At 43.3% G+C, this 72089-nt stretch overlaps 1 protein-coding gene across 1 annotated transcript; it reads left to right on the top strand.

The window, feature by feature from the left end:
• Positions 1-12390: 12390 nt before the first annotated feature.
• IGFBP4 (insulin like growth factor binding protein 4) lies at positions 12391-41610 on the top strand. The gene is made up of 4 exons (XM_075278685.1): positions 12391-12880; positions 39766-39923; positions 40238-40366; positions 41119-41610. Exons 1-4 carry the CDS (start codon positions 12535-12537, stop codon positions 41251-41253), a joined length of 768 nt encoding a protein of 255 aa, XP_075134786.1. The 5' UTR covers positions 12391-12534; the 3' UTR covers positions 41254-41610.
• Positions 41611-72089: the final 30479 nt, after the last annotated feature.

Raw genomic sequence — 72089 nt, 5'->3', positions numbered from 1 at the left:
ACCCTAAGGGTCCATTCACACTAAGTTTTTTGGCGCTGGTTTTGATGCAGAATCCACGTCAGAATTCATGTGGAAAAAAAGCCTCCCATTGAAGTCAACTTCCAAACTGTCCATAGAGTATCTACGTCTAGCAGGTCTAGTTCTGCAAGGACATACTGGTATGTAGTGGTGTAACTAGGAATGGCAGGGCCCTGTGGCGAACCTTTGACATGGCCCCCCCCCTGACCGATGCTGAAGACCTCGACCAACTGACCCCTACTGCCCCCCCACACACGCATTTCTGCGCACACTATAATACCCCATATTGGCCCCTTCACACATTATTATGTCCCCATAGTAGCCCCAGTACACTGTATTATTCCCCATAGTGGCCCCATTACACAATATTATGTCCCATTGTAGACACACATGAACAATTATTATAATCTGGGGTCTTTTCAGACTTTTTATAGTAATCGGAGACCCAGAGGGATGTAAACATAACAAACTACTATTACTTACCTATCTCCCGACTCCCCTGTATTCTCCGTCGCTGTTGGCCATCTTCCGGGACGTCATGTGACTGGGGCCTTGCGTCGCGGGTCATATGACGTCACGCAAGTAGGCCGAAGCCTTCCCTGGAGCCTGGAGAGGTAAGTAACACAGCTTTTTATGTTATCTTACCTCTCCCGGGCCTCCGTTGGGTATACTCGGGGTCTGAAAAGACCCCTGAGTATAATAGTGCTTGTGGGGTCCGCGCCGTAACTTAACGATCCCGGCCCCTGCCAGGATCGGTAAGTATATAGAGCCCGTTACCGGCTGGAGTAACTACAGCGGGTAACGGCCTATTAAAAAACAAAACAAAAACGCAGCAGTAGCGGCTGTCGCCGGGCCCCTAATGTCCCAGGCCCTGTGGCAGCTGCTACCACGGTAGTTAAGCCACTGCTGGTACAATTTTGGGCAGCTACTGAAATAGAGAGTCAATTGTAACTTCAGCCGGAGGTCCTAGAGAAAAGGTAGGGAAGGTTTATTTTCTTCCCTGCCTTCCCAATCACTGTGTACACAGTGCTCAGTGAATGCTGTATACACAGCTATGGACACTGTCATAATGTGGCTCCTCTCTGACCCGGCGTTCACGTGATCCACCGGTATCAGAAGCTGAAAGAACTGCTGGGTCCTACAGGACCCATATCAACTCTATAGTAACTTGCAGGAGGCTGTATTCCTCCTGCAACTGGGGCTAAATGTTCCAGGCCCAGTTAGGGGGAGTTCACATGGAGTAACGTGCCGCATGATGTGGCACGTATACGCCGTGTGAGATTTTGCGGGCTGTATATGCTCCCATTGATTTCAATGGGAGCGTGGATCGTAAACGCAGCGTTATTTTGCGGCTGTGATTTTGCTGCAATGGGAGCCTATACAGCCTGCAAAATCTCACATGGCGTTTACGTGCCACATCACGCGGCATGTTACTCTGTGTGAACTCCCCCTTACAGTGGAAATCGGCCTCCCTAACAAAAAAAAACAGTGATTAATGTTCCCAAAGGTCTATTATGGTCATATTGGGACACAATGTAAAAAAATAAATAAACAAAATGAATAGAAAAGTAAAAAAGCAAAAACAAACATTTTTAATAAAATAAATAAAAAAAGAAATAAAATAATACATCAAAAAACACGTCCTTATTACAGGTTCTATCTCCAACCCCAATAGACAATATAAAAATAAAGTCCTTTGTGTCATTGAAAAAAGACGCCGAAATTTGTTGAATAACCCAAATGATAAAAATGTTACAGTCCTCAAAACTGCACATACAAAAAACCCGAAAACGTGTCTGGTCCTGGACCACAAATTGGCCGGTACTGAAGTGGTTAAACATAACATCTGAATATCTGGGATATTACCCACCTCCCCTAGGTCCTTAGCATTTCCCATAAATGTTTGATAGATGCAGTTGCCGCTCTGAGCTATCCTGTGTCCTTAGAAGAGAATGGAGTTATGGAAAGAGTGTAGCTCACAGTTCTTTGCTGTTTCAGTAAGGCTGCATTCACACGGAGTAAACGCTGGCGTTTTTTGTGTGTTTTTCGCACATAGCGCCGCGTTTACGCTGCGTAGCGCCGCGTTAACGCCGCGTATACGCCGCGTTAACGCCGGGCAACGCCACCGCTAAATAGCGCGGCGTTAACGCGGCGTATACGCGGCGTTAACGCGACGCTACGCGGCGTAAACGCGGCGCTATGTGCAAAAAACACACAAAAAACGCCAGCGTTTACTCCGTGTGAATGCAGCCTAACACCTATTCAATTCTAAAACCGGGGCCCCAAGGGCCGGAAACGCAGCGATTCCGCTGGAAAAATCGCTGTGTTACATGTTACACAGTAACAGCAAAGTAGATGGGATTCATGCGAACCCCATGCCCACTTTAAAATCCGCAGCATGAACACGCTGCGATTTCCAAAACTGGCGCAATTTTGGAAATCGCAGCATGTTAATTATAACTACGAAAATGTCGGCGGCTTTCCCATAGATATAATGGGATGAGAAAGTCCACGGGGGAAACCTCCGTGAACTTTCTGTTCAAAGCGCTGCGGGAAGAACCGTGATGCGTTGCCAACCGCGGTAGTTTCCTGCAGCACTTTTCCGATCCGTGGGGCCTTAGCCTAAGGAAGTTATGGAAACAGTGTTACTCAGAGACGGCAGACTGACTGTGGATATGCCATAAATGTTTTTTGTGAGAAACAACTTGGTGTAAATGCCGTAACAAAAACGCAGACTTTTACAGTCCCTGTAAAGTGGATAGGATTCTAGCAAATCCACACCCTGCAAAAAGTATGCACAGCAAAAAATGCATCGATTTCCAATACCGTTGTGTTTTTGGAAATCACAGCATGTCAATTATACCTACGGAAATGTTGGCGGTTTCCCTTTAGATATAATTGAAGCAGAAAGTCTATATGGGACTTAAGAGTGAATTATTACATAGCGTATTGGTTGCTGTAAATTCTACAACACTATATATATGAAAGGGGGTTGTTTCTGACACACATGCTTGGATTTTTGCAATATCCATTTAGATGTATGGAACAGATTTTTAACCACAAAAATTCTCCAACAAATCTGAATATGAATATATACATGACCAGGGTGTCAATGGTATGGCAGATATCCCACCCATGCCATGTTTCAAGGGTCTTTAATAGGTTGGACATCAGTTTACAGGGTAATCACTTATAGGTGCCGCTAAAGAGACAGCTTATTCCTTCGAGAGAGTTATTTCACATACAGTATCGTGCAGAAGTTTTAGGCATGAAAAAAGTGCTGCTAACAGTGTGATAATACTTTATTTTTACCAAGTAACAAGATGCAAAGTGAATGAACAAAATATAAATCTAAATCACATGAATATTCAGTGTGCCTGACCTTTGGAGGTGTCATAGAAGTGATGATATGGCCCCACACAGCCCTGATCTCAACATCATCCAGTCTGTCTTGGGTTACTTGAATAGACTGAAGGATCTGTGCTTAGTTCTCAAGATATCTGGAACAACCTCCCTGCTGAATTCCTTCAAAAACTCTCTGCAAGTGTATCTAGAAGAATTGAAGGAAGGGATATATTGATGATTTTTGTTCATTCACATTTTGTTAATGGACAATTTCAGTTTCTGAAAGCGTTTTTAATATACAGCACTTTTCCATACCTGCCTAAATCTTTTGTTCAGTACTTACTAAGACATTGGTTCTAAGCGCTACGAGAGGAGAAGAAATTCTTCCTTCAAGGTAAATGGACCATGATGTATTGTAGGTTTTTCGTCTTCCTCTGGACTAAATTATAACTACACTATTTCATATTATTTTGGATTGTTCAAACAGAACCCACAAGGTGGCAGCAAAGCTCAGTATATGTGTCATGCTATTTCCTAAGTACTTTGAGCAATGTAGTAAATCTGAACACCTACATAATAAACTCTATAATATGCCAGACTGATCCAACCGATGATAAGAAATGGGAAGCCATTGCTTTTCTCCAGATGCTGACAGTATCTGTTCCATCAAGCTGTATTACTGCTGGCCATGTGGCAACCATGTCCGGATATTGCACAAAACCACATTAAGTTTTTGTATGCTTATGGCAAATCCCCAATACATATTTGTGATAGCAGTGCACATCAACCTGCTCTTCTCCAGCTGGAGTACAACTCCTACTCTGGGCATGCTAAGAGTTGAAGTTTCCCAGCCGGAGCGCCACGTTATAAATCATTGGTGTACAGGAGCTTTAGTTGCTTATATATAGAGCTGTGTAAGGCTCGGGTCACATCTGCGCCCATTCTCCGTATAGGGATTTCATTCCCCATTCCACATTTTTCATGCGGAGAGAAAAGAGTTGCAAGCCGCTCTTGCCTCTGCACGTTTTTCACCCCTTTCTGGCAGAAACAGAACAGAAACCAAGTGGACTCCCATTATAGTCTATGGGGTCAGCAGGTTTGCTAAGGTTTTTTTTATGCAGACTAGGTTTCCCAAGCACATTCCCCCCCAATGGAAACCTGTGCGTAGTTGTGAACCAAGCCTCAGTTATTTACTCATGTAACAGGGCTCCGATGTTGGTTCAGCCCTCTAGGCTAGGACTATATAATGACATTAATTTAACCACACTTGCCAACTCTCTCTCTCGAAAAACAAATCCAGGGCAATGGCAGATTATTGGTACCATCACAGACACCAACCTGGTAGAGCCCTTCACAGGGTGATTGTGAATGGCAAATCGTGGCCAAAGTGGGAGTGGCCTTTTAAGGGGCGTGGTATTCATAAAATGGCAGAGTTGCATATATCTAGGCCCCATAGAACAATATTAGCCCCCAGATTATAAATGCATAATTAAAACAAACAATGATGCCATTTTTTTTCACGCCATGTAGTGATCACTTTAAATATTTTTTTTGACAAATATATATATATATAACATTTATTTATATTTATAATAATTTAATAAGAAAAACATTGTTAAAGCCTTATTTTCATAGTTTCTTTTCATTAGATATGCTTTTCTCAAACTAAGCTTTCTCTCCACACAGTATTATTTATAATTGACCCCATACAGTATAATGTCCCTATGCTTATAAAACAAAAAAAAACAAAAACAAATATATATATATATATATATATATATATATATATATATAGTGAAATTGATTCTCATTACAAACAGGTTGTTCCCTGAAGTCCTCCTTTCATCACCAATAAATTACTATTATGCTCTAGGATCTATTCAGACCCCAGAGTATAATAAGCAGGGGTCCAGGCAAGGTAAATAAACATAATAAAAAGTGTTACCTCCCCAGGGCTCCAATGTGGTTCCATCCTCTTCGGCACATTGATGCAAGCATGACTGCTGAGGCACAAACATACACCTCAGTGGCCATGATGTCGTTCAGGAGGCTGGAAGAGGGGGAGCAGTGCTGGAGCCTAGGCGAGGTCTTTGTTATGTGAACTCACCTCCCCTGAGCCTCTGCTAAAGGGTTTGAAGAGACCCCAGTGTATAATAATAGCAGTTTTGGTTTTTAACGTGTTCAGTCCTAATGAAGCTGCTGGCTGAACCTTGGAAATATTTGTTTGTCATAAAAAAAACAAAAAAACAACTCACCTCCAGTAGACTCCTTATATCCCACAACAGTAATCAACTATATAGGTGGATATTGTTGGACTATAATGGTGGCAAATGAGCAATTACTTGCTGTCCCCTGGCAACCATATATTTTGCGACTATTGACAAATCTCCCTGGCGGAATCTGTTACATTATAGAGGACGTGACAATGATTAGGTGACATTGCAGTGTTATGACATCTTATGCTGCAATCTATTTGTACAATAATTGCAATGCAACCAATGACAGTTATAGTGTATAATATTGAAGATTTAAAAAACATTTTCACAATGAAGAAAAAAGTATATAAGACTGAATGTCCACCCTTGTATATATATTTATCTATATTGTGTGATTTATTGTATGTATCATTATGGTAATATGAGCTCTGTTTTCCTAATACAAAGATCCAAAGTCTCTGTATTGTAATAAGATTGAATTATAAAATTCCATCTGCTTGTAGTCACCACTAGGGGGAGTTTAGGAGTTTACGGTATACTGAATAACACAGTAGGCTCATTAGTCCCCCTGGTGGTGTGGTTGGCAGATATAATATGACCATTTCACTGTATGACTATTCAGAGGATTTGGAGCTCTGTATCAGAAAAAGGAGCATACAGATATATTGTGTAAATAGTCCGAACAGAATCTTTGACCGGGATGTAACATAGTGTTAAACTGTGGATGTATACTATAAAACTCCATTACTACCTGCACATCATCTTAAAAATCTGTAACCTCGGAGTGAAATGACAAGTTGAGGCCACTGCTATTTAGCTGGCAATAACTTCTAATCCAGAACCCGGCTTCTGCCAAAACCACATCCTATATAATAAAAGTGACACGCTCGCTGCACTTCATCTGCCAATCTATGTTAATCCAGAACTTGATACTGGCCAAGACTATGTCCCTTACAATAACAAAAACTAGTTACAGCTTCTTATCTGCCAATCTCTTCTAATCCAGAACGTGACATTCGCCAGAAAGTTGTATTTTAACATAACAAAAATGGTTTCTTTTTTGCCAGTTTGTCTTAATCCAGAGCAAGGCATCTGCCAAGTTCTCTAAACTTATGGAGTAAAACTTGCAGCTCCTTGTCTGTCAATCTTGGTTGGTCGGAGATTGATATTTCGTAGTATTATTTTCAATAAATTGCATTGATTCTAGGAACCAGCTAGCTAACAACCAAGGAGTATCTCCTAAGAGTACTAGGTCCCATAGACTAAGGCTACATGCACATGGCCATGTCCCTTGTCAGTGTGCGATGTCTGCTTTTAACTCTGATTGTAGTCGGTGAATAAGAAGCTTTAACACCTTCCCACCAAAGCCATTTTTTGCTTTTAATTTTTGTTTTTCACTTTCTAGGTTCCAAAAGCCAAAACTTTTGATTTTTCCATTCACAAAAAGATGGCTCATTTTTTGTGGGATACATTGTCTTTCATAACGGTACCATTTAATATTCTGTATGACGTACTGGAAAGCTGGAAAAAGTTTAGAATGGGGTGGATTTAGAAAAAAACTGCACTTGGGTCATTTGTCAATTCATATGTTTTTTTTTGGAACCTTAGGGTCCTTTCACACTTGTGCTCGTTGTCCAGTTTGTGCATTCCACCAGGTTTCTGTCTTCTGCCTCGGTGAAACTGGACAGGGGACGGAAACCCGGCGGTCAGTTTTCCAACCCATTCACTTGAATGGGTTTGCAAAGGTGACCGCCCGTGTGCGTCTTTTGTCTTTCCGCGGGGAAACTGGTCTTTTTAGCCAGACACAAAGTTGGACATGCAGGACTTTGTGTCCGGCTATAAAAAACGTTTTCCCCGTGGACAGGCAGAAGATGCAGACGAGCGGTCACTTTTGCAAACCCATTCAAGGGAATGGGTTTGAAAACTGATCGACGGGTTTCGGTCCCCTGTCCAGTTTAGCTGGGGTGGAAGACAGAATCCGGCCAGATTGCACAAAGTGGACAACGAGCACCGGTGTGAAAGGACCCTCAGCCTTTAAGCAACTCTCTTAGCTGGTTTGCAACATCTTCTCTGGCTGTTCTGATTTCTCAAGGCTTTAGCTCAGCTCTCCCCCTCCCTTCTTTCAGAGGCAGCTATTAAATGTATCTCATACTCCACCTCCCCCTTGTGAGCTGCTGTAGATGTTCATTTTCCTACACTATACTGTAAGCCTCTACAGGTGATCTCCCCTCTGTATTCCTCTTACACTGTGCTGCCATCTGGTTGTGAGCTGCTGTAGACAGCCTTCCTCCTATACTGTGCAGTGAGATGACCATGAGCTTCTGTAGATGATCTTACCCTATGATGTGCTGTGAGCTGCTGTAGACAGTCTTACTCCTATACTGTACCTGATTCCCCGTTAGTGAGCGATCAGGGCGACCGCAAGCATGCCGGCAGAGGTGACTCTGCGTGCCCTCTCTGGCACGTGTGCCATAGGTTCGCCATCACTGTTCTAGACTATGAACTCAGCACTCATTTTGTGATACTCACACAAGTGCACAAATTGTTATAAGACACAATGAAGAAGATTTATTATGCTTGTATTCCAGTTATCTGGCATACACAGTATAAAAAAGTAGCACATTTATTGTGCAAATTGGGTGCCATTTTTTTTTCTCTTTTTCACTGCCTGCACCACTTTCATTGGCTGTGACGTGGCATGGGTGGCAAACTAGACTTATTATCATATACACCAGTTCATAGCTGGCATAATTTCATTGTGCAGGAACATGGCCTGGTGGAGTGTGTGCTTGATTTTTGAAGATGCGTGTTCATCCTCATAAATGAGGTGCAATCTCTGCCAATGCATGAAACATGAAGACTGGCATTGAATACACCAGTCTGTGCAATACACAATTGACCAGGGCCCCTGTCCCCAAAGAGACCCTGGGATGCGGGGAATAAGGATTTTAGCCTGATGGCTTGAATTCCAGGAGCTTCACTACTGTATCAGCGTACTCTGGTGTGCTGTGCACACCGACACAGCAGGGAGCTGAAGAGTTCCTGCTCTGCCATAGAAAACTTATAGAAATACACTGTCTACCAATAAGTATTTGGACACCCATGCAAATGCAAATGAAGAAATCTGCAGTTGTGATGTACTTCATGACTTCTGCCATTAAATATCGTGTAGGAAACATCATTGGCATTAGTTGCATGCAAGATGGCACAAAGTGCAGAGTTGTCCAATTTCGAGAAAGGGGTAATTGTTGGGTACCACAGAAATGATCGATCCTTAAGGGACATAGCTAGCTGTCATACAAGGACTTGTGGAAAGCATGCCCCGGAGGGTTGAGGCTGTAATTGCCGCTTGTAGAGTCTGTACCAACTATTGAATATGAATAAATGTTGTTTTTCTATTCTATTCAGTGTATAATATGTAAGGTGGATTATCATAAGGGAGAGACTGTTAAATTAATTATGTTTAAAGGGATTCTACCACTAAACCAACATTTTTTCTATTTACCACGTTGGAATAGCCTTAAGAAAAGCTATTCGTCTCTTACCTTTAGACATGGTCTCTGCTGCGCTGTTCCTTAGAAATACCGGTTTTAACCGGTATGCAAATGAGTGCGGGCCCCAGCGCTCAAACGGCGATGGGGGCGTCCCCACTGCTGCCCGAGAGCTCACTCCAGCGACACCTCCTTCTTCAGCTGCAACTCCGCCTCTTCTGTCTTCCGTCTCGGTCCAACCTCCGACGCCTGCACATTACGCTTCTGTATTGAACTACAAGAGCAAGAGCGGCCTCCCAAAAATGGCCGCCGGTCTGAGGTTGGACTGAGACGGAAGACAGAAAAGGCAGGGTTGCAGCTGAAGATGGAGGCGTCGCTGGAGTGAGCTCTCGGGCAGCAGTGGGGACGCCCCCATCGCTGTTTGAGCGCTGAGGCCGCCCTCATTGCTGTGGATCACTTATTCCGGTATTTCTAAGGAACGGTGCCACGGAGACCATATATATATATATATATATATATATATATATATATATATATATATATATATATATGGCTTTTATAATGTGGTCGCTTTTATTTATAAGAGGGAAACTTTATTAGGAGGGTATTGTTAAAGGGGCTATTATCTAAAAGGGGGCTAATACTGATAATGTGGACTATTATAAGGGGAACTATTATTTATGAGAGGGCTATTATTAATAAGGGAGCAATATTATTTAGGAGGGTGGTTATTACTGATATGGGGCACTGTTTATAAGCAGGGGACTATTATTTATAAGGAGGCACTATAATAACTGATGAGGGGGTGCAAAAATCTACTAGGCAGTACAAAGGTGGTTAACTGATTTGTGTGTGGGCATAAGGGGGGTGGTTGTTACTGTTTTGGGGGCAGAAAGTGGGCGTTAATAAAGGGGTTTCCAATGGAAATATGATGGCGTTGTTGGTATATCAGTATTTGTTGCCCTGCTTTTAATTTTGCCCAGGGCTATAGTTTATCTAAAACTGGCCCCGTTGATCTCTTAAGAACCAGGACATCTTTTCATCATTTGGAAGTAAGCAGGAAGATTTAATTAGTACAAGCAAAGATCTTGGAAAATGTGGACAAACCATGAATAATTGATGAACAAAATATGCTAAAATGCTAGACGATTGCATAAGCTTTCATTATGTAGTGGAAATATATGGACTACGCAGCCTTATACTTTTCTGTCATTGGAGCCACTTATAGCAGGCTAAAGAGGCCCGACTTTAAGTCTGTCTGTCTATAAAACAAGCACAAAGAGGAGAGTCAAGATAGAGGCCAATTCACGAGCACCACCACTAAAGCCCCATGCCCATCACAGTGAAAACACATGGATGTGGACTGGACATTTTTACATGTCATTTTTAGAACATTGGAAGTCAATGGCTACATACACATTTCTGGGGGGTTTTAACTGACATGATAACATCCATTAAAAAATAGGACATTTCTGGTTCTCCAGCCTGACTGGTGACTGATCTAGAACCCTTGCCAGGGGTAAAGGTTCCAATCCAAGCTCTAGGGACACAACGATTTCTGGTTGTGCTGTAAATGCAAAAGATTGTTGGATAAAAGTCCATCCAACTCCTAAACACAGTGCTGAATGTGGAGGTGGTTCTTTTACTCCTCTCTCGCTGTCAACTTACCGTGGTCCATGACCTCAAGTTAAAGAGGACCTTTCATGTCCTCGGGTACACACAGTTTTATATACCGCTAGAAAGCCAACAGTGCACTGAATTCAACACACTGTCAGCTTTCCCGTTATGTGCCCTTGGGACAAGAGATATCAGTGCTGTAACCGATATCTGTTCACAGTCAAAAGTGCGTTTCTGACAGTCTAGCCGGGCTGTGAGGAAGACCCCTCCTGACAGCACTCGTCCATAGCTCTGTACTGTCAGAGGGGGCATTCTTTACAGCCCAGTGATGACGCTGAGCTGTGAAGAACGCCCCCCCAGTACTAGTGTATGGGCAAATACTGTCAGGAGGGGCGTTCCTCACTGCTCTGGTAGACTGTCAGCAAAAGCCATTCTGACAGTGAAGAGATATTGGTAACTGCACCGATATCTCTTGCTCCAGGGCATATAACGGAAAAGCTGACAGTGCGCTGAATTCAGCGCACTGTCGGCTTTCTACTGGTGTATCAAACTGCATGTACCCGAGGACATGAAAGGTCCTATTTAAAGACATATGGACATATGTTCCAGCTTTCTGGAAATGTACTTTGCCTCTTAACTTTTGTCAGTGTCTTTAAGCAGTTAACATCTTGTCCACTGCCCGCCACTTGTTTCCCATACCAGGTGATGTATATGCCACCAAATGTGAAATTTCGACTCATGCACAGTAGGTCTCCAGTCGCTGTTCAATCTGCATGCATTTATGTAGCTTCAGTTCAGGCTCACAGTTGAACAGGTCATTCTCCTGGTGGATCCCTGAGTCAGGTGGGGCCCTTAAGGAGGGATACAGATGGTCTCATACATCATCTTAGTCAGGTTATGCATTATTATAATATACTGGGTGGATTATTTAAGAGACTATCCAGTTTATTTTATATACTGTAGACACTCTGGGCAGCTGAGGTGACAGAGGGCAGAGTCGTGCCAATTGTGTCCTTCCTCCCTGGGCCCCATCTTCTCAATCACACTGCAGGGGCCCAGTCACTAATCATCTTGCAGCATCTCCCCACTGTTGTATGGGCAGTGGGCACCTATGCCCAGCTCACAGATAAGAGGGCCTTAGTTCAAGGCAAGAGCCCGGTAGCAGACTACTAACTGTAGGCCATTTATACCAGGACAGTAACAGTCAGAGACAAAGGCTACGCTACAAAGGCTACAAAGGTTACTGCTGAAAAAAAAAGTAGGTTGGTGACATTTTAGGAATTTGAGCATGAGTGTCAGGTAATATTAGCAAGTAGCTGTGATGAATTTTACCAGTGGGCTTTAGGCACCCCAATCTGACATTTTTTCAGTTGTCTATCTTGAGGAGCTCTATACCTTTTCTAACTGTTATAATAGTGATGGTTTCTGTTCATTTAGCAGACTTGTTACACAATACAATACGTATATTACTATTAAGTACTTTTTATATTTATAGTGTATATAGTGCATTACTTGTGCTCCCTTGGCTTGGCTTTTGTGTCGCTTTTTTTCTTCCTATTTCTAAGTTCTCGTGCTGTCCCTCTCTCATTCCCAGTCCTCGCACTCTCCCCCTTTCTCCTAGCAGTGGGACTCGAGATAGGAGTGGCTTACAGCCAGTATAAAGTCCACATCTATCTGCTCAGTGCAGTAAAACCTCAGTCCCCTTCATTCTTGCTATGGAGAGCAGCACAGCTAAGACTACATCATTTCATGTTCCTGTGTGCTAACTCTTAACCAGGCTGCCAGCTCTGCCCCAATTGCACCCTCTCATTCACCTTTAACCTTACTTGCTAGTCACACACAACACAATGCCTGGGCACTGCCACCTTGCCTTGATACTGATCTCCTTGGCATCTTTTGGAGTGGCTGATGAAGCCATACAGTGCCCCCCTTGCTCACAGGAGAAGCTAATTCGATGTCTGGACCCTGTTGGGTGCCTGGAGCTGGTGAAAGAACCTGGGTGCGGTTGCTGTGCCACCTGCGCCCTCCAAAAAGGGATGCCATGTGGGGTCTACACTGCCCGATGTGGCTCAGGGCTTCGCTGTTACCCCACGAAAGGTTCTGAAAAACCGCTGCATACCCTTATGCATGGACAGGGGGTCTGCACTGAAATCGGGGAGATAGAAGCCATACAGGGAACTTTCCCAACAGCAGGTGAGAATTAAGCAACAATGACCACAGAGCAACAGTAACTTCATGCAACCTTGTTCTTCTCTTGTGTCTTAAGGAACTTGCAATTGTGTCTCTCCCACTTCAAAGGCAGGAAATGCCTCCAGGATATACTGTAACTATACCACTGAATCAAATGTTTAACTCTTTTAGCACCAGAATGACTTGTATAGCAATATCTTATAACAGTGCATAGCTATGGGATTGGACTGGGGGTAGCTCACATACCTTCAGCCTACGGGGTTAATTATGGAAAAGTTGAGAATGTTTTGTAAGATCCTACTCCCAGCTCCACATCTGCATATACAGTTATAGGATTAAATGACAAGTCATGTATGGAGGTAGGATGAAGGACCGTGGCGGGGAAAGGCGTCCTCTGACCACTTCTAGTATTCAGTTTCCTTACGACAATTATCCATGAAATTGTGTAGACTTTTGAAGGCATATGGAAATTCTTGGAGAATTAGGGACACAGGTTTATTTATGGCTTCCCTTGCAGGAATGGAATACGTATGATTTTTGATCAGTAGAACTGTTCTACATTCATTCATGCAGCAATAAAGTCTACAGCATCTGATGCTTACCATGACATTGATGTTGCCTTTGTCCCAGATTCCTTAGGGATGACCATATATTGTGCATGTCATTAAGGTCCCATCACAATGTTATATATAGTGTAGCTGATAGATACCAGAGGATATTATTACAGATATCTACTTTGTATTGTTTATACTGTATAATTTTTAGTTGTTTTTTTGTGTTTTACACATACATGCCCATATTCCTTTTTGGACAATGTATTTGCAGTACCCTCATGTTTGTGTTTGGTATTGCTTATACATGTATTTGTTGTTCTGTCTTGTGATAGAGTAACATTATTAAGAATTCCTCAGATGATACCGTAACAGTCTAGTGGCTTGAGATGTTGCCATAGCTGCAAGACACCTCATTATTGTCTTATATATAAAAAACAAAAAACTTGAGAGTCTTTAGTAGATCAAACCTTTTTTAATGGCTAGTATCATCTACTGAAGACTCTCAAGTTTTTTGTTTTTTTATATTTCATACCCACTGGCTAACATGGTACAAAACCAAACATTTATGTCCTATATAGTCACAGACAAGACAGTGGATGGGATGAGTACCACTGAAAGGGGTTGTCCGGTTTAATCAAATAAATATTATAGTTTGTCTAATGAAAAGTTATATAATTTTCCAGTATACTTTCTGTATCAATTCCTCACAGTTTTCTAGATCTCTGCTTGTTGTCATCCATTATTTACTTACAGTGGATAAAAATCAGTCCATGGTCATGTGATGGACACACAAGTGCACGGCTTGTTGCAAGATACAGCTCTGATTACTGTGCTGTGACGAGCTGTGCACCTGTGTGTCCATCACATGACCATGGACTGATTTTAATAAACTGTAAGTAAATAATAAATGACAACAAGCAGATATCAAGAAAATTATGTGGAACTAATACAGAAAGTATATTGGAAAATTGTACAACTTTTCATTATAGAAACAGTTAAATTTATTTGCTGAATCTGGACATTCCCTTTAAGGCCCTTTTATACAGGTTGAGTATCGGGGACAAGTGTACCTATACGCATTCTGTAAATGACTTCCTGATTATCTAAGAAATTCCTTATTGGTCTGTTGATGACATCTTAGGAGTTCAGGAGATGTTCTGCTGTTGGCAGCGCATCGCCGTGTGGAAACAAGGATGTGCTGCCAACAATCAATGAAACTTTATGGAGGATAATAATAGCATTAGCAATGGTTTCTTCCCTGTGTAGTTTGCATTGACCTGTGTATTACACGGAATACGTATTGTCAATATACAACCCAAACTTTTCCTGCATGACAATCATGTAGATCTTTGGAGCAATGAGAGTGTTGCTATTGCTCCAAATTGGTAAGCGGCAACGCCCTCATTGCTCCATTATAGTTAATTGGCATATTGGCAAAACCAGCGATATTTTGGCAACTGAGACACCGAGGGGGAAACACTGTATGATTCAGGTGACCCTATCTTTTTGCAGAGTTGGGTTGGTATGATGGGTTCTGATGACAAGATAATAATAGGAATCATGTTGGTGAAGGAAGTTGCTGCTGTGCGATAAGAAGCTGCAGTTCTTCTTTAAGTCATGACTGAGATGGATGTGCAACAACATTTGCACTACATCTTATGGTACTGCCGTGTGGCATTGTGTAACTTCAACCTATGACAAATAACCGAGGGCAATAGGTGAGGTGACAACTTGTCTGACCCTGCTGTGTGACTGCCTAGATCCGGTTCAGGCCTCCTGAACTTGCCTATGAATGCATGTATGTATCTCTTTGTTTAATCTATACAGTAAATGTCCCTATTTGGCCATTGGAAATGTTAGGAGGTGTGCTGGAGTCAACCCAGAGCTGCATTTTTTAACGTCTTTCTTCCCAAAACTTGGCTGTTGTCGGAGGTATTCAGAAACTTGGTGTGGGATTTGTCACTTGTCTTCAGGTGTATTGATAAGGCCTCAGTTAATCCCTAAGAATTTTATGACTTTTACCACTGGTCACAAAAATGTAGGACAAAGTCACATCAGAATTTCTATGGTATAGCAGCAGTCACTGCCACCCTCTGTACAGGGACGACAATATACTTCAATGACGTGAATGGGTTGTGTTGTAGTTCTTTGCACAGTGGGTGTATGGTGGATTTACTCAGGGTCAAATAAATCTACCTATGTTGTTTTAGGCTCACGGTTCACACCATGTTTTGAGTGGGTATTATGTCTATTTGGTATATACAGAAACTTCCAAGTACATATGTTAAATGTATCCAAAGGTTCCCAATTACCCCATGGAGGAAAAAGTGTCATTTTTGTAATTCTGGTATTAAAATACTTAATTGTATGGTAACGTGTACCATGCTACATCCGGTTATGGGGGCGTTTGGTTGATATATTGTATACTTATACAATGGCATCCAGTGAAGACATCCATCAGAGCTATATGTCAGGATACCTTCATAGTGTACAGATGTAGGAGTTGCTAAGTTCACTTCGCTCTAAGGGGGTATCCATATGTAGAAATTTGATGCTAAAGCAGAATTTGGAAAAGAGTACCACTATATTTTGTCTTTATTTGGCAGAGCCACATTCTGCAAGCAGATTTTTGCAAATTCCATATAAAATTCCACAATGATGTGAAAGGTGCATATTCCTACAACCATTCATTGAACAGGATGCCACTAGTTGTATATTTATTCACATCTTTTGACCATTTAGTTCTGTTGTAAAAATAGTATATATCAGGATATTGTAGCAGGCTGCACTCTTCTGGCCTTTGTAATAGAAGTGAATGGCAATAGCATCCAACTTTAAAGATCTCCAGGTGGCTCAGGATATATACCAACCAACTGGAGGTCTATATATTAAATAACATATAGTATATACCATAGGAATGTTCCACTTGACTGGAAAAATATGGTTTTAAACTTCGTTATGGTTGTGGAATTAGGAAACCATGGATAAGTGAAAAATGTGAGTTTTTACAGATCCTTCAAGTGATTTTCTGAAGTTAGTAAAACAGCACCAGTCTTGCCCCAGAGCACTGAGGACAACATCTGGATGGTGTTTGTATGTTCTACCTGGGTTTTTATGGGATTCCTCTGGGTACTTTGGTTTCCCTGCATACTCCCAAAGACATACTGATAGGTATTTCAGATTGTAAGCACCATTGGGATCTGTGAGTGATAACCACGGGAGGTATGTAGTATCAAAACTGCCATAAAAGTTGGGAATTTTTTGGTGGATGGCGATTGTGTGCTAAATTTTTTCCCCTCTTTGTCCAGTTTCTGACTCGCTTGAAAGTGCATGGTGAGGGGCAGGGAAAGATTTACTATAACTTGCGCCAGAATACTGCTGTAAGTTATACCCGAAATGTAGATTCTAAACTTAACCTTTGCAAATGTTCCCTTCCAAAATAGGCCGGGAGGAATTTATTAAGACTGGCTTAAGAATATGAAGCAAAAAAAAAAAAATCTGTATATGAAGAGCCTGCATTAGTTTTTATGCATCACTCATTTTCCATTAGCATGTCTGAACCTATGGTTATTTGGTATCATTGAGTTCCTCTTCATGTCAACTTGTTCCAAGAATCAGTAAATCTGGGATAAGTACTGGTATTAAAGGTCATGGCAAGGTCAAATTTTACCCATAGATTCTAGTGAGTAAACTGAAGCTCATTTAGTAGTATTTATTCTTCTTTTTGCATGTTTGAGAAGCAAACATCCAGCCAGTCTAGTAATGAATATATTACACAGTCACCGATTATATTGATAGGGCTAAGAGGCAGACAAATGCTATGGACAGGAGGGGCGCTGTTCGTGGACCTTTCTTCTGAAACTCACATTCCACTTGGTTAACAACATAAACATGGTGGCATGAGATAAAGGAACCGCAGTGATCTAATATCCTTCTCTCTAACTCACAGCCATGCTCTCTGGTTTAAAGTGTAATGCCTGACAAGTGCATTGTGGTCTGCGGGGTTCTCAGTATCTTTTTCTAGCTAACTGTACTTTGGAATTCAATATTTGTTGAAGACTTTTTAAACAAAACAGGAAAAGTCAGTAAACAGATTATATCAAGAGAGGATGTGGCGTACTGAACTCACCTGCTCACAATATGACGGGGGCCAATAGAGAGAACATTTCTAGTTTTTTCCCCAGTATTTGTATTTGTTTCCCCCAAAGAATAGGTGTCATGTTTAAAACCCATTCAGCCAGTGACACAACAAACTACAGTATATAGCAGTGACCGCCAACCTGTGGTTCTCCAGCTGTTGTAATAACACAACTCCCTACATGACAGCTGCAGGCTGTTGGTGCATGCTGGGAGTTGTTGTTTCACCACAGCTGGAGAACCACCGGTTGGAGACCTCTGCCCTCTGGACAACAACATGGGACTTGACAAACAGAAAAATACTTTTTAAAGGAACATGCCAACCAAAATTTCACAAACTGATGTTAAGGATTCTCTCTTTGGTGTAATGTTCTACCCTCTGAGGCTCTGCACCAGGCATAACATGGTACAGTACAGGGAATATAGTATCATATGTACACCAAAAAACTGGAGTAGAAGTGGGACAGCTTTGGCGTATGCCCCGAACTTGCACCAAAGATATGCCACTTGGTAATTTTTCTTTCCTGCTTGCCACTTCTTAAGACAGTGGGTTCAAGCCAGGTGGAGGTGGGATACCTTAGCTTGTTAGATTTACTACAACTCATGCCAGAAATTCCCAGTCTGGTGTAAATTTATGGATAATGCATGGTACCACCTGAGATGGTGGAGAATGGAGTCTCTTTAATAAATCTGGTGCATCTCATGCCAGAAAGAAATTAAGACTAGCATAGCTAATAACTTCCCCCCAAGTGGATCTGTTTTGCCAAAATGTTTCTCCATGTATGGTTAAAGGGTAAGTCCAACCGATTAATTAAAAATAAAAAATGAGGCCAATGGCTGTCACTGGCTGCAGTGGTGTCCTGTCTCAACCTGGCTAAGTAAGTGTATCAAGATGGGCCAGGAAGTAGAGACCAGCTTTGTCCCAGTAAAAAGTGGATCGGAGAAAGTAATAAGCATAGTTTGGACAGACAGACAGTAGTTTCAGACAGACTTGTACTGGCATACTGTTCATAAAAAAAGTATTCTATAGAAAACTGTTCCCTCCATTATCTAAAACAATATGGTTATTGCGCCCAACCCCAATAGATAGCTATAATATGCTTGCAGAGTAGATTTGTGTGAACCTCACTAAGGTCTTGTGAATTTTTATTATTTTGTTGTAGTCAAAAACCAACATGTTGCCATCTCATAGTAGACCTGCAAGTGTCTGTAAAGTCCAAGCCTATAGCTAGGGCCACATTGCAACTTTAGCTGCGGCACCAATCCCATGATCAAAGATCGCTGTGTAGCCTTTTAACGTCTTGACTAATGTGAGAGAATGGATTCTCACTGCAACGCCCAGGGTGTTGAGACGCCATCTTCTAGTCACAGGAAATCCAGCAGTGCTAGATCTATTTGTGAGTATATCACTGGTTGGTGTGGTGGGATGTCGGGTAATTCACAGTAGGATAGGGTCCTAATCCATATAATACACGTCAATAAGGATCCCACTGACACTGAGTAGTCTGAATCAAGGTGCATTTGATTAAAGGTGGAAAACACACAATGTATGGTGTAAGTGTAAACGTTTTCGGCCTACTAGCTGGCAGGAGGGTGCCTCAGTGGCGTCCTTTGATGTCGTGGTTGCTGGACTGGCTATGTATACTCATTGGTATGTATGTTAATACTAGCTGGCAGGAGGGTGCCTCAGTGGCGTCCTTTGATGCCGTGGTTGTTGGGCTGGCTATGTGTATACGTTGATAGCGTGGGTTGCTCCATAGCTCACATAGTCAGCCCAGCAACCACGGCATCAAAGGACGTCACTGAGGCACCCTCCTGCCAGCTAGTATTTACATTTATACTTCCCCATGAGCCGACATAAACCCACGGACAGAGCATCCATGCACTAACATACAGATTACCAGTACACAGGACGAGATCACAAACCCTTTAAAACATGGTATGTCAGTTCTGTGCTTATCTCTGAGTATATTCACGTCTATACCCGAATAGGTTGTGAGACGTCATACTTGAGTCTGAGGAAGGCCGATTTAGGACGAAAACCTTTATGCTTACACCATACATTGTGTGTTTTCCACCTTTAATTAAACGCACCTTGAATCAAATTACTCAGTCTCAGTGAGATCCTTCTTGACGTATTTGTGAGTATAAGTTACAGCTGCCGAACCTTCGGTTCATTCACTTACGTTGGTGAAGGCTTGAATTGCAACATGGCTGTCTTAGGTCAGGTGACTTTAGAGCAGGGTATATGAATGGCCTTGGTATCTGAGTTTACCTAAAATGTGTCATTCAGTGCTATCACCTGCAATATAACTGAGCTATGATGAAAAGTACAATAATTATGCAATCTCTTTGCCAGATTATTATATAGAAACTATATGTCATACTATTCTTTATATGGCTGTAGTAGAAATAAGTTTGTCAGACGTGGTTCACATCTGCATTCGGTATTCCATTTGGGAAGTCCACTTGGGGACTTGCGGATAGCTAAGAAACCACACAGACCCCAGAGACTATAATGGGGTCCGCGTGTTTTCCGTGCGGTGTCTTCATGAATCATGGCGTCCGTGTGGTTTCTTAGCGAACCACTTTTTAATGCATATAGGTTTCCGTTCAGGTGGTCCCCAAGCGGACTCCCCAAACGTAATACTGAACGCAGATGTGAACCAGGCCTCAGATGCAGAAAAGCAGCGTTTGTCACAAGAATAACTCATCATGACATCACAATGTCTTAACAGTACATAGCAGTGCAGGTAAGCCTTCTGTGCTCCAAGAGACTAATTCAGCTTTGCTACGTCTGTAGTATGTCAGGCTGTGCAGGATTAGATGTATATGGTGTTTGGAGTACAGACCAGTAAATGAAATAGCTACCAAAAAGTTGAAAACAAGTTTGGTGCAAAAATAAAATTTTTTTCCTGGGAGCCTTGTACTAAGTATAACCAGCATAGGAAAGATGTTAAAGGAGTTCACAAGGTACAAGTCAGCTGAGAAATCGCCTAATATACTCAGGGTTCTTCAGAGTGTGCTAATGTTTTATGAGACTGCTGGATATTGCTGCTAGGTCCGGAATCTCGGCCATGAGAAATGTGTTTGTTTATTTATTTTAACTAAAACCATGTGCGTCCGAAATACTCATGTCTTATTTAATTCTCTCGGATGGATAGATAGATAGATAGATAGATAGATAGATAGATAGATAGATAGATGTGAAACTCACTGAGTGAGTTTATTTATTATATTAATCTAGATTAAACGGGTTTTCCGGGCAAATTTTTTTTTAAAAGGTCTGTTAGTGATTTTAATGGGTTAAAAATACACCCATATACTTCTCGCAGTATTTTGAGTAATTTCTGGGTTTCTATGAGAGCTCCTGGTATCCTCTGCATTAATTTACAAGGGTTAGCTTCCTGCTATGTAGTTTCCTATGTACCTTCTACACTACCTCCCTGTCACTGCTGCCCCTCCTCTCTCACTCCGTTACAGCTCCCTCTCGGTCTCCCTAGCTAAGCTGGAGAAGAAGACAATAGACGGCGCTCTCGGGTCAAACGGGCAAACTTTCCCAAATAAAGTTTGCTCGTTTGACCCAAGAACTCCATCTATTGTCTTCTTCTCCATTGTCTATCCCGGTATCTGGTGATCGATAGGTGTGCTGCTCCCTCCACCTACATTTGGGCTTTTTACGTGGTTGTGAGCATTGTCTCGCAACCACAACAGGTGAGAGGCCATCTGGTCAAACTTTTGTATATCTGTGTAAAAATTCCAAATCAGATTTTCTTACCTACTGCACTATAAGTTTGCTCTGTGTCTACTTCTTTCTCTTGTCCCTAGCTAAGCTATCCAGCCTACTACTAGCATCCGCCCCCCCCCCCCCCCACCCTGTCTCCCTAGCTAAGCTATCCCACTCACTATTAAGGTCCTCCCACCATCGCACCATACTTACCTATCTTCCACTCTGGGAGATGGCTCCTCCTTTCTCCTTCACTGTGCACAGGCTTGAGTTGCTGCACACAGACCAGAAGTACCTGTGAGGCCTGCGCAGTAGAGATGGAGTCTCACAAATACAGCGTCTCCAAACTCCAGCAAGCGCCTGAAGAGAGGAAGCTTAGAGGAGTTGTTCCCGGGCAGGAAGGTTGGTAAATATTGATGGGGTTGGGGGGGAGAGTACTCGTGATGTTCCTTTTCGGAAGCGATGAAACAGAATGTCAACAGATTATCAGCAGTCATGTGATATGTGTAATTATACTTTTTTTTAATACAAGTAAATTAGAAGTTAGGCGGGGGGGGGGGATTATTTTAGGGGTTAATTTGTATTTTATCCTAGACTTCCCCTTTGGTGAAGCCAGGATTTCATCAAACAAATGTGACTGAGCAAATACTACCTCACAGGGACATATACCATGAAACCACTTATATAACCCCTGGCAGCACAATCCAAATACTACCATGCACTCCATACAGGGGTGAACCATGACTTTTTGCCGCCTGAAGCAGGCAGGGCCGAGCGGAGCGGAGCTTTAGCAGGCAGAGAGCAGGCACGGAGAGGACCTGCTCTCTGCCTGAGCGTGAGGTGCGGCCGCTGGAGCAGCGCTGCTCCAGTGGCCTCCCCCATCCACCGCTCGGTGCTAAGCTAGTCCAGGACACCTTGTCCTGGACTGGCTTAGGTCAGCAAAAATGCCGCCCTCCCCGTGGCCCTGGCATAGCGCCGCCTGAAGCGGTCGCTTCAGGTTGCCTCATGGGAGGTGCGGCACTGACTCCATAAGCAGCCCTGGAGGCACCTTTTCCACCTCTCCCCCACTGACAGCAGCATTGTACCCATTCTCACTCCTTCCTCGCTGACAGCAGCATTGTCCCTTGTCTCCTCCCCCACCATAAGGCAGCTTTGTCCCCTTAACCACTCTTTCTCAGAATGGCAGCTAAATTCAAGCCCTTCCCTCCTGTCCCCATTTGACAGCAGCTTTACGACTTATTTTTTGAGCACAATTGATTGAAATACAAAATATACAAGAACAAGTATGCCAGGCTAACATAGTGACCAACTAGTACAATGAAATAAGGGGCCCTGACTGCAAGGACTTGCAATCTATAAGCAAGGCTGTACAATCAATAAGACAGATAGATAGACAGATAGATAAAAGATAAATGGATGGACCTTAGATAGAGTGCAGGGTTTGCTGTTCAGAGGTCATAAGTTTTATAATTGAGAAATTTTAGCTGAGTCACATTTTTTTTAGATGCCTGGCACTTTCCATGAAATGTTCACGTGTATTTCAAGGAGAGGTAAAGGGCTTCATAATTCAGGGAACTGGGATAAATTACAGGGATTATGTGAAATATTTGCTAGAGAGCAGATAGTGCTGCAACTGAGATACTCAACTTCCAAAATCAACAGGCAAAAGTCTGCTAAGCCAGACCTTGGGTCCCACGCGGGATAGAATTGTGCTGTGATGGTGTCCTAATATCAGTCATTCACCAGCACTGTGCCATGATCCAGAGAGAGTTGTCCATCTAATATCCTCAGCTAAAAGCTTCACACACATAGTCTAAGTCACCGGGGTTTTATCGTCAAAGATCTCTGCTGTTTCAGCTTTTGTCTTCTTCCCCTTACCTGCATCAGATCCCGTAAAGATATGAATGATTTGATCTTGGCCTTTATGGAAAGTCAAGGCATAGGAAAGAACTTCCATATCACTGTTCCCTTCTATAGTGTGTGGTTTATGGAACAATAAACGTAATTGAATACTACAGGTACATGTCACCATAGTTTAAAGGGTTAATGATGAGAGGTAGGATGTTTGGACGCTGTAGTCAGTGACTATAATTTATGTAGAGCTGAACTGGTAGTTTAGCGACCCAATTGTGAAACCATATTAGGGTTTGCAGAGTAGCTACAGAATCATACCTGATTCTAGAGGACCTGCCACAAACAGTCCTCTGCTTTCAAGGGTGACTATGTAATGCGTCTTGTCCACTGTGGTGGCATTGCAAACACATTGAACACTTGCTGCCAGGGTTCCTTACAGTTTTCAGCTGATCCCTGGAGATCCTAATAGTATAGTAACTACTTATGGTCACTTTATTGTCTTGGAATGTCTTTAAATCAATGACTACATTTGAGTTTACCTATTACCCTTACGATTGCCTTCAATGCATTTACTCTAGAAAGGTCTATTATTTATGGAATAGGTCTTGTAGTACAAGGTGGATTTCAGTGCATTACGGCTCAGAACCACCAGACCTCCAAAGTTAAAGATGAACCTTCATGTCATCTAAGACAATGCATACTATATAACTGGTTGTAGGTTCCAAAGATATTGGTGCCGTTAGGTTTGGCTATTGATATCGCTGTACTTACAACTCATCGTCATCGCTGGATGGTGGGCAATGGCCCCTTGACAGTACAAGACTATCAAGGTGTACTGTCAGGGGCCATTTCCCACTGCCTAGTGATGACACTAAGAAGTAAGGCCACCCTCCTGACTATATAATGGTATTGATAGAGGAGGTACTGATATTTCTGAAATGGGGAACCTACAATCAAAATTGGGGCTGGAGATATTGGTGCCATTATAACAGCACCAATCTCTTCCCACTGTCAGAAGAGCGTTCCTGACAGTCTAGCTGGGCTGTGAGGAATGACCCCCCCCCCCTTCCTCACTGTACTCGTCCGTACACTAGTACTGGGGGCCCCCCCAGTTGTACTTGTCCATAGAGTAGAACTGGGGGGTGTTCCTCACAGCCCAGCTAGACTGTCAGGAACGCCCTTCTGACAGTGGGCAGACATGGATGTCATTATATTGGCACCAATATCTCCAGAGCTGTGGCGCATAATGCGAAAGCCGATAGTGCGCTGATTCAGTGCACTGTTGGCTTTCTAGTGATAAAAAAAGTTGCATGTGCCTGAAGACATGAAAGGTCCTCTTTAATTGGATCGAAATGTAATGTGAACAACCTCTAAGCATTCAATTGACTTGAAACAAATAAACACAAAGATGTAAGAGGGAAAGTTAGGACAAGTCAAGTATATCAATGTTAGGAGTAAATGAGACTTTGCTCTTTGCGTGACCTTAAATGTGACCCTCAGTTAGGACAGTTAAATGTTAACCAGACACAAACACTGTGTTCTGTCAGTGCCCAAAAATACCAAGAAACACAGTATGGGGCCGATCATACAATGCAAGCTTTATGCCCAATCCTTCCCTCCTGCGGTGTTCACCTCCTGTGGATCATCAATGCCTGACTTATGACATCTTATAACTTTGAAATCTCTTGGATGTCCTCACCTCTTATGGATTCTTTCTACATTACAGTCATCCACATGCTTTGGCCTTTGTGTTGCCTTGTAGCAATATCTAGGACCTTATTCACAGGTTTGCAATCACGGTCAGCATTGTGACCCATTTATGCATGCAGACCTACGTTTTGGAAAAAGGATGGAGGTATGCTACATTTTGGCTTATTTTGTGGACCACGGAGCCCCATTAAAATCGATGGGTCTGTGAAAATCATGGACAGTATATGTGTGGTGTTCAGTTTTCAGGGACCCGCAGACAATTGATCTGTTATTCACAGACACTAACCCCAAATAAGCAGGGTGGGGTCCTTTCTCCAAATATATGGACCTTCCGCCGATACTAATTATCTTGACTCTGCTCCTAGATTTCATCTCATCTCATAGTGTGTCTACAGTATATAAAAATATACTGGGTAGTTTCTTAAAGGGGTTTTCCGGGCAATAAATAATTTTTCAAAAAAGGTCAGTTAGTGCTATTGATGGGTTAATAAAAGCCACCAAATACCTTTCGCAGTGTTTGAGTGATTTTTGGGGTTCTCAGTGAGCTCCTTGGTTCTCAGCCATCTTCGTAGGCAACTTGCGCATGCGCAATAGCCCACAATCGCTCGTGAAGTCCATTGTGCATGCCTGAGTTGAAGAAATGCTATGCACGCATCACTGATGACGCAGGAAGGAAGATAATTATGACAGGGAGGGTTGTAGTGAGGAGAGGGTACGGGACGTGAGGGGATGGGAGGAGGGGGAGGAGAGAGAGGAAGGATATAGTATGAAGCGGCGAGACGGAGCATCACAGGATACCATGAAGATGTGCCTGAGGCGGTCATGTGACCACTCCAGCAATAATGGTAAATATCAAGTTTTGTTACTAAAAGTAATTTATCAAGTCGATGGGGGATGGGTGTTTAGTTTAACGCTAAAATGTCTTTTTATCCCGGGCAACCACTTTAAAGGGATTCTATTAGTGTTGAGCGAGTAGTATTCAATCAAATACCTCGCTGGCATAGGAATGCGTGTAATCGGCCGAACGCCAAGGGGTTAAACTCATCGAACATTCGAAGCATTTAACTGCTTGTTGTTGTGTCATGTTAGCCATTTTAATTCTTGTGAGTTGAAAGGCGGTCTCATGAAAGGACTTTCTTTAACCACTTGGTCAGAGACATTAAATCCCGTCACGGAAAAAAATGCTGCATTTTACAGTACCTGCAAAGTGAATGGGACTCTTGCTAATCCCATCCACACATTGGAAAAAATAATAATGGATTTTTTTCAGGTGGAAATGCCTAAAAAATGCATCAAAAATGGTTCAAAAACCTCCAAAAACGCCTCATGAATTTTCCTGAAGCAGATTTTTCCTGACCAAATTCCTGACCAAAAAACTCTGTGTGAACTCAGGGTAAGTTCAGACGGAGTGTTTTGGTCTGGAACCTGAGGCTGAGGCCGCCTCAGGTTCCGGACCAAAAACCGGGTAGCCATGACTGCACTAGCATCCAGCCGCGTTCTCCGCTCCGGATTAGACCCAATGAATGGGCCTAGTCCGGAGGAGGGAGTGTCTTCAGGCCGAATCGCGAGGTGAAACGGTCTGATGAATGAGCATCTCGCTTCTTTTTCCGTGAGCCGGAACAAACCGGCTCCCAGAAAAAAGAACTGAGCGGTTTCAATGGGAGCCGTCTTTTTGGTCAGGATTTTGAGGCGGATACGGCCTCAAAATCCTGACTAAAAATCTCAGTGTGAATTTACCCTTAAGGGTTTTTTTACCAGGTAAAAAAAAAGATAGAATGGATTAAAAAGAAATAAATGACAGCTCAGTCAGTCACCGGCCACAGGAGTCACCCCCCTACCCCCACCTCAGTCAGTGACTGATGAGCGGCATTTCCTGTGTGTGGAGGGAGACCGTACAGTAGAGACTGGCAGGGCCCCAGGCAGCATCGAAACGGGAGTAGTGTGGGATCGGTGGGATGAGTATTGCTTCTTCTAGTTATTTATTTTACTCATGCTGAGCCTCCTTGCCTGATGGTAAATCCCTTTATGTTCTCATCAGTAACCTATAAAAGTCCCATACTCAGTAAGGATCTGTTATGAAGACAGGTTCCTTACCTTTATATCATGAATAGAGATGAGCGAGTAATGAAATATTCAATATTCGTTTCGAGTAGACCCTCAATATTTGACTATTCGACTGAATATAGAATACCATTATAGTCTATGGGGAAAAAATGCTCGTTTCAGGGGAAACCATAATTCGACTAAGGAGAGTCACCAAGTCCACAATGACACCCCAGGAAATCAGCAGGGGAAGCATGTCTGGGGGCATCTAACACACCCAAGTACCAGGATTACCCCACTATCACAGCCTATCAACTAGACACTTTCCAAACTCAATAGAACCTCTATGAAAGTTGAAAAATACTTGGAAACCTTCTTTCCTCCACAATAGTATGGACAGAAACACAAATTTAAAGCTAAAGAAACATTAGCATTCACCCCTTTAAATCACGTTGCCCATGACAACCACAAATGGCATAGGCAATGGGAAATCTAACAGCTCCCACCCTTAACTGTCATTGTGTGTGTGAGATGTGGTGAGACCTCCAAAAATTACTTTTCTGGCCCTTAACGTGAGCCCTTCCAAATTAAGTTAGAGGCCCTTAAGCTGAGCTACCAGCAGAGATTGAGACCCTTGAGGTAACTTGAGCCTTTTACCAGCGGAGTTTTAGGCCCTTTAGGTTAGTTCAGCCTTGTACCAGAAGAGTTAGGCCCTTTGGGTGAGTTGAGCCTTGCACCATAGAGTGTTAGCCCCTTTACAATTGTTAGCCCCTAAAACGGTGGTTCCAGAACCATCACTGTCATTGTGTTGGATTGATGCAGTGGATTGTACTGAGGACCCAGACATTGACCTTGATTTTGATTGTGAAATTGATAACAATTTGGCATTAAGTTCTGGGGGTAACTTTTACTTAGAGGACCGCAAAGGTGGACAATTGACTGCAACCACTACTAGCGGTAATGGTCCTCTAATATGGGACTCTACATTACCTCTACAGGGTTCTGATTAGGTGTTAATGGTCCAAACAACATGCTCCAGTGCTTTAGATGTAGATCAGAAACCACTTTCCCTTTCCGACACCAGATTTAACCAAGCTTCACCATCATCATCCTGCTGAGATGGAGCCACTAAAGGAAACCTTGCCTTCCAAGGCATGTCCTGGAGCTGCGACTGAGCCAAATCTAAACACAGAATCGTTTGGAACTGAACAAAATTCAAAGTGTCAAAAGACTTTAGAGACTGTTGAAAGTAATGGGATCCAGAATGAGGAGTTCATCACAAGGCTGACAGACCCAACTCCAAACGCTGCAGCACAAGCAACCAGCAGTCAGTCTAAGAATTGTCTCTTCTTCAAGTAAGACACAAGATTCTTTGGAACCAGAACAGGAAAACCCAGTGATTGCCATTGCAGCAGTGCCTAGGCCATCTTTCAGAGCAGTTCATTCAGAGATTGAATTGGAGAAAAATAAGGACATTTACTGTGATCGAGTCTTCATGCACAATAGTGTCTCAAAAACAAAAGGGAATATAGACACCGAGCAGACCGTAGTGTAGTATTTTTTAAGAACGTTTAGAGCGTTAAACAGAGGAATGACGCTCACCTTGTAGGGTTGTGAGCCCAAGTCACAACTCTGAAATCGCAGTACAAGGAGACTGAAGGGTTAATCTTCGGGTTGAGGCAGCATGTTCCTAACACCACATGGGTGTATAAGCGTATACACAGAGGACCAATCCGGATGAATCCGGCAAAAAAGGAACTGCGCTCTTCTTATTGGCAAATACAGATTTATTGGCATCAAACTCACACACAACGCGTTTCGGGCGTATACCACGCCCTTCTTCAGGTGTAATAGTTTCTACAATCAAATAAATAAGTATAATGTAACATCAACAAACAAAGGAAAAGAAGTATACCCAGCATCTATATGCATATTTGCGCCACAGAACACATTTAAACGTTCAAACAGTCATGGTACGCACACAATAGTGTTAGGAGATGACAATCTCTATCTTTTAAGTAGATGTCCCAAATACACTGGCCTCCAAAAGATTCTTTTTATATATATACTAACCAGTCCCTTTTACTTGTTCTATTAACATATGCCTGACATAATATTCCCCAATGCATGTTTGTTGATGTTACATTATACTTATTTATTTGATTGTAGAAACTATTACACCTGAAGAAGGGCGTGGTATACGCCCGAAACGCGTTGTGTGTGAGTTTGATGCCAATAAATCTGTATTTGCCAATAAGAAGAGCGCTGTTCATGCACAATAGTGGGCATGGACAACCTAACGTAGAAGATCCTCATGCTGAACTGGCCTCATTACTGAACAAGATCAACCAGGATAATCAGGGCTGGAAACAGCCAACAGATCTTACCGAAAGGAGTTACCCTCGGTTTAGAAAGAAGCCATCTAAACGTTGCACCTTTAATTGATTTGAGCATTGCACCAACAGAATGTTAGGCCCTTTGGGTGAGTATAACCTTTAACCAGCAGAATGTTAGGCCATTTGAGTGAGTTGACCCTCTAATCAGCATAGTTTTTGGCCCTTTGGGCGAGTTGAGCCTCTAACCAGCATAGGTTTTGGCCCTTTGGGTGAGTTCAGCCTCTAACCAGCATAGTTTTTGGCCCTTTGGGTGGATTGAGCCTCTAACCAGCTTAGTTTTTGGCCCTTTGGGTGGATTGAGCCTATAACCAGCATAGTTTTTGGCCCTTTGGGTGAGTTGAGCCTCTAACCAGCTCAGTTTTTGGCCCTTTGGGTGGATTGAGCCTCTATCCAGCATAGATTTTGGCCTTTGGGTGAGTTGAGCCTCTAACCAGCATAGATTTTGGCCTTTTGGGTGAGTTGAGCCTCTAACCAGCATAGTTTTTGGCCCTTTGGGTGAGTTGAGCCTTGCACCAGCAATGTTTTTGGCCCTTTGGGTGAGTTGAGCCTTTAACCAGCAGTGTTTTAGGCCCTTTTGGGTGAATTGAGCCTTTAACCAGCAAAGTTTTAGTTTTTGGCTCTTGGGGTGAGCCCTAAAAAATAATTTTTCAGGCCCTTGGGGTGAGCCCTAAAACATTATTTGTCAGGCCCTTGGGGTGAGCCCTAAAACATTAATGGGTTTTTAAAAATGATTTTTTAACGGTGATGGTGGTGGTGTTGGAGGAAGAGAAGGAGGAGGACGAGGAACTTGTGACCTGGCACATACACATGGAACTATGTCTTGTCAGTAATGTTGACTTTATTCTTTTAAGCTTTTGTGAAGCTTTGGCAGATTCAGTATATATACACTGTTCCTGCAGTGTAGCTCTGAAAAGAGCTGTTGATTTATCCTGTCTAGCAGAAGCTAAAATCTCTCTCTGACCCTGATCACAATATCTCTCCCTATCTCACCAAACCGCATCTGACACCAATATGGCTGCCACTACTCTTATAAATCTGAGGTCACCTGATTTAGCCAGCCAATGACTTCTTCCTATTTTTTTTTCTGATGCCTACATTTTCCTGCTTCCTGTCCCACCTTCCCTGCACAGTTATTGGTGCAAAAAAAGCTCCAGGGAAGGTGGGAGGGGATACAAATTTTTACTGCATTTACTGCGTGGTATTCGTTCGAAATCGAATATGTCGAATAGCCTGATATTTGATCGAATACCTACTCGATGGAATGGTATTCGCTCATCCCTAATCATGACCTTTTTTGTCTCAGTAGTTCTGCAAGACAAAATTAGAAATAAGAAATTGTAGTGAATAATGCTTTAGTAAGGTTTCCCTGACATTTTAGTCACAAAAAATCTCTAGAGACTGGCGATGAAAATGTTAAAGGTTGACAAACCAGAGCAGATTTGTTTTGGCATGGTACCATAGCCACAGGTTTTAATGAGCTGTGCAAAATCCCTTCACCCACCTCCCCACACCATATATCACCTCCTAAATTCTCACCTGTTTTCTTAAAAAGACCAGAAGAATTTCTTCATCATTAGGATTTAAGGGCTCCAACATCTGTACATTGTACAGAGCGAGACATAGGGACTACAGTAGACTGAAGTATAACTTCATGAACACAATGGATATACACATATGGATTTTTACATTACACAGTAAATGGAAAACTTATAGGGGAAGTAGCAGAAAAAGTTACTTAGAGCGTTTTCAGTTAAACTTTTGGAAAATTCAGATTGAGGCCGGGGCCCCATGTGGCGCAAACACCGTGGAAAAAAACGCTGCATTTTACACAATGTCACAATGAATCCCATCCCCACTTTGGGGTAAAATACAAGCAGCAGATATGCTGTGATTTCCAAAAGATATAGGAGAGATTATATGGAGTACTAGGAAGGAATATAGACACAGATATATGGATAGTAGGAGGAGATATAGGGAGAGGTTATATGGAGTAATAGGGGGAGCTATAGGGAGAGGATACATGGAGTAATAGGAGGAGATATAGGGAGAGGTTATATGGAGTAATAGGAGGAGATATAGGGAGAGGTTATATGGAGTAATAGGAGGAGATATAGGGAGAGGTTCAGTGGCGTAACTAGGAATGGTGGGGCCCCGTGGTGAACTTTTGACATTCCCCCCCCCCCCCCCCCCCGACCGACACCGAAGACCTCGATCGACCCCCTCCTACGCATTTCTGCGCGTTCTATTATGCCCCATAGTGGCCCCTTAACACAGTACTATCCCCCATAGTGGCCCCTGCACACAGTATTATCCCCCATAGTGGCCTCTGCACACAGTATTATCCACCATAGTGGCCCCTGCACACAGTATTATGTCCCTTAGTGGCCCCTGCACACAGTATTATCCCCAATAGTGGCCCCTCCATACAGTATTATGTCCCTTACTGGCTCCTGCAAACAGTATTATAACCCATAGTGGCCCCTGCACAGTATTATCCCCGATAGTGGCCCCTGCACACAGTATTATCCCCCATAGTGGCCCCTGCACACAGTATTATGTCCCTTAGTGGCCCCTGCACACAGTATTATCTCCCATAGTGTCCCCTGCACACAGTATTATCCCCCATAGTGGCCCCTGCACACAGTATTATCCCCCATATTGGCCCCTGCACACAGTATTATGTCCCTTAGTGGCCACTGCACACAGTATTATCCCCAATAGTGGCCCCTCCATACAGTATTATGTCCCTTAGTGGCTCCTGCAAACAGTATTATACCCCATAGTGGCCCCTGCACACAGTATTATCCCCCATAGTGGCCCCTGCACACAGTATTATCCCCATAGTGGCCCCTGCACACAGTATTATGTCCCTTAGTGGCCCCTGCACACAGTATTATCCCCCATAGTGTCCCCTGCACACAGTATTATCCCCCATAGTGGCCCCTGCACACAGTATTATCCCCCATAGTGGCCCCTGCACACAGTATTATCCCCCCTAGTTGCTCCTGCACACAGTATTATCCCCCATAGTTGGCCCTGTATACAGTATTATACCCCATAGTTGCCCCTGCACACAGTACTATGTCCCACTGTGGACACCCATAAACAATTTTTATACTCTGGGGTCTTTTCAGACCCCAGAGTATAATAATTGGAGACCCGGGGGAATAAAAACATAAAAAAATACTGTTACTTACCTATCCCCGGTAATCAGGTCTTCTCCGCTGCCTTCTGCGCTGCTGTCCTTGTTCAATGACGTTGGACGTCGCATGACCCGGGACGCAGGCTGGGTTCATGTGACGTCAGAGACGCCAGGAAGGAGGCTTTGCAGGATCGTGGAGAGGTAAGTAACATGTTTTTTATGTTTCTTAACTCTCCCGGTCCGCCAATCATTATATTCGGGGGTCCGAAAAGACCCCGAGTATAATGATAGCAGCGGTAGCAGCTGTCACCGGGCCCCCAATGTCCCGGGCCCTGTGGCAGCTGCCTCCGCTGCTATGGCGGTAGTTACGCCACTGCAGAGGTTATATGGAGTATTAGGAGGAGATATAGGGAGAGGTTATTTAGAAAAATAGGAGGTTATAGGGAAAAGGTTATATGAAGCAATAAAAGGAATTTTAGTGGGATATTATGTGAAGTGATCATAATAAGGTATAGTCATACAGTGTAGTCTTATTGAATGTTCTTATCATTCTACCATTTACACACACAATCTATCTTAACTGTACATATATTGTAAGGTGATTTAACAAGACAGGCACAAGGTTCTATTATCCTTCTATAGGACGTTGATGGTGCAAAGCATCTCATATACTGTGGACAACTGAAGTAAATGTCTCATGTAAAGCCGCCAGCCACTGGGGAGGAGGAGGAAGAAGGAGAAGGTCTAGAGCCCTCTCAGCAGTTGGAGGTTGAGCGGCAGAGAGCTGGAGGCAGGCCACACATTCCTCGAGTTTAAAGCAATAAAGCTTCGGCAGGGAGTAATCTGCAAGGATTTCCTGGATATCAGGAGGAAACGCATGTGGGCTAAGCTCACATCACCTGCAAGTAAAGTGCCATGAATGGGAAGATAAAGCATATGGAAATCTGGAAGATGGAAAGAGACTTGAGGCTGAAAGAAAGATCATTTACGGAACATTATATCAATGCTACTCTACCTTAGGGTATTTACATACAGGATCATAGGCAGTTTTTTGCCCTGGAAAAGGAAAGTCTTGTATGATCTTGCATATAAAAGAAAAAATGCAATAGATTAAGAATCAGCACCCAAAATAGTCATGGTGAAGGTAAAATGCTGACAGTAAACCTCGCGGAGAAACAAAAACATATATCAGATTGATGACAGAGATGGATAAAGAGCTGATCCCCTGTGTACAGGGTGAGAACTGATAGGCCTCGTTCACATCTGCATCGGTAATCCGTTCAATGGAGTCCGCATGGGGACCCCCGCCGAACGGAATACCGAACGCATTGGCAAGTGGCGTGCAATGAAAGTACAAAGACTATAATGGGGTCCGTGTGCTTTCCACATTGTCTCTGCACGGAACATGCGGACAGAAAAGTAGTTCATGATCTACTTTCCTCTCCACATGACTCGTGCGGAGACCGTGTGGAAAGCACACGGACCCCATTCTAGTCACTGCACATTGCACTGCCAATGAGTTCGGTAGTCCGTTTGGGGAGGTCCCCATGTGGACTCCCCGTACAGATTACCAAACACAGATGTGAACCAGGCCTAAGGCCCCACGTAGTGAGCAAGAGCCAAAAATGTTTCGGAAAAGACCGTGGCAGAAACGCAACACATTTTTTTCCTCTGTTGACCTTCTGCCCCTATTATGCCTATACTGAAAACACCAGCATTTTCATAGGTATAATTTACATGCTGCGATTTTCGAAAATGCAAGCGATTTTGAAAATGCTTTTATACTGCAGATTTTTTTCTGAAATGTGTGGATGGCTGGGGCCCTGCGCTGTGTTTTAAAATGCCTACACAGTGGATGGAATTTTGGTTAATCCCATCCACACATTGCAGCAAAAAATTTGTAGCGGAGATGCTGCAATTTCAAAAACGCTTGTGTTTTCCCGATGGGTTTAAGGCTAAGGCCCCACGTTGCGGAAACTCAACTTTTTTTGTTGCAGATTTTGCTTTGGTTTTTTGAGCCAAAGCCAAGAATGGCTACAAAAGGAATGGGAAATATATAGAAAGTTCTTATACTTCTACCTTCTGCTCAGTCCACTCCTGGCTTTAGCTCAAAAAACTGCAGTAAAATCTAGAACAAAATAAGCTGCATTTCTGCAACGTGAGGCCTTTAGCCTAATAAGGTAAGGAAACCTGCAGGTAAAAATGCAATGAAAAACACTGTGGAACAAAACCATGATGTGTTTACACTGCATTTATTTCTGTAGAGTTTTTTAGCTGCATTCCACAACATGGAGCTTAGACCTGGTTCACATCTGCCTTTGGTATTCCATTTGGGAAGTCCACTTAGGGATCCCCCAAATGGACACCTAGACACATTAAAAAGTGGTTAGCTAAGAAACCACACGGACCCCATAGGCTAGAAAAGTGCTGCTTGCAGTAGGAAATTAGTATCTACAACTGGGCAACCATTTTATGAATAATTGAGAGGAAAGGATGTAGAGAATTCTCTTTATCCTGTGGAATAAATTTGACAATTTTAGGTGTGGAGTGGTCTCCACCCTGAGGATAAGTTCACACCAAGATTTTTGGTCTGAATTTTGAAGCTGTATCTGCCTCAAAATCCTGACCGCTCAGGAGTTTTTTCCAGGAGCCGAAAAAAGAAGTGAGATGCTCATTCTTCAGGCCGATTCGCCAAGAGATGCAGCCTGAAGACACACCTTCCTCTGGACTAGGCCCATTCATTGGGCCTAATCCGGAGCGGAGTGTGCGGCTGGATGCCGGTGCAGTGCACCGGCTTTCAGTCGCGGCTGCCTGGCTTTTGGACCGGAACCTGAGGTGGCCTCCGCCTCAGGTTCCGGTCCAAAAAACCCTGTCTGAACTTACCCTGGGGCACCAGCTACAGACAGCGGTGTAAATAAGGGAAAGTGTAATGACTGCCAAGTGATGGATAGGTATTGTATATTGTGAGAGGATTATAAGTAAGGTAGATATACTGCAGAAAATTAATGTACCAAGCCCCTGCTATAATGACATTTTCTTTCATGATAATGCTCAAAATATCATATAGGAATAAAAAGACACAAAATTGTTGGAAAAATCTCTGTATCTTCCTGCACAGTCAACCAGCAGCCAAGACGTTAAAATTCCTTACATCCTCCCCTGTTGCCCATAAAGATGGAAAATCACTTGCCAATCTGGCCCAGATCCAGCCTGCTTTCTGAGATTACCATCTTGGATGGATGTCAGGCCAGCTATGCTCGAGAGAAATACACATGGACCAGCCAGCACCTTCTGGAGGGTTGTCAGACTTTCCATGAGCTCATAAGAGAACTGGAGCTGCAGAACAGCAGAAAGCAGACAGTGTTGTGGGGGAGGGTATGGGAGCCAGGGGTGACCCCATTAACACCTTGGACCCAACACTGGGGTTTACACTGCCGCTTTGATGTTGTTTTACTAGTAAATTTGCCAAAAGCAGCAACTCCCCAAAGCGTTAACACTTTTCCTGGCTCCTTTCTGTCTGTGTCAGTGTGTATCAGGCTGCACATCCCTTAACTCTCTGTCGTCTTTGCCATCCTGCATTCGAGGAGCTGGCAAAAATGTCTGATTTTCACAAGAAAAATGCACAAAAGATCCAGGTGGACTGTGAAATCTGAATATATATCACATATATTGACAGCCATCAGCTTAGTATTGTGTTACTCAGCCCCACGTACAACAAGCTGCTTTATGTCTTCTTACCCTTTCTATCATATTCCTATAGATAATGGGTCGCCAAATAAGTGAAAAAAACTGCAACTTAGCAAACAGCTACAAAACCAACAGAAATAGCTCACAGTACGGGGCTGAATAAATAATCCAGCCATCCTTATTACAATACTGTTGAATAAAATCGCAGATGTGAAAAGAATGAGAATTACGCACAGGAGAGAAGAAATACATAGCTAAAAATATGTATCGATCATTTCATGTGTATGGGGTCCTCCCAACTCACCCCTGATGGCAGATGTTGGGCAAATAGGATCGGGCAATTGGATTTGGAAGCAGAGGCATCTAGGCATCACTTCTCCCAGCTAAGGAGGCGTTCACACTACCATCGCTGTCCGCCCGGGGTTTAGGCCGGAAACTGGACAGGTGATAGCTTGCCGGCGCTCAGCTTTAAAACCCATTCCTTTGAATAGGTTTTTAAAAGTGACCGCCTGTGCTCATATGTAGCCTCTCTGCCTGGAATACGTTTTTTTTTGCATGGATACAAAGTCCTGCATGTACGACTTTGTGTCCGTGCAAACAAAATGCTTTCCAGATGGAGAGGCTGCATACGGGCACCGGCGGTTACCTTTAAAAACACATTCAATGAATGGATTTTAAAGGTGACCGCCGGCAAGCCGTCCTCTATCCAGTTTCCCCAGGGTTTTGGACGGAAACTGCAGGGTGGACAGCGCAGGTAGTGTGAACGCCCCCTTAGTGCACATGCATTTCTTGGCTAGGCTGAGTGTGCAAATGTATGAGCAATTGAGCAAGATACAAGTGTTTATCTTGAATGAATAGAAAGAACCACACACATATATGGCCATACGTGTAACCTGTGGAATGTTAGGGTTTGTGAGCAGAGTAGCATTGTGACCCCAAGTCAAATATCACTCAATTTTTTGGAACTCGAAGGTACAGTCATGACACACTAGGGGCCACAATGTGAGTCCATTCACTAACTTTAGTGAAGGAGTCACAGAGCGACTCAGGAATCTTCGGTTGTGCTATGGAAGTCGCAGCCAAAATTGCTGTGTACCCCTAGTCTTACTCAGGAGCACTGGTGTCCAAGACACCTCTCACCTTATAATAAATCCTTAGGCAGGTGGTCTTGGTCAGAATGTATGGGGGTGGGCTTAATAAGAAAACATGTTTGTACAGTATATGCCTTCATCTTGTTCAATTGTGTCAATATCTATTTATTCCAGTTATGTCCCATCAGTCATACAGTACCTGCAGAGTAGATGGGATTCTGGTCAGTCCCATCCACACATTGCAGAAAAATATCTGCTGCGATTTTAAAGACCGTTTGTTATTGTAAATTGCAGCAAGTTATTGTTACCCACAGAAACCCTGGTGTGTTTCATATAGGTATAATAGGGCTTTGGAGAAAAACGTGATGCGTTTCCACCGCAGTATTTTCCACTGTGCTTTTTCACCTTAGCCTTACAATGTTTGTTATGCCTAATGACATCTTAGGTTATGTACACCTGGTAAAATACATGTCAGAAAAAAATCTGATGTCTATTTTGCTGTGCAGCCAGCAGCAGAAATCTAAGGCTTGGTTCACACATCAGTATGCCATCCGTCCGTTTGAATTCAGTTTGAGACTATAAACGGACTGACGCTATGTTCACACTAGCGTTCGGGTCTCCGTTCTCAGCTTTCCGTCTTCTGCATGCAGAAGACGGAAAGCTGTCAGAGCAGGTTCGGCCGTGAGTGGCGGTGAGCGTTTTATGCTCTCCGCCGCAAAACCGTTTTTTTTTTATATCTGACACAGAGTCCTGCATGTCAAACTCTGTGTCCGATTTTAAAAAAACGGTTTCGCGGCAGAGAGCATGAAATGGGCATCAAATTAATGGGTATGAAGGAGTCCTGCAGGTTTCTGTCTCCTGTCTCTGTTTTGTGCGGGAAACGGAAACCTGCAGAACGGAGACCGGGCACAGATGTGAACAGCCCTGATGCACATACTGATTGCATACTGACACCTTTTTATGCTGATAGCAAACGCTCTCCATCCCCTGGAGGACAGATAAGGGGATTAAAAGTAGAAAATTGTAAACAAAGTAGAGATAAGGACATTTATTATATGTCTGGGGCATTATCATACAGGCCCAAAGCATTATGGTAGCAGTAGCAGCCTGTTGCCATACAGGCCCAAAGCCTGTGCTAGCAGTAACAGGCTATTACTACTACCACAGGCTTTGGGCCTATATGGTAATATCCCAGACCACGTGACATCTGGGATATTACCATATAGGCCTGAAGCAGGCTAGGATTAACATGAGCACAAACAGAATGTCATTCATTTACCCCCCTCGAGTCAATAAGTTTTCCCCATTTTTTGTGGTAAAATTAGGGGGGTCGGCTTATATTCGGGTCGACTTATACTCGCGTATATATGGTAAGGGTGCATTCACACAGAGTAACGTGCCACGTGACCTGGCATGTATATGCCGTGTGAGATTTTGAGTGCCGTATACGCTCCCATTGATTTCAATGGGAGTTAGTCTCATATACGCTGCGTTATTTTGCGGCCATGATTTTGCGGCTGCAAAATCACGGCCGCAAAATAACGCGGTGTATACGAGACTAACTCCCATTGAAATCAATGGAAGCATATACGGCGCTAAAAATCTCACACGGCGTATGCATGCCAGGTCATGCGGCACACCCTAAGACTGGTGTACAAAATGTCTCAACAAATCTGGCCCATTATGTGTAAAAAATCCCCTTTACCTGCATGTTAGTAAATGTGGTCCATTGTGAGGTTACCCATATCAGATGGCAAGACCTTGATCCTATTGCTTATTCTTACAAATCTCCATTTCCAACACTTAGTTTTACTCTTAAAAGAGAGAAGGCTTTGGAGTTAATTACAGAGACGCAAAACTTCTTCTGCCAGCGACAGGCCGCTTGGAACAAATCTCCTTGGAAAAATCAATCTAAATATTATAGAGATGGAATGCGTTGGATCACTGTGGTTTTAACCCTATGTTTACTTCTGACAAGGACGATATCTACCATGATTGTAACCCTATTGTTAGCCCTAAACTTAACGGATGAAAGGAACACTGAAAAAGGACCTTCCACCACCTCCAAGTCTTTGCATCCTTCAATAGGTGCTGCTTGACTGATTCCAGCGCAGTTGGATTTTTTTCTCTAGCCTCCACCATTACTAAGTGATCAGTACTGTTAGTTTCAGCACCAGATATGCTAATAAGACTTTTTATTGTCAGGTGGGTGGTGCTAGGATGTCTCCTTCAGCCTAGGACCACCCACCTGACAGCAGAGAGCCTAACTAAGCAGATTTCTAGGTGCTGAAACTAACGTCATAATTGAGCAGAAATTGTACGGGCTAGAGAAAAAATCCAACTGTGCCAGAGTCAAGATGCAAAGACTTGGTGGTGAAAAGTCCTTCTTAAACTAAGGAAAGTCTTAAAATCAAATCTAAAGGTCTTAGTAACTGCACTAAAAGGCAAAAAGTCTTGAGATGATAACCAAGGTTTCTGGTGAATTTACTGTCATACAACATTGCAAGACCTTCATCAATGGATTCATTTTTTATAATTTTTTTTCAGCTGAAGACGACCATCCAAATATCAGCTTAAATCCCTGTCCTATAAACGACAAGATCTGCATCCAAAAAGAGCAGGCAAAAGTGAAAGGGAATGCCATGCAGAGAATGAAAAAGCACTCTATGAACCAAAAACCAGTCAACAACCTTCCTGTCCAAATGGTAAGTGGGGTGTATGATGCTACCAGTTTCAGCATGGCGATGATATCCATAACTAAGCTTTGATCCCATAAGTGAGACTTGCTATATTATTATATATTATCACACAAGGATCTTAAACATGACTGTATTTTCCAAATATCTTGTTATTGCAACCGTATAACAGCCACCCATAACCTCTGTACTGGTGGTTCTGTTTTTGTAACAGAGCAGGATTGTTTCTCTAAGTCTGGAAACTTCTCTATCCTAAATATGTCCACCTAGGGAGCATCCTTTTTATTTCGGTGGTGTTTACCATACATTGTTGTTCTTTCTAGGGTACGTGTCACATGTCACTGAATATGGCACTAGATAGACTGGCTTCTCTAAGGACCAAGACACAGGAGGATTTTCTTAATTACCCAATTCCAAATTGTGACCGAGATGGAAACTTCAACCCCAAACAGGTACATTGATCAGTTACCATATACTGATAATGATAGTTTACATTGATCACTTACCATATACTGATAATGATACTATGATGTCACAGTACAGGGATAGTAAAAAATTGGTGGCAGTGGGTAAAAAAAAAAAATCCACCACTGCTATTGCCAGAGGTGGCCCCACTAGAAACTTTGACTATTTCAATTTAGTACTAAAGCCCCTTACTTATATTAGGGTTATTAGATCCAGGCTAGCATCGCAAGAATTAATATTGAGAGGGTGATTTTTGAGGGTGAGGGAGGTTATGTGTTTTATTTATGGTTTTTAAGGTCTTTACCTCAAAGGACAAAAATGTGTTAGCAATTTAGTACTGAAATATCTATTGATAGCTTTAGGGCAAGGTTTGTTGACAATGTTTGGCTTCTTCATTACCTAGACCTGTAGATACCCCTTACTGCTTCCATTCCAGGTTTAATGAAGGCCTAGAAGCTCAGAAGGAATTACAATCACATCTAATATGGTCATGTGTTTTTTTTTTCAATTCTTAGAATTGTTTTATGATTTATTTTTGGTTTGCATAAATTTGCTATTTTGATTTCAGTTTGGTTACTAAGATGCCCTAAAAATTGATCTTTTTGAAGAACCATATTAGAGTTCGGATGATGAAGGAGAGCACAACATCATAAATATGTATTTGGAACTAATGTACCATAAATGGTAAATCTACATATCAATAAGGTTGACTGACTTAACTCTTGCTTGTTTCTCCTAGTGCCACCCAGCTCTTGATGGACAACGTGGAAAATGTTGGTGTGTTGATCGGAGAACTGGGGTTCCTCTGCCGGTGCCTTATGACCCCAATCACGATCCAGACTGTCAATTGACCTCAGAGCACATCAGAAAATAGAGCCCAGGGAAGTTTCTCCACTTGAAATCCACGTCTCCCACATTATTCTAATAAAGGAGATCTAGCACTAAGTGGCAGCGCATGGAATCTTCTTAATGTTGAATCTAAAGAGACTACATAACTCATTATTTGCCTGAGGAACCTACAACCTTTTGAGGAACACAATCCAGATGAGTTGAAGTTAGTTCTGGCAGGAATGTTCACTTATTATGTTGGAGGTTTTCTGTGTAGGTTGGGGGTCTGGGGAAAAGACATTACATATTTTCTATTTAATAATGATAGGTAAGGATGAACATTAGGAGCCAAGTATGTTGGACAGGGTTTAGTGCATTAAAAAATCAGCTCAAGCTACATAGATGGGGTTTACGTAGGAGCTTTGATGAACAGTTGTACAGAAGACTTGTGAAAGTACAGAATGTATAGCATGGTAAGGTTATGTGTTTAATCTGCTTGTTTTTACACGATTTGTGGAATTCCAAAATTGAATGTTTTTGGATATGGGAAGCGGCAATTTATTGTATTAATCATTTCAATCCCAAATCAAGGGACATTTTAAGACTCACCATTCATCCATATGACAATCATGCAAAAAATGGGACCATTGACCTGTAAGCAGTACTATACCACTAGACATTTAAGTAGGAACCAGGACTGAACCCATTGTATGAGAATTAGATGCCATACAGAGTAGTCGGAAGTAATTGTCAGAATGAATAAATAGGGGCCCAAGTTTCCATATAGGCACAGATTTATTATTACTATCTTGAAGCCATCAGCATGTACTGTAAGCTGGCTGCCATTTATAAAATGTATTATTTGTATTGTTTCGTGTTCTTAGTATTTCAGAGTACATATTGTGTACTATGTGAACGAATTGTGCGTCCCACTTTATATTCTCCAAATTATTCCCCATATAGTCAGTGAATGTTGGGTAGGTAAGTTTATACATATACTCTGAATTCCCATCTGTACATTCTTTGCATCAATACTATATAGTCTTTATTCCGATATTGGGTACATGGGCCAATGTTATTATTGCATTCTTGCTAGTATCATCAGCCATGGTCAATTGCTAGGGAAAATAATTTTTTCTAACTAATTTCTAAAATCTACACAAAAAGTTGAAGAACGTATCTGAATTAGCTTAGCTATACTTGTATAGATGTTATTCAGGTTCCCAAAATGCACTGCACTTAGCTTTCTGTCTCAAATGAGTATAGAAATCATAATAATAATAAAAAAAAAATTAGTACTGAAATTTTACATAAATTTAAACGCTATAATGTTGTAATATGTTGGATAAAAGGGGAGTTCTCCTGTAAGTACACTTATGGCTGGCGCATGAATTGAAGAGTATACCCCAGTGACCGTGACACTATGATGGTAACCAAGACTAGTGTTTAAGTCTCAAATTCTGTGCTGATTATTTACATACCTATACAAGGGTTAGAGCTATCTACAAACCTCCTCAACCCCCCCTGTTGGTGTTCCTGGATGGCTCTAGTGCTTCTGAACGTTATATCCCAAGCATGCCACATGCATTTAGGCTTCACTCTCTGTTGAGTATTGAGCGTAAGCAGTATACTGCTAAGCCCAATGTACAATGGTCATGTGCCAAATCCTAAATAAATAGTTCATCCATGGGATTTAATTGCACATGAGAGGAAGTTGTGGAACATTACAGCCCAAAAAAGTCCCAAATGGTCTCTGTCTGGGAGGTATCTTGAGGGGATGCAGTTTCACCTGGTTCCGGAACCTTAAGGAACTTGTAAGATGTCTCTTTCCAATTTAGGGAGACCAGTTCTATAGATGGCACAGGATTTACATTGGGGCCCAGGAACTTCATGATATGCCTCTGTTCTCTGTGGCATGTAGCCACATTCCGGGCCAAAGAAAAAACCCATAATCAATGTTTCAATTACATTAAGGGGTTAGGGAGGATTAGACAATATGGCTGCTTTTGTCTCAGTAAGTGACATCACATCCTTTCAAATGAATGGGACAGAGCTGCAAGAAAGCCATATGACCATTGGATGTGATATCACTTACTGAGTAGATGAAAACAGCCATATTTTCTAATCCTGGACAATCCCTTTAAGTAAAAGATCAGGCTATTCAAGCACCGAGTGTGACTACAGTGCTGCAGAGAACATAGTGTGGCAGCCCCTCCAAATTTGGCACTTCTGTGGTAAGGAAACATCAAGCTGAAACCTTCAATTAAATCTTAATAAAACTTCATGTTTTAAATGATGCTATGGCCTTAAATGGCAACATATTGTATGCTCATATTTGCTAGCTTTCAGGGCACCTATCTAGTGGTGGGAACATTTCGAGGGGTAAAACGTGCTGGAAGCTTACTTTCAGAATTTTGTCCTGTGTATTGAAGTCCAATAAAGATATGTTATAAAATTACGTAGCACAGAATTTGGGATCTATTCTGATAAAATACAGTTTCAAGGTGTGTCACAAGAGGTAATAGAGGTGATACAGGGACTTATTAGATCATGTGTGACCTGCTAAAAAGTTTTGGTAAGACATACGCAAATATGACCTTGTGAAAGAGAGGAGTTTGCTCCTGGTGCCAAACTTTGGAAGGTAGCTCCATATAAATTAATACCTGGTTTTCAAAGAAACCTAAGGACTTAATCTGGGAATAATAACCAAGCCAATATAACTCCCATCCACAGACACCTCCTTCAAGGGTTTTGTCTCTCATCAGTGAGAATGTGTCTGTGTGAGAGGTCTAGATGTAGGCCAGAAAGGGTAACATTAGGGTAAGAAGGTACAGGCACTCATTAGACTATGCAAGTGCTTCTAAGAATTATGGGTAAGGAATATGCAAATAAGACCTCATGGGTGAAAAAGAGGAATTTGCTCTTAGCACCACCTTTTGGAAGCTAGCTCCCTATAGATTAAATCTTGGTTCCCAAAGAACCCTAAGGACATAATCTGGGAATAATAACCAAGTCAGTCACTATTGTAATGTGCACCTCCATGAACTATTCTTTATGTTTACAGACAAGTTCACAGCTTGGCCCTCATTGACTTTCCTGATGTATTATATAAAACACATGTTATAAGCTTAGTGGGGAGGGAGGGTTTGTTCTACAGGCAGCAGATAGAAGAAACATTGCAAATAGTGTCTGGAATAGATCTTTTCATGATGGTTGACGTCTGTCCATAACCAGGCGGAATAGTCTGACGCTTTTTTAGGCAGGATGCATAGCGATTCCACATTGATCCCATATATTAGCCATGAAAAGACTATATAGCGGGTGAATTAATCCTACAAGTCTGAGGTTCACTTTTGGTTGGCTTAGTAGGTGTGTGTAGTAAGACTGGCATTTTCCTTGGCAATCTTAATCTAATCCTCGCTAGAGTCAGATGTGCCACATTTATTAATAGGTGTCTGCCTAACACTTGTGGCACATCTGGGGCCTATTCTTGTGCCCGGTCTCAGCTAACATAGACTTCAGGTATAATTTATGCCAGTTTCATGGCATAAATTATAATAAATCGGTCAGATCATGGTGTTCTATAAAGTGGTGTGCGCAATATTAAAAGGGAAAAAAGTTAACTTTTTGGTGCAAAATGATGTGTCGAAATGTATGGATTTTTCACATGAGAAAACTGGCATAAAAACTTTAATATACTGCCCAGTGAATGAGCTTAACAATGTATGACTGTAACTGGGGTACTGTTATTGATTCACTCATCTAAACTGCTAGGTAAATTTTCACTTTTTAACACCATTCCTTTTTTTTTTTTTTTTTTTTTTAATTCTGTGATGATTTATTTCTTAATATATCTTTATAGTGATCAGAGCTGTAATTTTCTGATCCTCTTCACCGACAAAAATTCCTGCTTCCTCTATTCACCATTAGAGGGAGCTTAGGAGTAAATTATATACTGTTGATACATTGAACACTATGATGAAATAGTATGCATTGAACTTCAACGCTCCCTCTAGTGGTGACTGCAGGTAGTCAGGTGATAATCATTTAAAGGGGTTGTCTGACTCTTTTTAAAAAGATTTATTTGGTCTAAATATAGGGCAATAACATAAAACACATATTACTCACCATTCCCGGGTCCTCTGTTTCCCATGTTGGAAGTACCATTCTTCTGTTTACTGGATCCCCGCATGATGTCAGGAGTGATATCCTGTTTGTATAAGGTGACCACTGCAGCCAATCACAGGCCCCAGTGGTGATCTGTTCACAAATGGCATGTCATAGCTGGGAACTTGTAGACAGAGGAATCGAGCTTCTGGCGCTGAAAATGGAGGACCTGGGAGAGGTGAATAAAGTTTTCTATTTTACCGTATTTTCCGGACTATAAGGCGCACATAAAAACCTACGATTTCCTCAGAAATCGTAAGTGCGCCTTATAGTCCGGTGCGCCTTATATATGGATGGAAGCGGCGGCAAAGTCTGCGTGCCGCTTCCATACATACATAAAAGGCACCGTAAGGGTGCATTCACACTACGGAACGCCAGCGTGTATCACAGCCGTACACGCCGGCGTTACAGCAGGGCTGCCGGACACTTCCCATTCATTTCTATGGGAGCCGGCATGCGAGCTCTCCCCATAGAAATGAATGGAAAAAAGCAGTCCATTCATTTCTATGGGGAGCGCTCGCATGCCAGCTCCCATAGAAATGAATGGGAAGTGTCCGGCAGCCCTGCTGTAACGCCGGCGTGTACGGCTGTGATACACGCTGGCGTTCCGTAGTGTGAATGCACCCTTAAAAGTTACATTAAACTACCCCCCCGTTTTAAAATAAAACCCTGAAACAGAATGTGAAACTTACCGAGCGGTGCAGGGTGGGCGGGCATTCAGGTCTCCTCTTCCTCCGATGTCCTGACCACTTCCTCCGGCACTCGCGAACTGATAATGGCCTGGGCGCATGCGCAATATCATAATGCTTCTACTACGGCTACTGCGCATGCGCCCAGGCCATTATCAGTTCGCGAGCGCCGGAGGAGGAGGACGGAACATCGGAGGAAGAGGAGGCCTGAATGCCCGCCCACCCTGCACCGCTCGGTAAGTTTCACATTCTGTTTCAGGGTTTTATTTTAAAACGGGGGGTAGTTTAATATAACTTTTACGGTTGGGCTCTATCAGCATGATTTTGCTGATAGAGCCCCTTTAACTCCTCGCCTGCCGAGCGCTTCCAATAGAAGCGGCTGGCACGCGGGGGGTTAAGCGGCCACTGGCAAAGTCTGCGTACCGCCGCTTTCAATAACATATAATGCGCACCGGACTGCGCCTTATAGTCCGGTGCGCCTTATATATGAACCGAGATGGACTATAAGGCGCTCATGGGCAATGCGCCTTATAGTCCAGTGCGCCTTATAGTCCGTAAAATACGGTAGTCACTTCTAAATTCAGTCCAAATAAACCTTTTAAAGAAGGTGTCCTAAAATGCCTTTAAGGCTAAGACCCCATGTAGCGGGCCGCAGCAAAAAAGCTCTGTGGGAAAAAACTTTCTGCTTCAGTTATAACTATAGGGAAACCAGAGACGTTTCCGCAATGTTTTTGGAAATCGCATTGTCTGCAGCATGTATTTTTCTCACAAGGTATGGATGGAATTTTCTTTAATCCCATCCACCTTGCAGTGGCTGTAAAATGCTGCAGTTTTCTCTGTGGCGCTTCCACTTGGGGCCCCAGCTTAATATATATAATATAATTTGGCTCTCCAACTGATATATAAGATATATGCATATATAGGTGTGTATATGCATATATACATGCATATATGCATATATATATATATATATATACAGTATATGTAGTGTGCAAAGGTGAATATTAACGTTAAGTGTTTTCTGTGTTTTGTATCAATGTTAGGGAGCCTGCACACAGAGTTTACGCTCCGCTCATTCTGAATGTAAAAGTCGTTCACAGTGAACGGCGTGAAAAACAGATCCCATTGACTTCAATGGGTACCGGCATACGCGCGCTCCCCATTGGAATCAATGGGAGACTTTTTTTTACCTATTACTTTCAATGTGATATGTGCGTATCATATTGAAAGCAATAGGTAAAAAAGCCTCCCATTGATTTCAATGGGGAACGCGCATATGCTGGCACTCCGTGTGCAGGCTCCTTTATGGTAGGTTTCAGCAGATTAAGCTTTTTTGGGCTGTTGTTCTGCAATGGCAATGTTTTTTGTGTGAAAATTATCAACGTTAAAATATTCATTGTATGCAGAATAATGTACCTGCTAGATTATCATATAACAAAACTGTCTTCTCAACCAAAGTTGGAGACATTTGCAGGAAGAGAGGAAATGTCACGACAAGGCTCAGTGTCAGCCTTTAAAACAATGTAGCATTTTTTACATATCTATTTTGTGTTAAATCCAATGTGAAAACAATAAAAAACACTGATGTTTCCAAAATGGTCTCTGTGTAGGTGACTTCAAATCATCACAATAAGTACTACCTTAAAATTCCTTGTTATAGTCCCCAGTTGGATCACTACTTGACACCTTCAATGGAAAAGTAAGCATGGATTTGAGTTTTATTCTGTACGGCACGAGGAAGGGGGGCTGAAATCTATCTCGCCTCTCTTGGTGGTGTGTGATGGTGTGCACCTCCATCATTTACAGTGAATTGGACTAAAACTTCCCACAAATATCCATTGGTTTTTGGGATCGATTTCCAGCGTCTATAGGCAAAGCATGATGACTTTTCAATATCTTGATGGAAAGAAATAGGATACATCAAGACATCTCAATTGGCACTTAGCTTATGGGTTCCTTTGGAATGGCAGACATCTGGCCAAAGCCCATTAAAGGACCTTTTTTGCGGAATGAACAGTTATACGAATGACAATTCATAACTGTCAGTATTGTGACCAGTCTTTTCCATTATTGTCGGCAGTACATCCCTAGTTTACATGAGGAGATGTGCAGCTGACAAATGGCCTACTCTGCCTCCCAAGGACTCACATACACCTCACACTAGTACAGAGTAGAGACTAAAGCCTATATGCACCTTGAATGCACCATGTGTCAGTGTTCATTGTGGATTTTTTTTCCAGTGTCACTAATACCCTGACTTTAGGGCAATTGCCCTTGCTATAGTTTAAACAGAAACTTGAAGGACCCTTTAAAAATGCACCAATAAATTGAGTACACATTAAACCAATTTGTTTGTGCAGGAACCCTTGGAGGAACCGAGGAGGCTGGGAGTAGTAGCAATTAAAACAGGAGTTGTCATGGTGGCTAGAGGACTCAAACAAATTCTTCAGCTTTCCTCTTAGGCTGCATGGTACCAGATGTTGGTAGTCTCCTCCTGGTGCATGTATTAATGATCTTCAGCCCTCCCAAGCCAGATGGGTGTTGGAGTGCCCATGTTAGTGCAGGAAATGAAACCCAAGAGACAAAGTTACAGGAAATAGATTATCGAAACTTTACTTCTAAAACAGTGTAGTAAGACAACCCACAGCTTCCAAACCATGGAGATACAGTTCGTATAAGGTAGTAGTGTCCACTGGGATGCTACATTTGAGCTCTCATATGGATACTTTGACCTTTGCCAGGACATACATAGTTACTAGAGATGAGCGAACAGTAAAATGTTGGAGGTTCGATATTTGTTTCGAGTAGCCCCTCAATATTCGACTACTCGAATAGAATATCGAACCCTATTATAGTCTATGGGGGGAAAATACTCGTTTCAGGGGTAGGCAACGTTCCATTAAATTATACTTACCAAGTGCACGAGTGAGGGTCGGGCACTACAAGCGGACATGCGCAGTCGGCTCGGCCCAGGCCCGATGCCTGGCAGAGTGAATGAAGAGCCGGAAGATGCCGCGGGGAAGCTGCACGGAGAAGACTTCTAAAGGTAGGAGAAGAACCAGCGTTGATTGGCCGACTGTATAGCATTCGGCCAATCAATGCTGGTTCTGCATCGAACTTTTACATTTGAACAGCAAGTGGTACTCGAGTACGAGTATTTCGAATACCTACTCGATCGAGTACTACTCGCTAATCTCTAATAGTTACATAGTAGATGAGATTGGATGAAGACCATGATCAGTCCATCAAGTCCTGCCTATAACCCTACAAGGACCCACGCTATTAGTTAGGAGACTGATGTAGGGTCCAAGTAAACCTCATTTGCATATTTGAATGTGTTATTTTTAAAAATGTGAACGTGGAGTTCACCATTAAACATACGAAGAAGCATTGAATTACAACTGATCGCCTACCTTCATTTTGTAAACAGGAAGGAGATAGGTTGGTTCCTAAAATCTAGCGCCTATAAAAAGCCAGAAAGCAGTCTTTATTTCAGCTCCACGCACAGACATGGATAGTTTAGGTAGCCTGTTTCCACTTATTTGGTTAATCGAAATTCATCAGGAGTCTGAATTCTAGGAAAAATAAACATTCAAAGTAAAATACTGGCAGGAGAACAGCTGGCAACATTCGAGGAAACCAGGACAAATGGGAATCTTTTCCTGCAAGCTCTGTTGGACTAGGTGCACTAAATATATTCATTCACATTGGTCCTTTCTCACAGTAGGACTTGAAATTAATTTTTTTTATTCACGTAAATGGGATAATTTTAAAGGAACTCAATTGTCCTAGACATGTTTTTGCAGAAGAAATCCAAGCAAACGTGGAGAACATGTTGCTCTGATTGTATTTAAGCCTATGTACCTAATCCAGCCATACAAATTAGTTGTCCAATTTTAGTGGTATCTTCTGACAGCTCAATGTGTTTGGAGCTTCCTGACTGCACCCTAATGTCAGATACAGAAGCAATGGGTAGCATTACCAATCCTTTGATTTTGTAGGAGTTAATGGACTCATGTTCCTAAAGCTGACTATATCAGATTATACCACTCATTGCAGTGGTTCATCTGGCACAGGATCAAACAATTAGGCATGTTAAAGTCCAACATTATGTCTCTTAACATTCTTCAACATATGCCATAGGGGGCAATGAGAAGGCTCCATACTGTTTGTATGCACACTTATATGACAGCTAGAATTCTATGGGCACTAGTTTGGGTGGTAGATTTATACAGGGACTAGTATAACCAGAATAATTAAAGGTGTTGTCCAGGATTTATGTTGTATGGTCTAATCCTCCTGTATAGAGGCCATCACTGGTATTGCAGATCAGCTCAACCTCATGTAACTGGTAGAATTGAATTTCTAAATGGCTATGGGTGCCTACAGAGTTTGGCTGTCACTGAAATGTTAAAAGTAGTGTTGTCCAAGTCTTCTGTACTACAGTCACTGTCACTAAGAGATTGGTAAGATTTAGACGTAACACCTCTTTTTAGAGTAGCCTATTGCTAAGATGGCTTTCCTAACAAATATGGTCTGCCACTTGCAGAAATCACTCTTTAGGTACAATGGTGGATGTCCATATATATAATTACAATGGAGAACTTTTTCTTTGGCACTTCCCTTAGGGTGCATTCACACTGAGTAAACGCTAGCTTATTCTGAACGTAAAACACGTTCAGAATAAGCGGCGTCTAAAGCAGCTCCATTCATTTCTATGGGAGCGGGGATACGAGCGCTCCCCATAGAAATGAATGGGCTGCTTCTTTCACTCCGTGCAGTCCCATTGAAGTGAATGGGGAGTGCCGGCGTATACGGCAAGCTCTGCTCATGCCGGAGCGTACACTGCATTTGCATTTGAGGCAATTTGCGTTCATTGCAATTTGCCTCAATTCAGACTCGAATCTGGTGCCAAAGTCTACTATTGAGGACTTATTTCCTCCATTTGCACTGTCTAGATGTTACTAGCCAGCCGTCTCAGCAGAAGGATTGGATTTCTATCCACTTGATGTAATATCCTTCCCTTGTGAGTCTATATGTGAAGGACAAGTGGTACGGCTTGAGTCCAGTTAGACTGTTTCTCTTCTCGCTCCGTGTGATGTCTTACATGCTAATGGAGTTGCAAGCTGAGCCTTTTGGCATCTAAAACATTTTAAAAAATAAACATTGAGATATTTGTTTCCTTGATCTGGAGCTGTCTGCTGTACTGCGGAGTGGAAACAATGTATTCTCCAGCACCTGGAGCTTCATCTTGAAGCATGTGGCTAGAAGACGTCAGTGCCTTAGAACATAGTACACAGTGGTGTACAAGGTTACTCTGCAATGGAGGGAATGTTTGTGAGCTGATGTGCCCCTGATGGGGTGGCCTCAACATGTGTCCCTGTAGATATTGGTTCAGGTTACATGATAATCATCAATTTGACTCATAAAAGCTAAAGGGGCAGATTTATTAAGACTGGTGTTTCTTACATCAGTTTTAATAAAGGCCCCAACAGGTGCATGCTATACCCCTTCATACTTCAGTTGAACTTGCCTAAATTCCTATTAAAACTGGCATGAGCTATAATAAATTTGCTGGGCCGAACAACCCCTGTCCTGACCCTCATTGCTCCCTGTCCTTCTCTGTCGACATTGTGGGCAAGTGAGGTACAGAACGGGCGATCCTCAAATGATCTCTAGCAATAGAATCTCAAGTGATCTTCTGCAAAATATATCCAAGTAATCTCTACAGAGAATTCCTCCAGTAAACTCCAGCAAGGGAAGACTTTTTCCCCTCATCCGACCAGGCTTTATGGAATGGGCGCAACCATTACCTCCACAGTATAGTTACACCCTTGGGGACTGGCCACTGTTTTTAGCTGCCATTGCACACTGCCAGGTAAATTGAAAAAGTTAGTAGGAAATAAAACCTATTGTAATCATATCATTGGGGTAATACGGCACACGTTACACCCGTGTTGTACACTAGGAAACCCGTGATTGGTATGGCATTGTGTGTCTAAACTGATGGTTCTATTTTTGTACACCCCTACCGACCTTTAAGTTATTTCATTTTCATTGGGGGTAGGTGTCCCTCTTTAGCAGCCTCACTTTTATCCAGAATGGAGACTGGTTACAGAAAGGAACTTTCTTGCATTACATATACTATACAACCAGGGGTGAACCATGGGTTTCTGCCGCCTGAGGTGGATGTCAGAAAGCCGCACCCCCCAGGAGGGGGCAGAGCCGAGCGTAGGGGGCGGGGCCAAGTGGAGCGAGCGTCTTTAGCAGGCAGAGAGCAGGCAGGGAGAGGACCTGCTCTCTGCCTGAGCGTGAGGGGCGGCCGCTGGAGCAACGCTGCTCCAGCGGCCTCCCCAATCCACCGCTCAGTGACGCCTCATGGCGGTCGCTTCAGGTCGCCTCATGGGAGGTGCGGCGCTGTATTCAACCCATTCTTGCATTACATATACTATACAACCCATTCTTGCATTACATATACTATACAACCCATTCTTGCATTACATATACTATACAACCCATTCTTGCATTACATATACTATACAACCCATTCTTGCATTACATATACTATACAACCCATTCTTGCATTACATATACTATACAATCCATTCTTGCATTACATTTACTATACAACCCATTCTTGCATTACATATACTATACAACATATTGATTTCAATAGGCAATGTGGAATACTTAAGTTCCACTCTGCTGGTACAGGTAAATATCACATCAGATTTTCCCATGGATTACAGCTGATCATTGGGGGTCCACACCAAGAAGGGGGACATTTTATTTTCAAGGTATCCTTTAACAAATATGTACAACCCATTTTGTGCCTGGGTTTCTAAATGAACAAAAACATCCAAAAAAAATCACAGGAAACTAGACGTCTTCATGGGTTCTTGGTTACTTTTTTTAAAACTTCTCTGGGATCTCACACTAGCCATATAAAACAGCAGGATAGGAAAGTAATGAGTTGAACTGGATTCAGCTGCTTCTCTGTATGTAACAAATCCATTGACCAGTCTATGAACAGCTGAGCATTGAGAATAATGAGAACATAAACAATTCCTAACAGACGAACCCAGAGGAAATGTTTTCCCTAAACAAAATATAGCAAAAAACGAATATACATTAAGGAGGATTGTTTAGGAATTTATATACTGTAATTCCGGCCAACATTTCCACCAGCGGCCAAAAAATACAGGATTAAAATGGAACGTTATTATCCTTTTAGGCAAGGATACATTACAATCCCAGTAAAAATTTGGTGTCATAATTCCATCTCTCAGACTGCTGGCTGTATTGTTAGACCTAATGTACTCACAAGAAGTCTGCCTGCCAACCACAGATAGATATATCTAGGAGAAAGGAAGGAATGGAACTAGGACACAAGCCACGCCGGCCTAGAATCAAAAACATTTACTTCGATGAAATCACAATAGTCTCCATCATCTTCTAGGAATCTCACCAAGGACATGACTAGAAAGCTTGGGTTGAATATCAAACATTAAGGATCTGCCATAATCTTCAAACACATACGACATACAAGCAGTAACTGGCGCCTGGACCATGTATACATTCATTCTGGTTTAATAGCTGTTTCAATTATTGGTCCAAAAAATGTTTTTTAGGATATGATTTTTCTTTTGATCCCATACTCTTGTGAGGCCCCATATCTATTGGATGGCCAATGGATTAATCTACAGGGGAAAAGTTGCAGAATAAGCAACATGACTGTTCTTTACCATTGAGTCTAAGAGGCACTATATGGTGACACACACAACCAGTGGCTTTCACATGTGCCATTGCCAGATGCCATTGTCTTTGCTATGTTTATGAGACCTTACTGGCAGTTTATATAGGGAGTATAAAAGCTGAAGTTGCATATGGGCTAGTATACTTTAAAGAAGCTTTACAAGACTAGACAGTGATAGACTGTTATTGGGATTAAGTTATCCATATTGCATCTGTGAGGTTCCGACACTTATATTATTTTTATTTTTTATTTTTATTTTTATGGTAGAGTTGGAAGGGACCTCAAGGGCCATCGGGTCCAACCCCCTGCGAGTGCAGGTTTTCCTAAATCATCCCAGCTATATGTTTATCCAGATTCCGCTTGAAGATTTCCATTGATGGAGCGCCCACCACCTCCCGTGGCAGCCTATTCCACTCTCTCACTGTCAGAAAGTTTTTCCTAATGTCTAATCTGTATCTCTTTCCCTTTAGTTTCATCCCATTGCTTCTTGTACTTCCTTGTGCTAATGAGAATAGGGTAGATCCCTCTGCGTTGTGACTACCTTTCAGATATTTGTAGACTGCTATTAAATCTCCCCTCAGCCTTCTCTTCTGCAAACTAAACAATCCCAGTTCTTTTAGCCGCTCCTCATAGGACATGGTTTGCAGACCTTCCACCATTTTGGTTGCTCTTCTCTGGACTTGCTCCAATATATCGATGTCTTTCTTGAATTGAGGCGCCCAGAACTGTACACAGTATTCCAGATGTGGTCTGACCAGGGAAGAGTACAGCGGAATAATGACCTCTCTTGATCTAGAGTCAATGCTTGTCTCAATACATCCCAGAATTTTATTAGCCTTTTTTGCAGCAGCACTGCACTGTTGGCTCATGTTGAATTTGTGATCTACTATTATGCCCAAGTCCTTTTCCCCTATGCTATCACTTAGTTCTATTCCTCCCATACTATATATGTTTTTTACATTTCTGTTACCCAGATGTAGAACTTTGCATTTGTCCCTATTAAATACCATTTTGTTCGCCTCAGCCCATTGTTCCAGTGTGTCTAAGTCCTTTTGAATACACTCTCTCTCCTCTCTAGTGTTGGCTATTCCTCCTATCTTCGTATCATCTGCAAATTTTATGAGTTCCCCAATAATTCCATCGTCCAGATCATTTATAAAGATATTAAAAAGTACTGGGCCCAGAACAGAGCCCTGCGGCACCCCGCTTTTGACTTTCTTCCAGTTCGATGTGTAGCCATTTAGTATTACTCGTTGTGCCTGATCATTAAGCCAGTTGTGAATCCACCTAACTGATTTTTTGTCAAAGCCATACTTAATCATTTTTTCAATAAGAAGGTTATGTGATACATTATCAAATGCCTTACTGAAGTCAAGATATACTATGTCCACGGCATTCCCTTGGTCCAACCATTCAGTGATTTTGTTGTAGAAGGAAATCAGGTTAGTCTGACAAGATTTATTGGTCATAAAGCCGTGCTGGCTCTGGTTAATTAATGCCTTCCCATCCAGGTACCGAAGTAAATGTTCCTTGACAATTTGCTCAAAGATTTTTCCTGCTATCGAGGTCAGACTTACCGGCCTGTAATTTCCTGGATTGTCCCTTTTCCCTTTTTGTAGATGGGGACAATATTTGCCCTTTTCCAATCTAAAGGGACCACTCCTGTTTCCCATGACTTACCGAAGATTATAGCAAGGGGTTCTGTTATTTCCTCTGCTATCTCTTTCAGGACTCTAGGGTGTAAATCATCTGGTCCTGGGGACTTGGTTTCCTGTAACTTGGCTAAGTGCTCTCTTACCAGACCTTCGCTTATAGTCAGCTTGGAGTCCTCCTTCCCCTCATCTCCATCACCATTAATGTCGATATTTCCATTAGTTTCTTGGGAGAAGACGGATACAAAATATGAATTTAGTAGCTCCACCTGCTGTTCCACCATGTTAACTGTTTCTCCTTTGTCATTCTTCAGGACTCCAATGGTCTCCTTCACTTTTCTTTTGCTTTTAACATATCCCCAAAATCCTTTTACCTTACTCTTTGCCTCTTTTGCAAGCTTCAATTCGTGTTCAGCCTTAGCTCCTTTGATGCTTGTCTTACAGAGTCTGCAGACTGCTGTGTACTCTTCCTTAGGTATAGTTCCCATCTTCCACTTTTTGTATGTTTCCTTTTTCCTTTTTAGCAGGTTATGTAATTTTTTGGTCATCCATCCTGATATTTTTAGGTGCTTCCCATTTTTCTTCCTTCTAGGTATTGTTAGTCTGACAGCTTGACAGCGTATGAAGCTGGAAGCAAACTGGCTGTACTGCTGCTTACCTCCTATTAAGATAAAGGGAGTTGTACTGCAATAGCATGGCATGTATTATATTGTGCAGATCTGGCAGCTGCAGCTGATCAGTGGGGTTGTCAGTTGTTGGACCCTACCAATCTGCTACTGATAGCCTATCCATCAATATCTAGTCTAGCACAACCATCTTAAAGGGGTTGCTCAATTTCAACAAATAAATGTTATTCTTCATACAATTTTCCAATATACTTTCTGTATCAATTCCTCCCAGTTTTCTTGATCTCTGCTTGCCATCATCCATTTTATCCAGGGGATAAAAATCATTTCTAGGTCATGTGATGGACACACAGGTGTGCAGCTCGTTACCAGGCAGATGTCTAATTACTGTGCTGTGACTGTAACGAGCTGTGTACCTTTGTCTATGACATGACCATGGACTGTACATCACATGACCATGGACTGTATATCACATGACCATGGACTGCATATTACATGACCATGGACTGTACATCACATCACATGACCATGGACTGTATATCACATGACCATGGACTGTACATCACATGACCATGGACTGCACATCACATGACCATAGACTGTATATCACATGACCATGGACTGTACATCACATGACCGTGGACTGTATATCACATGACCATGGACTGTACATCACATGACCATGGACTGTACATCACATGACCATGGACTGTATATCACATGACTATTGGAAGTAAACAAAAAAGGACAAGTAGAGATCAAGAAAACCTTAATGAATTGATACGGAAAGTATGCTGGGAAATCGTATGACTTTCCATAATACAGCCAATAAATTTTATTTGCTGAAATTGGACAAGCCCTTTAAGAGGCATCATGGTACTTCTGTGGCATGACTATAAATGGGGCCCTATCACAGATTTTACTGAGTCAGGTGGGTCTGTAATTGGTAAAGTTATTTATATAACAAATCAATGTCACACATACATCCGTAAGATATTTCCTAAGTGAAAAGCTTCTAATGCTAGCTGGGTAGCCAATTTTTCCACTCCATGAAGTTGATGCCAACTATGTGACCTCAGTAGAACTAATATTTTAGCTTGAGGTTGTTGTTTGGTAGAATGATCTCAGACAGTGCACCCAGACAGATACATCAATGTTAGAACAACTGGTGTCCAAGTCCATTTACTGTGTTTTCTAAGAAAGTTGAAATATAACTAATATTGGCACACACTGCAATTGTTGACCGAGGTGCTTCTATATCTTATGTAATTCCACATTAGCCGTTGTAGAAATGTTATAAACCAGAAGAAACCAGATAAATCACAATCATAACAGTATATGTTTCTTCCATATGATAGAAAAATGGGATTTGGTAATTGAATGGAATTGTTCAATGTATGTACTCCTAATATAACTAAATAGATACTGCTGTTTCTACAGCACAGACAATTATAAGAGCTTCAGATTCAGAGCTACAGGGTCCCAAAGCAAAGGACACCAGTATTATAGATAGCATGTAGTATGTGGGGGCCCCCATTACAAATTTTGAACTGGGACCCAAAAGCTTCAAGTTATACCTCTGATCCTGCGGCTGTTTCTGAGTTAAAGGAGAGGGTTATAGAGCGGGTTTTCCTTTCTGTGTGCAGTGTATGGCCCTATCGCCACCCACCATCTCAGAGAGGAATGAAAGCTACAGATATAGCATGCATAGGGGAAACTGCTAAGTAATGCAAATATACGGAATATAATGAGCAGAAATAATGTTACTTCTAATGTACACACACGGCTGCTTATCCTGAAAAGTCACCTGGCATGACAGGTTCATAACCACCGATCCCAAAGCTTTCCTGGGTTGTTTCTGACACATAAAAGAAACTCCCCTCCCCTGTGACTCCCAACACCACCTGCCAGACAGCAGAATTTAGGCTGTGCATTCCTTTCATTGTTTGCCAAGCTCTGTTCTGTACATTTGGCTGTTGCTGTGCCTAGTATTGCATCCCAAAGCAGCTTATTTCTATTGAAGTATATGGGCTAAGCTACAGAATCCAATTACGCAAATGACCATACATAGACCTAGTCAGGATATCACAACTAACCACTAAATTCATCTTGTATATCCCAGCTATGGTATGACAAGTTTAGATTATTCCTATCTATAATACCATGGCCTCTAAATCCACCTTAACATCTGCCAAGTTTTCCTTGCACTGATAACATTTTGAGAAATTCACATTTTGACTGGGATGTATAGTTTCACCCTACTAATTCAGTAAGTCTGCCAAACAGATATAAACAATACATGTATTTTGGATTCCCAAGGACTCGCCTACATTTATAACATTTATCTCTCAATATTGGTCTGAAAGTGAACAACCCCTTTAAGGTATGCCGTGTTCCAGTTCTTTCAGCGCCTTGCTATGAAGCATCACTATCTTTCAGAAGTTTGTGACAAATGTATTTCTAAGGAATATGGCAGAGAGAAGAAGAAGTGCCCCTGCTGTTCAGACCTGGTCTACACAGCCCTCTATTATTGCGATCTGCAAACCACATCCATTTGTATCATGTAACTTGCCCAAACAAGTTTCTAAAAAGATCTACCGAAGGAAAGAAAATAAAGTGAAGCTGTTGTGGAATTTGTAAAGGTAACAGAACTTCTTAGTTTCCAAGCCGTCTCAATAATTTACAATAGGACTAATGGAAGCATGAGACAAGGACGCTCCACAGAGATGATCCTGAAGCGACGGTAATGTATATCACATGGCTTTTCTGTACAAGATATATCACACATTAGATCTGTACATTTTGAGGCTTGTTTGAGAAGCACTTTTGCTGTTTTTGGATGCTTGCCCCACAGCTGCTCTGTTTCAGTTGTTCCCCTGGCTGACTGTGAGTCTGATGAAAACCCCAGAACAGTATACCTTATGTGCTAGAAGTCAAAGCAAACCAGGCCACTTGTAGTTGCTGGATGTAGACAAAGCCAGATTAATAATAGGGGTGATGGAATATTAGATCCAGGCCCTACTCAAATTAAGGCCAACTAGACAAGAAGAAATATGCTGCACAGAGAAACCAAGGATTTATCTTTCTTGGTAAAGAATTTGTTACTCATTTACTAAAATATATTTTGTTTGCTTTAATACATGTAATGAACCAGATAACTAGAACTGAGCCGTGACATTGGCCCATAATGAGTAACAATTGTAAATGATTACTGCTAGTTTTACATAAGACTCTGTTCACATATATATTCACAGCATCGAGGGATGTGGGCTCCGTCACTTCTAATGGTGTAAGATGTAGGATTGCAGGTGAATGTTCTGATGAAAATCATCCTATATAGGAACGTCACTGTAAAGGGCAAAAACTTCTCAAATCCAAATTTTTACTCACATGCCACCCATTGTTTGTCTCATCAAAAAATAAGACCTCTACCTCAAATCGGACCATACTGCTGAACTGAACATGCATAGAGATGAGCGAACAGTGTTCTATCGAACACATGTTCGATCGGATATCAGGGTGTTCGCCATGTTCGAATCGAATCGAACACCGCGTGGTAAAGTGCGCCAAAATTCGATTCCCCTCCCACCTTCCCTGGCGCCTTTTTTGCACCAATAACAGCGCAGGGGAGGTGGGACAGGAACTACGACACCGGGGGCATTGAAAAAAATTGGAAAAAGTCATTGGCTGCCGAAATCAGGTGACCTCCATTTTAGACGAATAGTGGATTTCAAATCCGGGTCATATGAGAATGTGAACTTTGTGACTATGAGACAGGGATAGCTGTACAGGCAGGGATAGCTAGGGATAACCTTTATTTAGGGGGGAATGTTATTAAAAATAACTTTTTGGGGCTCTATCGGGTGTGTAATTATGATTTTTGTGAGATAAACTTTTTCCCATAGGGATGCATTGGCCAGCGCTGATTGGCCGAATTCCGTACTCTGGCCAATCAGCGCTGGCCAATGCACTCTATTAGCTTGATGAAGCAGAGTGTGCACAAGGGTTCAAGCGCACCCTCGGCTCTGATGTAGCAGAGCCGAGGCTGCACAAGGGTTCAAGCGCACCCTCGGCTCTGATGTAGGAGAGCCGAGGGTGCACTTGAACCCTTGTGCACCCTCGGCTCTGCTACATCAGAGCCGAGGGTGCGCTTGAACCCTTGTGCACACTCTGCTTCATCAAGCTAATAGAATGCATTGGCCAGCTCTGATTGGCCAATGCATTCTATTAGCCCGATGAAGTAGAGCTGAATGTGTGTGCTAAGCACACACATTCAGCTCTACTTCATCGGGCTAATAGAATGCATTGGCCAGCGCTGATTGGCCAGAGTACGGAATTCGGCCAATCAGCGCTGGCTCTGCTGGAGGAGGCGGAGTCTAAGATCGCTCCACACCAGTCTCCATTCAGGTCCGACCTTAGACTCCGCCTCCTCCAGCAGAGCCAGCGCTGATTGGCCGAATTCCGTACTCTGGCCAATCAGCACTGGCTAATGCATTGTATTGGCGTGATGAAGCAGTGCTGAATGTGTGTGCTTAGCACACACATTCAGCTCTACTTCATCGGGCTAATAGAATGCATTGGCCAGCGCTGATTGGCCAGAGTACGGAATTCGGCCAATCAGCGCTGGCTCTGCTGGAGGAGGCGGAGTCTAAGATCGCTCCACACCAGTCTCCATTCAGTTCCGACCTTAGACTCCGCCTCCTCCAGCAGAGCCAGCGCTGATTGGCCGAATTCCGTACTCTGGCCAATCAGCACTGGCTAATGCATTGTATTGGCATGATGAAGCAGTGCTGAATGTGTGTGCTTAGCACACACATTCAGCTCTACTTCATCGGGCTAATAGAATGCATTGGCCAATCAGCGCTGGCCAATGCATTCTATTAGCGTGAACTGAGATTGCACAGGGGTTCTAGTGCACCCTCGGCTCTGCTACATCAGATTGCTACATCTGATGTAGCAGTGCCGAGTGTGCATCAGATGTGTAGTTGAGCAAAACTGACTCAGCACTGCTAAGTCTCTGCATTCGCATAGGAATGCATAGGCCAGCCTTCGGCCAATCAGCGCTGGCTCTGCGGGAGGAGGCGGAGTCTAAGGTCGGACCTGAATGGAGACTGGTGTGGAGCGATCTTAGACTCCGCCTCCTCCAGCAGAGCCAGCGCTGATTGGTCGAGTTCCGTACTCTGGCCAATCAGCACTGGCCAATGCATTTCTATGGGGAAAAGTTAGCTTGCGAAAATCGCAAACTGACAGGGATTTCCATGAAATAAAGTGACTTTTATGCCCCCAGACATGCTTCCCCTGCTGTCCCAGTGTCATTCCAGGGTGTTGGTATCATTTCCTGGGGTGTCATAGTGGACTTGGTGACCCTCCAGACACGAATTTGGGTTTCCCCTTAACGAGTTTATGTTCCCCATAGACTATAATGGGGTTCGAAACCCATTCGAACACTCGAACAGTGAGCGGCTGTTCGAATCGAATTTCGAACCTCGAACATTTTAGTGTTCGCTCATCTCTAAACATGCACTTTTATCCCTTGCATTGCTATGTGTTACGTTCAGTTTCGGTCTAACCACCAGAGTACCAGAGGATCCTCCAATAGGCCCGGGCTCTAATGGTCCAGCAAAGTACACCCAAATTTGAAGTTTGTTATGGGTCTACTTCCTAGGGGTTGTTGGACAGTGGAGCTCCCCAGACTACTTTTATCTGATGGACCCAAGGAACCTAAGTCTGACACTCACCATGGGCGTCTTATTAACATAATCCCTTCTGGTTAGAAAAATAACTTCTTTAGGATGACACTGCATAGTTCATGTAGAAGCCGAGGATCTGGCAGGAAGCAGTGTGAATGGACCTGCCAGGAACGTGCAAGGGATAGACAGTGGGACTTAGCCATCAAGAAACACCATGGGGCTAATAAAGGCATGTATCCTAGAATAACTTTTTGGTACAAGAGACAGTATGAAAGACAACTTTCCTGCTGGTAGAGCTCAGACCATGCAGAGAAGTGCTGAGCTATTGGCCAGTGTATGGCACTATTGGTTCAGCTAGCAGTTGAGGTGATACCATGACCAGACATATATGTGTGTGCTGACCTCAGGACTCAGGTATGGCCACAGCCAGACCATCTTTCTTGACACACAAAAGATTGCTGGGTCACCTTGTGATTCCTTCACTGATGTTAGTGAATACAGTAGATTTCTATGGTGACCTCAAGAGTGCTGCAACCTTGACCTCAAGTCTAACAATGCTCGTCTTATTTGCCTCTGATGCCACTGTAGTCCTATTTGTAGAACAACTGGTAGCCTTAACCTAAGAGTTTGCTGACCATCGCTGGTAAAAGTGTGCCAGCAGTTTGTCAGTGTGAGGCCACTGTCTTGCTGTGAGAAAGACACATCTGAACTTGATAGTGAAGAGTGCATCTACCGTGGGTGAAGTACCAGCCAGCCACCCAAAAAGATGAGGCCGTTCTAGAAGTGTTGCATGACTGATTGCCTGGATGTGAAGGAGACTGCATGTTGTTGTTCAACCTAAGCCTAGGCTCCAACATGTGCAACCAACCAAACTACTACGATACATTGCTGGACTTCAATTGTGACCACCTAGAGGGGCTGAACTTCGGATCCAATACCAGAAAGTGAAATCCAACTGCAGGCATTTGGTTGACTATAGGCTTGTACCTCAGAGGAGATGTGCATCAGAGGATCAGAACAATGTTAAATGGGGGATAATGATGGAAACAAACTCAACACTTTCCATTTGTATCCACCATCATCGACACCAATGTTAAATAAAAAACTAAAGACTGCAACATTCTGCACTGTTTTCTATGTCCAAAAAATGGAAAGCCAATGGAAGCAGCCCTCAGTTTTTATGTTAACATTATGTAAATGATGATGGATAGAAATGGAAAATGTTCAGTTTGTATCCGTCATTGTTCCACTTCTAATGTCCGTTAGTCTGAACTCCTAATGGATAAGAACAATGGACTTCAATAGGGCGGTGAGACTAGCCTAACTGCATTAGAAAGAGACCAGGGACTTGATAAGCATAAAAATGGCAGCAGCAGAAACGTCAGTAAAGGGTTTTTTTTTTTTGTTTTTTTTTAACTATTTTACTCCAATCTGCCATTTTACTAAATATTTTAACCAACTGAAAAATTTCTTTAAACCATCTCACCTTGTAGGACTATTATCAGGCCAACATCCCAATCAGATCAACATTGTAGCAATCCCCTACCCACTCTCTGTAGATTCTCCACATTCTGGTAGACCTGCTTTCTTTTTTTTCTTTTCTTTAAGAGGCAGTAAAGTCAATGGAGTGTGTAAGTTACCATTTGGATCCACTATAATGTTATGGCTACTGTTTATGACCAAAGCCTCAGAAAGGTGAATTATATGCTCTACCTTTGCAATCCAGATGTATCCTTTATCATTGTCTGCCTGCCACTTTATCCCCCTTCTTGATTGCCAATATGCCTATTTATAGCAGTCACTTTTGGGTTTTATTCCGGAGGTATTTATCCCCTATCCTGAGAGTTGTATATACTGTGCCGCAGATAATTATATATACACTGTGCCCTAGAGAGTTAAATATATGGAGCCTCAGAGCATTACATATATTTCGCCCAGAGAGTTATTTATACTATGCTCCACAACATATAATAAACTGTGCCCCAGAGAGTTATATATGCTCACATATATACACATTCCACATGTATACACATCACTTGTGTAGTGTCTCAGAGGGATCACTACTAAAGGATTTTTGCATATGTTTTCATGTTCTTTGCTGTATAGAACCTGCTGTACCTTTAACTGGACCAGAGAAATGTAGCTGGAGATAGGGAGAAGGTACATCCCTCGTCTTAGATCATTCTAGTGAGAAGGAGACAGTAACTTCCCTCTCTCCTCAGGTAAGGAGAGTATGTGCATTAGCTGGACTGACATGGTTAGAATGACTCAGTGCAAGTCAGGATAAGTGTCAGTATCAGAATCAAGATGGAGAATTAGCTTAATCTCTGCTCACGTTTTGGAACAAGTATATGTGACAGAGACTGTTAGGGGAATTTTTGGACAGAACCTATAGCTAAAACTGGGATCTATGAGCTGCAGGCCAAACCCAACACCCTTTAGCAACCTGCACCCAGTGCAAAAGAGACAGCAACTGACCCTTGGGAGAACCATCAACAAGCCTAATGTCTAGCCCAGTTTCCGATTTAGTAGACATACATACATAAGATAAGATAAGATAATCCTTTAATAGTCCCACCTTGGGGAAATTTCAGCGTGTTACAGCAGCATAGTAATACAGGTACAGGATAATACAGAGTAATATGTTACAGACGTAGACACACATAAGCTGAGAAGAGAAAATATACTAGGAGTCCATGGCAGCTAAGGAAAAACAGAAGAGAAAGAGGAAGACCTCATGGTCATCCTCATAATCATTAGTTCTCTGTGCGGAGTGCTCTTCGTTTGGTCTGATGTAGATTATACAGCCTGGTCGCAGTTGGAAGGAAGGACCTGCGATAGCGCTCCTTCTCACACTTGGGGTGAAGCAGACGGTCGCTTACAGTGCTGCCAAGTCCCATCAGGGTCCCATACATGGGGTGGGATTTGTTCTCCCGCATGGAGGTCACCACAGACAGTATCCTTCTGTCACCCACCACCTGTACTGGGTCCAAGGGGCTCCCCAGGACAGAGCTGGCCCTCCTGATCAGCCTGTCAAGTCTATTTCTGTCCCTGGTTGATATACTGCTTCCCCAGCAGGCCACACCGAAAAAGATGGCTGAGGCAACCACAGAGTTGAAGAAGGCCCTAAGAAGTGTCCCCCGGACTCCGAAGGCCCTCAGCCTCCTGAGCAGGTAGAGTCTGCTGTGGCCCTTTCTGTGCAGCGCCTCCAGGTGATCAGCCCAGTCTAGTTTATTATTGAGGAGCACGCCCAGGTACTTATAGGTCCTGACTATCTCAATACATGTTCCTTGGATCTCCACCGGGGTCGGAGCACCTCTCCGTTTACTAAAGTCCACCACCATCTCCTTGGTCTTCCCAGCATTAATCCTGAGCTGGTTCTGCTGGCACCATTCAACAAAATCCCGGTTTAAGTCTCTGTATTCCCTATCATCGCCATCAGTGATAAGACCGACTATAGCAGAGTCATCGGAGTACTTCTGTAAGTAACAGCTGGATGAGTTGTGCCTGAAGTCAGCAGTGTACAGTGTGAAGAGGAATGGGGCAAGAACTGTACCTTGAGGTGCCCCCGTACTACAGATCACAGTGTCAGACACACAGTCCTGGGCTCTCACATACTGAGGGCAGTTTGTCAGGTAGTCTAGTATCCAGTTGGACAGGTGATGGTCCACACCACCAAGGTTCAGCTTCTCCCTCAGTAGCCCTGGCTGAATGGTGTTGAACGCACTGGAGAAATCAAAGAACATTATTCTCACAGTGTTCCCGGGTTTCTCCAGGTGAGAGAGAGCTCTATGAAGAAGGTGGATGATGGCATCATCTACCCCAATGCCTGGCCGGTAGGCAAACTGGAGGGGGTCCAGAGCGAAGCTCACTAGGAGGCGTAGGTGTGTTAGGACCAGTCTCTCTAGGACCTTCATCAGGTGGGATGTCAGTGCTACAGGTCGGTAGTCATTGTAGCCCATCGGGTTGGGTTTCTTTGGGACTGGTACCACGCAAGATGTTTTCCACAGTTGAGGTACTACCCCCAGCTTCAGGCTCATATTGTACATGTGCGTTATAATACCACACAGCTGGTCACTGCACATTTTAAGAACTCTTGCGCTTATACCATCAGGTCCCCCCGCTTTGTTTGCTCTAATGTTCTTCATTTCCTTACACACCTGAGACTCCTGCAGGATCAGATAGTCAGATTGCAGTTGACCGCAGGTCGGTGGGGGTTGGGTCTTGGTGTGTGAGGGGAGGGCGGTTGGCTGACATGCTGGTGGAGGGAGCATTTGCTTGGAGTCGAATCTATTGAAGAATAGATTAAGCTCGTTAAGCCACTTCCTGTCCCCTACTGTTCGGTGCCTTGTCTTTTCCTTGTGTCCTGAAATTGCCTTAAGGCTGTCCCACACCTCAGAGATTCTACCCTCCCCCATCTGTAGCTCCATCTTCCGTCTGTAGTTGGCTTTCCCTTCCCTGATCAATTGTCTCAGCTGTTTCTGAACCGCCCCCAGGCCATCTTTGTCCCCAGACCTAAAAATTCTCTTTTTTTGCTTGAGGAGAGTTTTAATCTCAGAGTTAATCCATGGTTTGTTATTGGAGAAACACCTCACCTTCCTAGTTGGTACCGTGCTGTCCACACAGAAATTAATGTAGTCCGTTATGCAATGTGTGAGTCCCTCAATGTCCTCTGGAAATGAGTCTTGAAACACTTCCCATAAAGTTATATCAAAGCAGTCCCTTAGAGACTCGACACTTCCCTCTGACCAAATCTTCACGGTACGGGTAACCGCCGGTTCTCTGCGCACCAGTGGAATGTATGTGGGTCGCAGATGTACCAGGTTGTGATCTGATCTGCCTAGGGGTGGTAGGGCAGATGAGTTATATGCATCCCTTACATTGGCAAAGAGCAAGTCCAGCGTCTTGTTGTCTCTTGTATGGCAGGTTACATACTGTGTGAAGCCTGGTAGAGTGGATGCTGAGACATGGTTGAAGTCTCCAGACACTAGGAGCAGAGCATGGGGGTGAGATGATTGCAGCTCACTCACAACAGCATGGAGGACTTCACAGGCAGCGTCAGCTTTAGCAGAGGGGGGGACATATGCAGCTAGTACGATAACATGTGATAGTTCCCTTGGCAGGTAAAAAGGTCTCATGCCCACGGCTAGCAGTTCAATATCCTTTCCACACAATTGTTTCTTAACCACAATATGACCTGGATTACACCATCTCTCATTGACAAATATTGCAATTCCTCCGCCTATTCGCTTACCGCTCTCCAGTGTTCTGTCCGCCCGAAGAAGTTTGAAGCCCTCCATGGAGGCAAGTATGTCCGGAGTGATTTCAGTAAGCCAAGTCTCTGTAAACAGCATCATACTGCACTCACGAAACTCCTGTTGATGTCTGGTCAGTGCTGTCAGTTCATCCATCTTATTCACAATTGATCTCACATTCCCCATAATGATGGACGGGATCACATGCTTTTTGCGTTTTCTTCCTTCGCGTCTCAGTATGCCGGCTCGTTTTCCGCGTTTTCTGCGTTTTCTAAGTCTCCTTATTAGTTCGTGGGGGATGGTAAGAGCATGCTTGTCCTGTAGCTTGTCCAGCTTGTCCTGCAGCATGCTTCTAAGGTGTAATAGTGTCTCCTTAGTGTAAACCAGTCTTCCTTGTCTGTGTGGAGGCATGCTTCAGACAAAAAGGCTCAAAAAGGATTTCTTTATAAGAGTTTCTGCATCAAATTCCAGCCCATGGTAAGTTCTTATACTAATACTCCTTATAGTAATAGAAAAAAGTGAAGAAAAAAGGACGGGATAGAGAAAGATCAGTTTAGTTACATACATACATACATAGTATACATAAACAGAGTAAGCACCGAGCAACAGAAGGATCCCAGAGATGACAGCCAATTGGTTATTTCCCTGGCTGTCACACACACACACACACACACACACAACAGACACACATACACAGACAGACACACACATACACAGACAGACATACACAGACAGACAGACACACTCTCTCTCTCTCTCTCTCTCTCTCTCTCGCTCTCTCTCTCCATCCTGCATTTCACATCCCTCCTTCCCTCTCCCTTCTCAGTACCTTACACAGATCTCTTCATCTCTTCACTGCACGGGACACTGACACGCCCACCTAGTCACGTGACCATGTGATGTCACACAAGGTCCTTGCACCATTGTCGAGCGTTCCTCCGATCACCGCAGCCTCTTATCTGTTATAAGAGCAGGCGGTGATCGGAGGAATGATTGATCAGTAAATCATTAAAGGGTCATAGCGGGACATGTAGGGAGCTGTGCGGGTCGACGGGACAGGGGTAGGAAAGCGTGAGTGTCCCGCACAAAACCAAGACGGTTGTGAGGTATGTATGCTTGCCTTAGAACCCTGTCCATGGCCAACGCAGTAGCCAAGCAAAAGTTCAGTTTCGTCTTATGCACGCCTATGGTAGAAACATAAGTGGGGGAGGTAGCTTGGTAGAAGCAGTGGAACGGACCCAAATACTCAAAGACAGGGACACAAAATATGCAGCAAACCGTTTTGTTTTTTTTAGAAGAAAACAGGAAAATAAATAAACCTTGACTTCAGGCACAAAATGAGCAAAATACAGCCTTAACTTCAGGCAACTTAAACATATTTTACAAGGCTTGTAACAATAAAGATTGGCCGTCTTGAGTAGCCAGCTCACACCTAGGTCCGCTAGTTGAAGATAACAAAAATGGCACTTTTAAAGAGAAAGGTTCCCACACCTTACATCTTCCCCATGGTTTAACTATTGTCGTCCCTGACACCACAAATAGATCAACTAAATTGCCCTATCCATTACATTGCGGCGGACACACACTATATCCATGGTTACCTTACCCAGGAGAGTTAGGGCTAGTTCACACGTGAACAAAGGGGTGGATTTTGACAGCGGATTTCGCTTCAAAATCCGCCCCTTTGCAATAGTGGTCTATGTACAGTAGATTGCTTTTTTTTTTCTGCTACCAGAAAAAAAGAAGCGACATGACCTTTCTGTAGGCGGAAGCCGCGGTGCAGTGAGCACCCTCCGGTGTCGGCTCATTCATTTGAGCCGGCTATGGAGGGGAAAGCCGCGACCGAGATGGTTGTGGCAGGCGGGTTTTGTCCGGAGAGTGACATGGCTCCCACGTCACTCTCTGTGTCCAAATCCGCCCCCACCGCCCCCGTGTGAACGAGCCCTTACAATTTGCTTAACTCTGCTGCCAGGGAGATTGAGTAGTACTCATATGTTACCAGTGAGGGAAGGGGCATCTAACTATTTGGTACCTCTTCTAACTTTTTAATTCAATCTATGGCTGACCATTTCATTGTCAAACCAAAGTCAACATATGAATGGCCACCTCCTGTGGGCAGCAACTAGGAGATCAGCTCAACTGGACACTCAATACCCAAGCCCGTCACCATCACCATGCACTGTTCCTGCCAAGTATAAGGAAGGGGTTGAGCACAGGGAGAAGATGAACATGTCCAAGTGGGCCCCCTACTTAACTATAACGATATTATAAAAATACGATGACCATAGAGTGATATATATTGTCTGTACACTGAGCTCTGCAGTTGATTTAGGTGTTTACAGGGTAGTAACATTTAGTGACTTAGGGCTCGTTCACAAGTGCGGCGGTGGGGCGGGTTTTGACACTGAGAGAGAGCCGCGGTGAGCCGCGTCACTCTCGGGTCAAAACCCGCCTGCCACGACCATCGCGGTCACGGCTTTCCCCTCCGCAGCCGGCTCAAATGAATGAGCCGACATCAGAGGGTGCTGCCGCTAGGCGGAAGCCACGGCTCAGCACGCCGCGGCTTCCGCCTGAAGAAAGGGAAGCTCGCTCGATAGTGGAAAAAAGAAAGCTAGTGGACTCCATAGGCCACCATTGAAAGGGGCGGATTATGATGTGGATTCCGCTGTCAAAATCCGCCCCTTTAGCCCCGTGTGAACTAACCCTTACAGGTGATGTCTTGTCTATTCATTCATATTTCCATTCTATTTCTCTTCCATCTGGACCGCCATGACACCGATCTAGTTAAAAGTAAAGCATTAATGGTGGCTTCGGGGTGGGCTCCACAGAGTCAACCGCTCACAATGTACCACCGCTAGCTACGTCTCTGGTTACAATGGATCCAGCTGCTGTCCAGGGTTTTAACGCTATGTCGGTGAACCAAGGCAGCTAGTCAGAATTCCAAGGGTCGTTGGAGACATTTGGGTGGCCCTTCTTTGTGCAATACGAAACAGAAACCTCCATTTGCTCTCATCTCCTGTTCAAGCAACTCTTCATTAAGCTTTGTTCTGTTAATGGTTCATTGCAAATTGTGTATCACACAGCAAAAACTTAGAACGTGAGATAACAGGCATATCTAAAACACACGCATACACTCATGCACTACTGTACAGGACCCTCTTCTGTTTGGCATCACTCCATCTCAGATATTACTCTCTATCTTCAGAATATTGTTGAGTGGTGCATTGCTGGGAATGGTTCTGCTGGCTGATAACAGATGTCCTACTACATGTCTACAATCATCCAAATTCCTTGACCAGCAGCCCCTTCTTGCTGCATTCTGGCACCTGATTGGCCAACTAGTCCTATCAGAATATGGATGCGCCAAAATCTTCCCACTTTTTACTGAAAGCAGTGGGGGTGACGGGTACTGTACCCAATGGTCTTCTCTCACTACAACAAGGTGCACTGGACCTCTTTGCCCCTTTAAAGAATCAAATAAGCCCAAAAACTTTCCTCCCACAATGGCTTAGATTCCAACTTGCCCTCAGCCTTTGACAGTTATGTGTGTGTTCATAAAGAGTAAGGGGATTTCCCCCTACGCCCAACAGCAGCACAACTGGGGTATTTCTGCCCCTAATGAGCTGTTAGGACAGGTGGAATTTTTAATTACCTAACAGCTTTTGACCCCTATAAGAGGCCGGAAGACCTGCTCCTCCCTTGTGTTTTTTTCTGTCCTGTGGGACAGGACAGGTGGTAGGGGGAGCAGGGGTTCTGACCTCTCATAGGGGTCTGCTACTCTCTCTCCCCCCTCCTTCTTACCTGGAAAGCGGTCAAAGTAAGATCAGACAATCTGACGACAGTCCACTATATCAACAAGCAGGGAGGAACCAGGTCCCCCTCGCTCCTGCAAGTCACCAACCTGATCTTCTCCTGGGCAGAACAGAACCTCTCCCAGCTGGCCGCGGTACATATCCAGGGCCGCCTGAACATCCTAGCGGATCAACTCAGCAGAGGCTGCCCGACCGCAGGCAAATGGTCCTTGAATCAGGACATCTTCCACTACCTGACCAGGAGGTGGGGTCTCCCCGAGGTGGATCTGATGGCCACCCAACACAATGCCAAAGTAGAAAGGTTTTGCTCCCTGTACTGGGAAGACAACCCTTTGGCTGTGGATGCCCTGTCAATACTATGGAGGTTCAAACTGGCATACGTGTTCCCTCCCATCCCGATGATCCCAAAGGTATTGGCGAAACTCAGGCAGGACCAGACTTCGGCAATAGTGATCATGCCGTTCTGGCCAAAAAGGGCATGGTTCACCGACCTTATCCTTATGAGTCGGGGGAACTACTGGAGGCTTCCACCAGTCAGGAACCTGGTGTCACTGAACAGTTGGCCGTGCCTGGGCCTTGACAAATTCAACCTCACTGCCTGGAGGTTAACCGCGCCATACGCGCAGAGGATTGTCCCAGGGAGTGCTAAGTACCTTAGCCCACTCAAGAGCAGAGGCAACCAATCAGAGCTACCAAAGGATCGCCCGGATATTCCGAGATTGGTGTACAGGCAGCCACCGCGATCCAGACAGAGATGCAGTCCTAGAGTTCTTACAGAACGGCCTAGGACTAGCACCTGCCACCCTCAAGGTTCAAGTGTCAGCTCTATCTGCTCTCCTGGAGACACGTTTATCACAAGATCCTCTTGTCAAACAGTTCCTTAGGGGGGCTGCCAGGCTCCGCCCCCAGGTACGGCCCCCTGTCCCCAGGTGGGACCTGGCCGCGGTTCTACAAGGGCTATGTGCGCCCCCTTTCGAACCATTATCTGAAGTGGACTGGAAGTACCTGTCATTTAAGGTGACTTTCCTGCTGGCAATAACCTCCGCCAAGAGGGTTGGCGAATTGCAGGCCCTAGCGGCCTCCGAACCTTTCATAACCTTCTTCCATGACAGGGTACAGCTAAGGTTCGTTCCGGGATTTTTGCCAAAGGTACCAACACTTCGGAACACCAACCAAGTGATCACCCTACGGAGCAGGAGGAGAAGCTACACACACTGGATCTGGTAAGAGCACTA

The sequence above is a fragment of the Leptodactylus fuscus genome, chromosome 6 (assembly GCF_031893055.1).
Source record: "Leptodactylus fuscus isolate aLepFus1 chromosome 6, aLepFus1.hap2, whole genome shotgun sequence".
NCBI lineage: Eukaryota > Metazoa > Chordata > Amphibia > Anura > Leptodactylidae > Leptodactylus > Leptodactylus fuscus.
The sequence above is the reverse complement of the archived record's forward strand: the minus strand, read 5'-3'. Positions and strand labels throughout refer to the sequence as shown.

Coding starts and splice junctions, on each gene's coding strand:
- IGFBP4 (XM_075278685.1), top strand. CDS start 12,535: ATGCCTGGGCACTGCCACCTTGCCTTGATACTGATCTCCTTGGCATCT. Junction 12,881..39,765: donor GGGAACTTTCCCAACAGCAG/GTGAGAATTAAG, acceptor ATTTTTTTTCAG/CTGAAGACGACCATCCAAAT. Junction 39,924..40,237: donor ACAACCTTCCTGTCCAAATG/GTAAGTGGGGTG, acceptor TGTTCTTTCTAG/GGTACGTGTCACATGTCACT.